Source organism: Brienomyrus brachyistius, chromosome 6 (genome assembly GCF_023856365.1).
Source record: "Brienomyrus brachyistius isolate T26 chromosome 6, BBRACH_0.4, whole genome shotgun sequence".
Classification (NCBI taxonomy): Eukaryota; Metazoa; Chordata; class Actinopteri; order Osteoglossiformes; family Mormyridae; genus Brienomyrus; species Brienomyrus brachyistius.
Genome location: NC_064538.1, coordinates 15,320,325 through 15,376,134, shown reverse-complemented (window position 1 = coordinate 15,376,134; position 55,810 = coordinate 15,320,325). Strand labels below are relative to the sequence as shown.

Genomic DNA, 55,810 nt, shown 5'->3' with positions numbered 1-55,810 from the left:
GACGTCTGCCGCTATCACACTGCAGACTTTGTTTCTTTAAACAAACGTTTTTAGTGTTAAATTTAACGTGTAATATTTGCTAGTCATTTTCACAAGAAAATCATAATTCATGCCATACCCAGTACAGAATCACAGAAATGCTCTCGATATTAAATTGTGATCTCTTTATGCTCGTAATCAGTTAATGAACAAAATCGAGACTGTTGGTATGGTAATACTAGGGCTGCTCATTATCAATGGAGAAAAACATCGTAGCGACTGTGCGTTTTACTGGTACTCTTCATTTCCAGCATGAGCAAGCCGGTTTAGGATTTCGTTTTCTTCAAAATTATATCTCTTTCAATATATACAATCGGTAATTAGAATACAGTTACAGCTCATAGTATAATGACAGACTAATTATGCGTAAAATTGTACGAGATAACGATTAAATGCTTGCTCTGGTCCCGAGAGGTGGGCGTACCAGTGTCACCTACTGCGCCACGTACCATGCTGTCTCTCAAGCATGACATTTAAGAGGAATTCTGTTTGCGCTATGTAACTGCTGGATCACTGTAGTTCTACAAGGGCTATTTGGGGAAAAAGTTGCTCAAATCAGCTAATGATACATTTCTGCTAAAATCTATGGTGTAAGCCATAGACCATAGAACAATACTGCCTGGAAAGCATTGTTTAACATGCCTCACAGCCATAAACATGCTCACTCACACAACGTAACGAATTACTATGTATGGTTAAAATTGATAGGTTATCTTTTGAAGTCTAGTTAATGTAAATAAAACAATGACCTAAGATAATGGGGATCCTTATATGACTGGATGGTGTGTACGTACACACACAGTTTAATTGGAGTTACCTATCTTGCTCCCTACTGCCCCCGTAGCTTTCGGAATACGCTCCGGACCCCCGCGACCCTGAATAAGACAAGTGGTTACAGAAAATGGATGGATGGGCTGTCCTTGACCAGAGCATGCCGAGACTACTTGATAGTTGTTGAATTAAGTGGATTTTACCAATTTACAAGGGATGATCGATTACGATTTACAGGAATGAAGGGAATGACCTTACGTGTAAATCAGTAACAATCAGACTGCTCAGACAAAATCTGAAAAACGTGAATCCGCTATTCCAGTTTGTTGGATTAGCTGCTGCTGAGCGCCATCTGCCGGAGCAATTTGTAAAATACAACACACACTGAAAGAAATCAATATTCTTTTAAGTTTTAAGGCTGCAGACGTCGGTTAAAACATCCATCCATCCATTTTCCAAACCGCTTATCCTACTGGGTCGCGGGGGGTCCGGAGCCTATCCCGGAAGCAATGGGCACGAGGCAGGGAACAACCCAGGATGGGGGGCCAGCCCATCGCAGGGCACACTCACACACTATTCACACACACATGCACACCTACGGGCAATTTAGCAACTCCAATTAGCCTCAGCATGTTTTTGGACTGTGGGGGGAAACCGGAGTACCCGGAGGAAACCCCACGACGACACGGGGAGAACATGCAAACTCCACACACGTGACCCAGTCGGAGACTCGAACCCAGAGGTGTGAGGCAACAGTGCTAACCACTGCACCACCATGCCGCCCTCAGTTAAAACATTATTTGCTAAATCCGTTTTATTGGAACTTCGTAGCCATCGTTACGATTTGCTGAAAATTTTGTAACATCTGATACCTTTTACTCGATTTTTGTTCAAATTAAATACTTGTATCCAAGGTATAGGACACGCCAAATACTAAATATTACAGTAAAATCATGCTGTAGCCGAAATAATGAATTACTTATTAACAGTAATCTAAATAAAACGCCCCCCTTTCCTGCTTGAATACTGTAACGTAACAGCAATTTCATTATTAAAGCTGCCACCATTTTTCTTTAACGGGTTCGGTCCGGTAGTCGTCCCCAGATTCCCCACACACAGAAAACAGTAACAAGAACACTTTCCTTTATTCTTTGCAAAAATATATTGTTCATATAACATACCAGGTTTAGGTGAATGCAAGCAAGAATACAGTTATGCTATGCAACCTTCGGAACACCAAGCCGGCAACTAGCGCCACCCACCATCACGCAGTATTGCCCAAAAGGTCTAAAGACGGGATATGGTTAGACTTTAACACACCTCATTATTCGGCATAAATAATCACCACCCGATTCAGTAATACAAGGCACAGCAAACCGCCACTCAGTTACTAGGCTTAAATGATCAATACATAAAACATTCCCAATAAACCACCCACTCTCCACGCTAAACCATAGTAAATACCCATCCCTAATTTCCCCACACAAACACTCTCTCTCTCTCTCACACACACACACACACACACGTCAACACAATACTTACATGCTAATTTGATTAGCTAACGCGCAGCCCAACTGCATGGCAGAGAGCCAAGACAGTTTTAAAATCGTCAATTTCAAATGGTTATGTAATAATGTTTGCTAGTTTATTAGTTACCAATTTCAAAATGCATAGATATGTTTTCAAACAGAAAATGCAGCATTATGCATTGTTAGAATTACGCATGTTTTCGGTACATAGCATCTTTGTAGAAAGCCTTGAGCGAATAAGCTTTTCAGACCGGAATATAACGTTGAAAATGATACAGAGGCCATGACAGTTTAAAAGGCAGAAACATACTGGCAGCATAATGGATTCCGCCAACGCTCATTGTTATTCACGACCCACATGTCGATATGCTTTATTTCGTTGTATTTTCATATATGCATTTCAATAGTCTGATGCATAAAAATGAGCCTGGGAACTGGACGACTTTCCCCCTTGTGTTATAAATTACACCTTACACTGTTTTTAATAGGAAACTGGGTTTTAACAGGTGCATTTGGTTTGTACACTCCTTCACATGGTAGTCGATGTTTTAAATTTAAATCAGAAAAACATTTTTACTAGTTTAAAAACTTTTTGACCCTTTCGACTTTCACTGTTTATTTCCAGGAAACTCAGGAACATACAACATTTCGTTTGAAGTGTTAATGATGAGGGACGTGTATCACGAAGCTTTGCTGGGTAGCTTGATCTGATTGAAGGTCCCTCAGTTTAAATGGACTTTATCTTCATTCACTTACATTGAACCCAGATGGATAAATCCGAAGTTATCCGGCTAAGCATGAAATCCAGCTTCGTGATACAGGTCCAGAGACTTCTAAAATATATTTAGATAAAATGATAAACTTCTAAGGTTCCAGGCATCCCTTCAATTGCAAGGCTAAATTAAAAGGGAAGAAGCATGAAAAAGATTATTGAATTGTGTTTTTGGTATTTAATCGTAAAATCCCCATTTTGTTAGGGTGGAACACAATGGGACTGTAGATAATTTACCAGAAACCTTGTATTTGCCAGGATAGAAAACCTGTGTCCTTGTTGCCTGGTTCAACACATGAAAGGCTGCTTTGATTTTCACCAGCTGAAAATTAGATGCTGCAAAGGCAGCTGGAAGACAAATCAAGACAAATAACTGTGTTTCTGAGAAAATGAAGACCTGGCTCACAATCTCCGTTCTAGTTCGTCTCAAAGGTGTTTGATATAGGTCAGGGCTCTGTGTGGGCCAGTCAAGCTGTCAGGGTCAGTGCTCATCCATCCCTGCCTTTCATGTCACTTTGCCACTTGACCAGCAGGTGTTGCTGGCCATCCTGTTTCCTCCTGTCTTTGTACTAGACCCTTGTGTGTTTCCCTGTATCCTGGATCACTGCATAGCTCAATGGGCTGCGTATCTGGCACAAAGACTGTAACTTTGCAGTCATGAGTTTGAGACTGGCCTCACCTGTTTTGTTTATTGGTTTTCTGTTTTTCCTAGTGTTTGTTAGTCCTTTGTTTCCCTGTTTTGGATTATCCAGCTCGTGTCTGGTTTTGTTCTGTTTGTATTTGTGTTTCTAGTCATTCCTAGTGTTAGCCCTCAGTGTTTCTCAACGTTCCCTAGTTTCTCTTTTGTAATTTATTCCACCCGTTGTCTTGTTCCATAATTGATTGATTGGATTGTCTTCCCCTGCTTCTTGTTGCCCCTAGTCTCAAATAGCAGCACCTGTCCCTCGTTAGTTGTTGCATTCTGTGTATTTAGGTGCCTGTCTTTGTCCTGTTCTTTAGTTAGTCATTGTGCCAATGTTACTGTGTGTTAAGAGTTCTGTGGGCAGTGTTTCTCCAGCAGTCCACATTTTTGCTCCCTCCCAGCTCCCTGTCTGTGGGTCCATAGTGACTGTACTGTGAAATACTGCATTATGGCATTCCAGTTTCCTTCCACAGTCCAAAGATACAATGTTCAGGAGAACTGTCCTTCTACTTTCATTTGGGTCAATGACACACTAATTAGATAAGCAGTTACTGAAAATGGATGGATTGAAATACAAATTGATTTTGAGCAGCCAGCACCATCAAAGGTTGGAAATAATAATTATTTTTAGGAATAATTTCTACAGCAACACGTGTGTTGGGAATGGAGGAAAAAATATTATTTTGTTAATCTACTAATGTCTTGAGAAAGCACACTTTATGCTTTGTGATGTGTTCAGTGTTTAATTCACATGCCTTGAATAATTTATGCGCAAAGATCACCCACTCCACCTTCTTTGAGTGGTAGAAACAGCGACATTAATGAGAGTGGTCAGTGTTTAGACAGCCTAAATGAATAAAGTAATGCATCGATACACAAAACTCCCAAAAATATACAGCAACAGAAATGCTTTGTTGTGTGGTTTTTGATCTTAAAATCCCAGTTCTGTTAGGGTGATGCGCAATGGAACAGTAGATAATTTACCAGAAAGTGTCAGGGTTAGCCCTTGTTCTCTCAGTCTCTTTTGTGTCCCTTCCCTGTTTGGCCAGCAGGCATCGCTGGCCATCCTGTCCCTCTTGTGTGTGTGTGTGTGTTCCCTCATTTTCTGTCTGCCACATGGCTCAATGTGTTGAGCATATGGTGACTTATAAATCCCTTTGTCCCGTATTTGAATCCTGCTTCCTGATTTTGTATCTTGTTCCCTAGTGTTTCATTTGTATGAGTTTTTGTGTCTGGTGATTTTTACTTGGTTTTGTTCCTTGTGCCCCTGCTTGTATTGCTACCTGTCTAATTCCCCAGTGTTAGATTCTGTTTCCTTGTTCTTTGCTTAGTTTTTAGTTTCCCTGTTTTAGTTCCTTTGGGTTAATTAGTTTCATCTGTGCCCTGTTTTCCCAGTCTTTGTTAATCAGCCTCACCTGTCCACTGTTACTCTCATTAACCCTTAGTATTTTAGTCCCTGTTTCTGTTCAGTTCCTGAGTGGTTTGTAGCCTGTCTGAAAATGTAGTCTTTGTTTATCCCCTTTTGTTTTTGACCCCTCGTTGTCCTTTAGAGTTTGTTAGTCTTCTCTAGTGTTTTTAGTGTATTTGATAAAGGCCTGTTTTGCATTGTTGAGCCGCAAGTGGGTCGTCCACCATTTCTGTTCCCCGACCTGCATGATGCCTCTCTCCTCGCGCCAAACTCGCCCGGATCCTTGACAGAAAGCTTATATTTGTCAGGATAGAAGACCAGCGCGCTTGCAGCCTGGTTCACTACATGAAAAGCCGCTTTGATTTTGACCAGCTGAAAATGAGATGCAGCAAAGAAGGCAGATAGAGAAGCTAATTAAAGAGTGGAAGTGATTCAACTGAGCAGGCAGACAATGCAGGGCAGAGCAACTCATAGCAACAACACTATTCTTCTCATTATAAATCTGTTAAATAAGATTAACCTGGCAGTCTTTATTTTAAAATCTAAGCTTTTTGACCACATGTAAATGGCCAAAGGGTGAAGAACATTGAACAACATGGTTCAATCCAACCATCCACCCGTCCTCTAACTGCTTAATCACTATGGATCCTATCCCAAGTAGCTGGGGTCAAAACCATGGCAAACTTTGGTGCACATTTTGATCAAAATGCATTTTTTACCATGGACACGGCATTTAAAAATGTAGGCAACATAGCTTTGTTTCTCAATAAAAACATTTAGCCAAGGACCCAGATGAGTCTTGCCACGGAGCTGTTTGTCTGTGTATAGAGAGGCGAATGAGCCGTGCTAGGTGGCATAGTGCTCACCAGGAACGTGCCTTGGAAGAAGTTAATATGGTTTAACAATCCTATTTTTATGGTAACTTCTTCAAAAAAAATTGCACATTTTTATTTTGATATTTGTAAATCAGCTTAATGTGTACAATGTTGTGGCTATTTGAGATAAGTACCATTTGAGCACTTGCAGTGTTTTAAGGAGCCAGACTTCTGTGCCCAAAGCCATAATAGATGCCTGTTATTACTAGCATAGTAAATACAACTGTACAGAATCCCTGTCATTCAAGCTGCTGTTTATAGCCATGGTGGAAATATATTTCCATTCTACGGAAAGAATTACTGGCCTCTTTCAATGGCTGGCCAGTTAATATGTATTCCATGATGTACAGAACAGTGCGTCTCATTTGGTGGGTTGCGACCCAAAAGTGGGTCACCATCTCCGTCCCAGATGAAATTTTTTTACCATTAATATAAATAATGTGGATCTTGATGCTAAGCCAGAACCATTAGTATAGAAGTATTATTTAACATTCTGACACCTTTTCCCTGCACACAGTTGGGAAATTATAACCTACCTTCCCAGAGTTCATTCAGCTTAAAACACATTTTTGTGTTGTGTTTCTTGTTTTGTTCATGCACAATATTTTATGTCCTTTTTTACAAGTTTGAATTATGGTTAAAATGTGTTTAGAGAGTCTAGTAAATTTTTATTATGCATATCAGTTTGCAAGTTCCTAAAATGTCTGCCAGTTTTCTGCCTGAACAGAGAGATTACATCACAGGGACTTGAAGCTCTTTGTTTTTTAAATGTAAACTGAGCAGACTTAAGAATATTCAGCCTGTAATACCGAAACAATGGTTTATCTTAGTGTCAGGGAACCATGAAGATATGCCTATGTCTCGTTGTTGCCCTTGTTTTAGAGCGGGAAATGGAAATCAGCTTTGTGCACTGAAGTGAAAATTTAGTCGACTGAGAAAATATAATAGGCCTGCATTTCAGCCCACAATGTCTGACAGGGCTGCTCTATAATGACCTCTCTCTTATCTAAGCACCCAACATTGCCTTATTACAGTTATAATCACACTCGGTGGACACGTCCAGATAATGCCACTTATTTTTAAGGTTGTGTAAGAATACTCTACATTTCTCTACCAGAAGAAAAATCACATAAAATAAAACCTCATTACTTTATTCTGGAAATGTGAAGAAAAAATGTATAAAAATAGTAGTGATGCTCCGATTGATAGGCCACCGATCATGATCGGCCGATATTGGCTAAAAATACTTTGATCGGCGAACCCCAAAAGCGCCGATCAAAAAAGCCGATCACTTGACGTAAATTACTTGCGCGACTTTTTCACACGTGCGTGCACGGCGCACAGGTAAACAACAGCAGAGCGGAGCTTACCAGTGGCAACGTGAGTTCTCCCGTCTGGAAGTTTTTCAAAGTGTCCGATAAAGACGTAAAGTTAGCCGTTTGCAATGTATGTCGTGATGAAATCCCTCGAGGTGGAAGCAAGCAACGGTATTTTAACACCACTAACATGATTAGGCATCTTAGCACACGCCATACAACTGAATATGCCGAGTATGAGAAACTAAACCAGCCGAAGCCAACAACATCCCCATCCCTCAACCAGCCGACTGTGAGTGATGCATTTAAACGACGTGAACCATACAGCAGGGATAGTACGAGGTGGAAAGGCATCACGTTCAGAATGATGGAATTCATTTGCCTCGACGAACAACCTCTATCCGTTGTGGAGGATAAAGGGTTCCGTCACCTGCTAAGCTGCCTTGATCCACGAATAATTTTAAGTTATTCTGCCTTATTTGGGAAAGATGGCCTACAGTAGCCTTAAGTTCTCATTTTCTAAAATAAACACTTGGTGGTTCTTCAAGATCTTGACTGTAGCCTATTTCTACAGTTTTTTTCAATATAGTTAATTTAGAGTTTCATTTCTACAAATGGTGCAAACTCTGCTAGATTATAGATGAAAGATTCCCATTCCCCTGCCATTCTGTGATCGGCAGTGATCGGCAATCTGCAGATCATGATCTTGGTAATCGGTGATCGGCCCCAAAAATGCTGATCGGAGAATCTCTAAATAATAGGCCCAACTATAATGTACCATAACCAAGATTCAGGCATATTTGGTATATTGGTTCTTCTGGGTGAATATAGCCGGTGGAAATTTAGTTGCATCGATGGCATTCAGTGGGCTTTCAGCATGTGTGCAGTGTAAAACAGACAGATGGAGAACATGTATGTAACCCATATACACCATTTGTCTTTTTCAAGTGAAATGGATGTACTTAATGTGTTGAAAGACTGTAAAGATATGGGTGACATGAGTAAGCAAGGTACTGAGAGCAGATTCACGTGCTGGGTGTCAGCGAATGGGAGCCCAGCTGGCTGAGCGCAAAGCTTTTTTCTTCTTCCGGGGTTTTCAGTGGTTAGTGAGACGTTGTTTGTGAGGGAAGGTTTCTTTACTGATGCACACGGGGAATTCTCCCAGACCACTTTCAACTCTTTGTGAAGCAAAACTGTTGGAGTGGATGTTTTCGTTCATCGCGGAACATCGATAAATGCTTCCGTGAGCCTTAGAAGGGAAAAAAAATTTCAAGGGAGAGCTGAAGTGGTGAGCTTGTGATTCTGACGAGTATTAAGTGTGCGCTACTGACACACTGTTCTGGTCGGGTTTTTTGTTTCTCCTGTTGTTCTTCCTGCTTCTCTGCATGGTGATGCTGGAGTTCAGCAGTTGTGGTGAGCCGAGCTAAAGTTCAAATGGTCCTGGAGAGTCCGAATTGTTGCTTCCGCCGTCCTGGTTGGACCTGCCTTTGGCTAGTATACCGAGCGATTTTCCCCCCTTTGCACTTTTCCTGCATTTTTTTTCTTACAAATTCTCAGTGCACCGACAAAGGACATTGAAGGAGAGACTGTATATATTTAATATTTATGTTTGGTAATTGTTCTTTATTCAGTGGTTCAGTGTTTGTTTTGAACTGAGCTCATTTAAGAGGTAATTTAGTATATTCATTCAGGTCAAAGGGGAACATCCATATTTTTTTTAAAAGGAAATGTGTTCCTATGTATGAGGACCCATTTTACTGAGTTTGGAAAGGAAAGGTGAGTGATGTGAAAGAAGGCAGTTACTGCATATCGATGAAAGGGTTTTCCTTTTAGTATTTTTTTACAACCAGTCAATATTTCATTCAATATAGTACCAAGTTTTTTAAAACTTTGAGTCCATGTGTCATTCTCTTGCTCCTGCTGCTCTGCACAATGTGACTATTCATTTTCTCTTGAGACAAACCTAGAACTGATTAGCTGGTGCCTGTGATAATTGCACAGACGTAGGGAGGAAAAAAAGCTCCTCTACCATCCAGTGTTTACCGTATGGAGCTAGAGCTGGTATAGGCTACATGTACTTTCATTTATCTTTACCATGTGTATCTTACACCAACAAAAGGTTTGCTCAAGAACATTACTATATGCACATAGTACAAAATAAATAAAAACAACAAAGTTCATTTTCCCCAGTTCATCCCTTACTAACACACTTATGGTGAACAGCCACCATTACACTTGGTGCTGCAGGATGATTTATGCTGTACATTGAAGTTCTCCTGTATGTTTACAACAAAGCAATAAGAGTTGGCCAGCCTGTGGGGTTCTACACAGCCCCACCATTTTGGAAGCAGCAGAAGCAGAAGAACTTGGCATCTGAAGAATGTACCTGCCAGCACACAAATGTCTTACCGAGGCATCCAGTTTTCCTTTCTGTAATTATATTAGTGCTTGGTTTTCTCAACAGATAAAACCCTACCCAAGTATCCTGGAACACATTATTATACACTGCTAAATAAAGAACCATTTAACACTTAAATGTCCTTTACATCACGAGAGCCACGCTCACATGGACGTGTACGCTTATCTGCGGTTTAAAGACTTACAGAAGGCACATTGTCTACATGGTGGAGAGGACATTGGAAAAGTGAACACAGGTAAATTCTTGTTAGATGGTGAGATGCATGCTCATTCCTAAAGTTACTTGCACTGATTTATCAAACACATAGAAGAGCCACATTACATATAACAGTAAATGTCATTTTCTGGGGTTGCAATATCATGTTTACAGGTGCTGTAGTAAAGAATTAAGTGGCATTAATATTCCGCAGTTATGTAACCTTACAAGTATTTTTTTAATCACATAGACTTAATTGTGTTCCTAATTTGTGTTCTCAGTGTCTACCCTGAATGTCGAAGGTTTACATCATAGTCACAGACATGGCCAACAACAGAAAAAAGGCCCAAGAACTTGTTAGATTATGGTCGCTCGAGTACAGAAATGCAATGTCTGCATCACAGTATGCCACCATTAAGACAGTGCGTCTTTATTTTTACGCTTTATGGTAATACTCTGATATTAGTGTTTGAAGTCTATATTTTCAGCTATACTGACTGTTCACAGGTTACAACACAGGGTGAAGGGACTGCTTGTTGGTCTCCTGAGGCTTTGGGCAGATGTCATCCTCTGCTGTCTGCCTGCCCTCTGCCCTGCTGTCTGGAATATGCTCCTTCTGGTTCTCGAGTTCCTCCTCTGAGCTGCACGTTAGGCCGTCCTGAAAGTTAAGCTTGCGGTGGTAGTGGGCACTGAGGTCCAGCAGGTCGAAGGAGTCACTGGAGAGGAGGCTGTCATTGCTGATCACGCTAGATGGCCGGCTGTGACGTGAATGCGAGTGGGTCTCCGTTGTGGCACAGCTCCCCCCACTGGACTGGAGGAGCTGCTGTAGGGACGCAGAGAACTGTAGGGAGGTAACACGCTCGTCGGACAAGTCGAGACTGGTGGAGAACTTCCCATTCCGCTTAAGAATCCCTTTCCTCCTTCGCACCACCATTTGCGCTGGGTCCCCCTCCCGAGACAGATTCCTTTGGCAGCCTGCTCTGTCCAATGAACCGCCCCGCTCTGGTGATGATGAGTACCCAGACTCCCTAACATAGAGTTTCTTAAGGATCCCCTTCTTCGGCATCTTTGCGGATGGCAAGCACTTGGGAAGAGTCTGTGAGTTGCCAGGACCGGAGACGGAAGTATAGTGAGAGTGATGCGGGCTGTCCTGGCTCCGCGGCAAAGCATCTGTTGATTCAGCCTGAGGGGGGCACACCTTGTCGAAGCTGCTCTGTGTCTTCAGGATGCCCTTGGGTTTCTTCTGGTCCATGCCGAGCAGCACGGAGTTGCCCGGGCTTGACTGCAAGATGACGTTCTCCTTGCGGGATTTCCTCAGACACAAAGTCCCCGGCGTCCGGCCAGCCACAGGCTTGGGAGGGAACCCAAGGAAGACGTGGAAGTCTGCAGCAGGGTGTGGAGAGTTGCCACTGGGGGTGCCGTGGAGTGTTCTAGTCTGCCAGTCAATGTAGCGTGCCAGCAAAGGTGACGGGCAGGCCTGGTTGGATGGGCAATCACACACTGGCTCCTGGAAGCCCCAGTTGACCCACCAGTGGTTGCTGATGTCCTCTACCGTGGCTCGTTCCTCCACATTGACCTTCAGCATCCAGTTGATCAGCGCACAGGCGTCTGTCAGACAGAACAGGCTCAGTACACTTGTTCCCTCCTCTACGGCACAAAAACGAAGAACCCCTGGCAGGTGTCTTTAGGGAGACACTGGTTACCTGAGGGTGGATGAGGCTTCTTGTATCTGGCCTGGCTGATCTGCTCAACCAGGATGCCATAGCTGGCCCCATCAAACGGCATGGTCCCGTACACTAGTGCGTAAAGCAGCACCCCAAGGGCCCAGCAGTCCACCTAATGAAGGCAGATCAGATAAACTGCACCGAGTCTCCTTCTGGAACTGGCATCGGTACATATATTCCATACTTGGCCCCGAGGAAGCCAAAGCAGGTTGAATATGTAATCCTTCGCTAGTCATAAGTATCAAGCATATATCAAGCTAAACATCTTTCCTAAGACAAAGTAGCTTCCGAAAATCCACTTAGATGAACGAGAACGAGAGCATTGCACCAAATGAGAGGAAGAAAATTCTATATGCCTATGAGTATGTTAGTAGTATGCAATGACTATGGGAGCAGCAGTGTGGACCTGTGCCTACTGGCTCTGTAGATAGTGTTTGAATAGATCTGTAATATTTGGGAGAAGTTATCACCCGCTGAGGAGGGAACAGCTCTTGTCGATAGTGAGAGAGGGAGGGTAGAGACCATTTGTGGTCACACTGCCCCACACTTGTTCTGCTAATTTTTGTGTCTCCCTTCGAGTTCAGGTCACACAAGGCAGTGGGATAAGGGCAACAGTTATTTTTCATCTCTAAACCTATCATTATATATGATGTTTGAACAATCAATGGGTGAAAGGAATAATGTCATGGTAGCATGCAGAATAATTACAGGTTATTCGTGGTGACTTTACAAGGACACGTGTGCTTAAGACCATTCCAGACTTAAGAGGTTACAAATGTGTCATCTTCTCCTCTCACAATGTGTCAAGCTGCCCCTCTCACCTCAGGGCCCTGGTAGGGCAGTCCCTGGACAATCTCTGGAGATGCGTACAGGGGGCTGCCACAGTAGGTCTTTAGAAGTTGTCCCTTCTGGTAGTGGCTGGACAGGCCAAAGTCAGCCAGCTGTAGAGTGGAAGACAGAACCAAAGTTGCGTTTGAGGACCAATGTGTTCTCAAAGCCAGGTGGTGCCCAAAAAGTTGGGACTGAGCGCATGAGTCACATCTCATGCGACATACAACACCCACAGCCTGTAAATGCGCTGTTATGTGAACGTGAAACCCAAAATAGTTACAGCTAAGTCTGCATGAGGGACCAGCCAGGAAAGAATCTACAGACCGTCAAGTGAACCTGCTTTGCCCAAAAACACTCTGTCACATCAGATGAGTGCAGATCTTGGCAACGGATATGTGGCCAGGGTGCCCCTGTAATGTAACTGAGGTGACATAGCGCCTGGATCCAGAAACAGCCAGCATCAACGGCAGCTATGATGCCCACACAACCAAGGAGAGCATCTCAGGAAAGCCGGAGGATGAATTAATGATCCCCAGCGTTCAGCAGGGCTGGGAGAAAAAACAACAGCACAGTCACACCGCTACAGCGAGTAGAGCTGACGGATGCCAGCAGAAGCAGTGTGTTACGCTCACATGTCTACAGGGGTGACTTCTGACTTATGGTCATGTTCAGTCTCAAATCAAACTAAGACGGCATACAGGTCATGAGGCTGATCTGAGACTTTCTGCTAATCACGTGTGGCAATAAATAACTAAAGTGTTACCACAATTCATGTGACTTCAGCACCTATTTCAATGCATCGACGCATCAATGTGTGTGTGATACATATAAGTAACCAATCAAAATACAAAACTTTTGGCATTTTTTACTTTTTTGATTGCATTCATAGATCTTTCTGGGGACCAAAAAATGACCCCCAAAACGTAAAAAAACCTGTTTTTATTACATTGTGGAGAGCATTTGGTCATGCGCACACACACACACACACAGTCCATGTATTCATATCTTTATGGGGACTCTCCATTCATTTCTTTGGACATACAGTAACTCTAACCCTAACTATAACAACCTTAACCCTCACCCAGCCCTAACCTTAATCACAAGTAACCAAACAAAATACAAGGTTTTTTCTATTTTAAGGTTTTCATTTCATTCACAGATTTTTATAAAACTGAGTTCCGCCTTGTGGGCACAAGGTTTATTAAAACCATACTTTGGGGACATTTGGTTCCCACAATGTAATATACCCCTCCCCCCCCCACACACACACACACACACACACACACACACAACCCGGCTCAGTATAAAAGCTTGGAAGATAGATGGTGTGCACGGATCCTTTCCCAGGCAGCACACACAAGCATGCTGACCCCTACACACATGCAGCACTTAAAGCCACAGCCCTATAAGGGTCCACGGTTCTGTGTAATTTTACTTGCTGTGACTGATATGTGTTATAGACGGATAGGATAGGGTATAATCTTCACATGTAGTGCCAGTTTTGGGCACATCCTGCCAAATCTGTCTGTTTATGTCCTGTACAGATATTCTGCACAAAGTTATTTAAAACTCTATGGACCTCACAAATATATTTATGCTTCTTCCACTGTGTCGGCTCCCTGTCATTGAAAGTGTCCCCATTATGCTGCCATACATGCAGAACGATTTGGAGGAGCCATGCCTTTGGATCATGGCGAATATACATCTAAGTCCTGCACACACTGAGATTATGGCTGGATCTGAACCAGATACCCTGTACTGAGAAAACACTGTTGCCAATGAACCACTGTACTACCCAAAAAATCATGGGCGGGCCAAAAATTATTTATGAATGGCTGACTGTTCACTGTCCATTCATGAGGACAAATTCCATTGCCTTCTCTGAAATGCCTGAAATCAGATTCTTCATAAGATGAAAAGAGGTACAGTACATTGCAATGATGTAGGACTCGTAAATTATATTGCCTCTAATTAAGAAGGCTTGTATTCATGCACAGAATTTAGTGTTGTTGTGCAGGCTATTTATGGAAATTCCTGATGGTGATGTGACTTGGCAAGCCCAGAATCCATAGAGTTTCAGCAGGATCGCTTTATTTATTCAGAAGTATTTTTTTAGCACATAAGAACAATGCTATTTATCATCCGGCGATTTAATTTGCTGTGCTTATGTTGTCATGCAGGGACAGGGAAAAAAACCACAACAGCTCTATTTGGGGCAGCCAGCAGCTTACTGGAATTTGTACGTTTTTGAGAAAAAAGGGAGCCATTCTTCAAAAAGCATTGAGATTTTCCACATGTTTCTGAAACTTCATACACTTTCCTTAAAAGGAAAGGAATAACCCAGTGGAACCTTTCAAAGAACTGGCATGGTGTGTTTCACTTGCTGCTAAGGGTACATACCTTCATTGTTGCCTTTAGCTGAGTTCTAACTAAGTCTGCACCACCTTCACAGATTGTCAGCATCTCCAAACAGTTTGTTATTGCAATTTAAAATGACTCCCATTAGAGTGGATGAGATGTCTGTATGATGTATGTATGCACTCTGACCTGTTCTGGCCTTTTTATGTATATGTCAACAAATAATATGCTGAACATTTACCCAAAACTCTCCATCATATTTACATCATTTCAGATAAGCTTCCATCTGTAGTACTTACTACTGAGATAAACTTTGATCTTTTTCATTGTTCAGGTTCTTCTCACCTTTACGTTGAAGTCTTGGTCTAGAAGGATGTTCTCCAGTTTCAGGTCTCGGTGGACAATGCCATTCTGATAAAAAAGGAAAAGGGATAAAGCACTTCAGTGGGGGTGGGGGGTGTCCATAGCCTCCTCAGGATGGAATATATATAAAGTGCAGACTCAGATTTCATTTCAGGGTATCCACATTCAAATTGGATGAAGGGTTAAGGAGTTTCAGCTCGTTAACACGTGCCACCCTCTTTTTAAAGAGGCCAAAAGTAATTAATTTAAAAGCTATTTCATGGACAGGTGTGGGCAATTCCTTTGTTCTTTCATTATCAATTAAGCAGATAAAAGGCCTGGAGTTGATTTAAGGTGTCTTGTTTGCATTTGGGAGATTGAGGTGTGAACATAAAACATGCGGTCAAAGGAACCTTTGGCCGCGAAAACAACAGAGGAGAGGAACCAAAAACTAGAAAAAAAACATCTTAAGGTCAACTGGCTGCCCAACCCCCCCGGCACACTGACATTACTGAAAACAGAAAAGAGCGGACATGCTTGCTAAAAGGTAGGTATAAGCTGTGATATACATGTATACAAATGGTTTTAGAATGATTACAGAAAATAGGGAGAACTGCCTGTGGTTCTGAGGTATAAGATACAGACTAAAACATCAATTTTTACCTCTATATCTGCTGTCTCTTTGTTTGTACTTTTGGTGACTTTTTGGTGAACCAGCAGACAAAGCAGTGAGTGTATGGACAGAGCACAGCACTCCCTCCCAGAAGAGTGAGAAAGAGTGTGGTGGCATTGCTAAGCTGACACACCCTCCCTGATGGGATTTATTTTCCGATAACTGCAAAGCAACCCCGCCTATAGTGCCGGCCCTTCATATTCTTCAGTGCTGACATTTAATTTGGAATCTGCCGCTGGAAAACAAACAAATATGGCCCGGGTTTTAAAACGCAGCGAGCGTGCCTGTCATTCCTAGCTAGCAGGTGTTCTTATCTGCTGTGCTGCACGAGTCGTGAGGGCGTGAGAAGGGGAAAAGTGATGTTATTGTGCAATACCGCTGATCAGACAGTGAGCCTGAGATATAATGGATGGAGAGTCAGAGCGTCAGGCCTTGGCTGTCCTGTTCAGATGCAAACATGTCTCTCTAACGTGGGTCAAACTCTGAACTTCCTCTAACAGTCCATTGGTGCCGGTGAATGTCCAGAGAGCTTCTGAACATCTGTCTATTTTGTTTATCTCTTGTCACACTCTAGAGCTACCCCTGCTTTACTAGCTTTGTACATTTATGAGAATGTACATAATTACTGGGAGCATTTCTTGTGCTTCTCTTTATGCCAGCATGAGTTACCTTATTTACACAGTCAGCACATGTGAGAAATATGTACAGCTGCAGGGTCAGGCCTGGGATGGGCAAAACACGGCTTTCTTCCCAAAGTGGTTATTTTTACTCCCCTCGCCTGATTTGTTGATGGAGCCCCCCCCCCCCCCAAGAGTGAACGAAGTCCCAGTGTGGTTCCCCATAGTTTCTAGAATGATATTCCAAGCACACACACACACACACACACACAGCAGTGACACACAACAGCAATAAGACTCTGACACAGCTGTAACAACAATCCTGAATGCTAACACAAACATTGTATTAGTCTCTATAGTCAGGGGTGCACATAACTGGTGGGCCAGTATGCATTCACCTTTAAGAACGATATATGTGATAATCGATTGTAAAAGCGCAAATGCGTGGTTATTTTATGTGCATTTGCACTGCTATGACAAGACAAAACCTTGCATTTTAACCTGTATACTGCAAATAAAGTCGAGTTAGCATATAAAGATTAAAATACATTATATTTTGTTTTCATTGCAGTGCAAATGCATATACATCACACAATAAAATAAGTAACTGGAGTAACAGTTGAATAAAGTTCTGCGATCTCTAAAGATTGGAGGTATTTCCACAATTTTGGCAACTAATGTAGCTTTTATGTATTTTGTTTTGGGTGAGGCTGGTGACTCAGACATATACAGACTGTGTCGTTACTCAGTCTGTAACACTGAGAGGCCATCAGGCTTTCTGATGGGTTTAACAAGTTAGCTGAAATGTTACCTCCTTTATCTTATCTCTAGAACTTAACTGAACAAAGGGTTGAGTGTTTCAGTGTATGTTTTATTCAGTATCATGCATATATATATATATATATATATATATATATATATATATATATATATATATATATATATATATATATATATATATATATATATATATTGGATGTGGTAGAATTTGTTGCTTAACTTATTTACGTATGAGAACACAGACTCAAGGTCTCAATGAGTTTTTAATGAAAATTCCATTTGTGAAGATCAGGGGTGTAAGAACCGGGGGGACATGCATCCCCCAGTGTTTAATTTGGTTTCATTCACCCCCTCTGATAACACACATTTTTATTCACATTATTAAGTTGTGTCCCCCCCAAAAACAAACTCTCCTACACTGTCGGCAAAAGCAGTGCGCGCTGTCATCAAACAGTAAAGTCAGATACATCTGCTATGCCGTTTTCTCCCCCCAGATGCACTCCACACTCTCCCCATGGCTCTACATGCTTACGTTATGGCAGTAGTGCACAGCAGAGGCAACCTGGCGGAAGATCTTGCGTGCCTCAGTCTCCGAAAGACGGTTCTTCGTGTTGACGTAGTCGTACAGCTCGCCTCCCCTGGCATACTCCATGACAATCACAATCTTGTCCTTGCTTTCAAACACTGCAACATAACATTTTCACTTTTGGGGCCGGTTTTCCAGGGATAAAACTACCAGATTTAACCTTGACTGTCCTAGGAGTTTAGCACACTGAATTTAATACCCCCCAGCCAATGGTTTAAACACAGTTAGTAAGCAGAAGAGAGCGAAGAGTCCCTCTAGAATATAACAGTGGCTTGTACCTAAAATCTGCTTATTAGTGACACAGATAAAGGTCAAATCATACAAGTGCAGTTGCAGAAAATCAGAAGTTTTTCGAGAGAAACGGTGAATCAGCTGTATATGTAATAGTGGCAATATAGAAAATCGGGAGACATCCAGAGACATTGGTAATGTAGGCAGGGATGTCTAGGACATTGTCCAAATCTAGGAGGCTTAGCTGTGAAGATGCAGAATCTGTGTCAGTTTGTGTCACATCCAGTATGGGGTACTGATGCTAAGTGATGTTGTACCTCACACTGGATGAGTCTGCCTACTAATGGAACAAACAAAGAAAAGAACATTACATTAGCTTCTATACTAATTGTGTCAGAATGAATTTACGAGACTCTTCCCGCACAAAATGTTAGCCATCCAGTCTGTGGCTTATGACTATCAATCTGTACTGTATATGTGTTTGCATGTGATGATTGGAACAGTGTCAAACATGCTTGCGACGGTCACACAGAGCTGGGAGATTATGTGAGCTTTTCCTCACCCTCGTGTATGCGGATGATGTTTGGATGCCTGAGCGAGGAAATTATTTCAATCTCCCTCTGAATGTGCATCCTGTCCAGTTCGTCAGTGATGCGTTCCTTCCGTATGGATTTGATCGCCACCTATGAAAACAATAGGAGGGTTTTGAGTGGTTGTGAATCGCTAAAAATCTGGAAACACTGCCACAAAATTCTCAAAAAAGAGATATTTATATCTGTGATGAGAGCCTGGATTCATTCCCAGTTACCGTAGTAACTAGGAGCTGAGACCCAAAAACACAATTGGGCATCTCTTTGCATGTCAGGATCATTCTACTCTATGATCAGTTTAGACACAGCTTGTCAAAGACAGCAAGACTAAAGACTTCAGACATTCTCTGTAAACAAAGACTTAACCAGCTTTGAACTCTACCCTCATTCCATCATCTTGCCCTTCATTACAACATTGCAACCAATCCAGACATCGTTGTGTATATATGAATTATTTCATCTTCAATCTTCATTTTATTTTCTCTATGTACACACAATACACATGGTCTCACCCCTACCCAGGTAACTACTGTAGTACTCACATATTTTTGCCGGCATTAAATTCTTAATTCTGTCCAGAAGTATCTTATGTTCTTAAGTAATCTTTCCACTGAGACATTTTCACCAGCATTGTCCCCGTGGATGCAAAGCCCAGTGCTGATAGCTTTATCAGAACAGGAAGTGGACACACGTTCTATCAGGCCCCAGGAGGGTAACATAAACTCTGGGGTCTGAGTGGTCGGTTGTGGTTAAAAATAGAAACAGCTGTAATCACTGAAGTTATGGTATTGATTACCTACTAGACAGGAAGTGTGCTGACCCCCCTCCCCCCCACAGACAGGGTCCCAGGCTGGGAACTCATGGCCCTCCCAGGACCCTGTGACTGAAGCGTGTCTTCTCCCACGTGTGAGGAGTTGAAGCAGTGAAATCCCTAATGAAGTGTGCCTCAAGAAAATCAGTCATTTTATCAGACACAAAGCTTGGCGTCATCATTTAACTGGAGAAATGCCAGCTAGGCCAAAACTAAATAGTACAGTTTTTTTATTTGGATATTGAAGATTTAAAATGAAGTAGTTTGGATAATACTGCAGCATTGATTATTGTTGAGAATGGACCAAAGCTGTAAAATATTAAGCTTAATGTGAGTGTCACACAGGAACATGGTGAACTCTTTGCACAGATCAGGGCCCGCAGAGGTCAGTCATTTTAGTCATTTCTGGGCTGGAGTTCCTTCTGATTTCCCTGCTGACTGACCAGTACTCCGCATACCTCACATGCTCACACAGATGACAGGCCAAGTGGTCCGATGACCAGTATTAACTGGTGTAAAAAAATCTCATCCCTCAGGAGCTTCACATAGCGATGGCAACAAGCAAAACCGTCTGCCTCCAGTTCTATTTGCTAGATGGACAGAGCAGTATTTGTGCAAGAGCCAATGTCAAGCTCGTCAGTCACACTGCTTGAACCCAAGAACATCTTTCAGAAAACAAGCATTTTTCCCACACACCCCCCCCTCTCTTGATCCATCAAAACTCTAGGCTCTTCTTGCCCTATACATACTGATGACAGTATCGCCTTTGTTCCACCAGAGGGCCTCATGAGCATGACGTCTCTCTCATGCCACCATGTGTCTCTTATAAATAACTGTAGCAGCATGCAGCACAGCACAACATGCAGGCCTGGTTGTGCTTCTGGATACTAGTTTGGTGCTGATGGCCCTGAAACAGATTCAGCAGCAGCTGCGGCTGCCATCGTCTATATTATGTAACTTATTTGGCATAAAGGAAACAACCGATCCCGCATCTGAAACAATGCACTCGTTTACAGGAATTGAGGGTGACAAAATTCCCTTTCATGCAACAATCGGTCAGCTGTTCCCCCAGAGAACCACACACCTCCACAAAGGCAGCTTTTTCTCCAGCTGGACATCAGGCTGCTGCATGGGCATGTGCTCGTCCCCGGCTATTTATAGCACGTGGCGCTATCAGGAAACGTCCTCTAGACAGGGCTCACCCAACCTCCGGCTCCGAGGCTGACGGCGATCATCAGTTGGTGCACACTCAAAATAACACGGCAACCTGTCTGCCTGTCCAATGACTACTGTCGCCGCGGGTGACAAGAAGGGGGGGCTGACGGGCCGCGTTATTTCTGCGTGGCAACAACTACTGTCCTGTGACCGTGCGATTAAGTGTCAGGCGGAGGCGGGCATCACAGAAACCGCTAAGATAAACTTTATGGGAGTAGCTATGTTTGCGTGTTTAACACTAAGCGAGCAAGGCCAGTGCACACTATTCCCCTGTACTGTTCCAGTACACGGAGGACAGGAAGATCCTGAACAATACTGTTCTACTGACGACAGAAATCCGTTTTTGTACGTTTCCCTAAAGTACAAAATGCCAAACAGATGGATAGGTTAAAGAAAAGCAATGCTTTTAATAAATGAAAACTAAGCAAACATAGCTGGCATTATCGCTCTGCCAGGAATGTGTGGCTGTGAAGGGATATACTTTTAAGTGTTTCTATAAATCACTGGGAGGGAGACGCCAAGGAAACATTTCAGGATTCTGTCTCACTTGTGCCTTTACCAAAGAAAGCATAATGCCTGAAGCTTTCATACCAGGTACTCGAGATGATAAGATTAACTGATTCGCATAGAAGTTCACAATGCAACTGCCCCGATTTACAAAACAGTGTGACGCAGACACAATTCGGGATAAACTGAAGATGCATCATTACTAACATCTTCACATTGGTAAAAGGCTATTTATTAATATGTTATTAGTAGAGACCACCTATGCCTTTAGTATTTAAAAATGTGACCAATTATTTTTTTAATTAATATCAATGTTTCTGTATCTGTACCATAGTGAATTGTATAGCATCATACTCTTCACCGTATAGAGTTGAATCGCATTGTGTTTAATCAAAACATATTGAATCGCACTGCATCACAATAGGAGTGAATCATACCGTGTTGCATGGGTAGTTGCATAATATGTATCTTGAATATATCGGATTGGTGGCAATGCATCCAGATGTGTATTGCATTTGCTTCAGTGATGGAAATGCAGATTCCTGCTAAGTACATGATTAATTTATAAGCTTAGCTGAGCACGGAGGAGAAAAAAAAAACAGTTTATCCATTTCAGCAATGCACTGAGTTATGCAATGCAGCACAAGATATACATTGATAAAAAGGCCAATTAGCCAAACAGGGTCTGGTGGCTTCTTACGATCACTCTAACACTGACTGCCAGCTCATATACACCGAGCCATGCTGAGGGCGCTGGACTGTGTCCAGCAGACACCCTGTTTTATTCAGAGAAACTCAGCAGGGCATTTGTACCATCGTGGCAGTTTATCGCTATGGAAAATTCCAGTATACACCAAATACTGGAATAAAGTATTGCTCTGATGTCTTGGTTGCCAGACCCTGTTGAACTGCAGCTGAACAACTTCAACATCAAACTGGAGACAGAGCGTCCTCTGCCCCTACACCCCCCCCCCCCCCCCCCCCCGCCCAGTCAGGTTACAATTATAGCACCTTTCGCTTCCCAAAAAAAATGTGTGTTTTGTCTGAAAGAATCTTAGGCATGTTCCAACGGCAGGAATTCAAAACTTCTTCCTGGAACCAACATTTAAAGAATAGATGGGGGGGAACAGGCAGACTGAGCAGGGCGGATGGCATGCAGGACAGTCGGCCCGGCTGCAGTGCCTTCCAGCAGTAACAGTGTCACCAACAGAGAAATAAACATGTGATTTGATATTGTGAATTCAGGACATTTAACATCAGGTTGAGAGATATAACAACATGACTATTCACATTTTCGTATTGTAAATTCGTAAATGTTATGACTGCGTCCAAGGAAGCAGAACAAAACGACGTGAAGTCGGGTAAAACAGGGGGTTTCTTTTGGGGAATCATCAAACACAGGATGAAACGCAAACGCCAATGACCGAAACTGGGGTAAGACGGACATAGAAGCACTAAGTACAGAGAAACAATTAACAACAACTAGAAAGAGCCGAGAACACCAGGATTCCACACGGGGTAAAAAGGGGGCATGACACACAGGAGGGTCAGACGAGCAGTTCATGACAGAAACCCCCCCCCCCCCCCCCCAAAGGAGCACACACTGGGGAACCTCGGCTGGCAGAAGGCCGGAGCAGAAGGGACCCTAGGTGACCACGAGGTAGGAGCCGGAGGGAACGACGAAAGGGGCGCAGAGAAAGATGGAGGGACAGACGGAAGGGATGAGAGGGGAGGTGAAGAGGACACCAGAGGAGGCAAGAAGGGAGCAAAAGCTGCGACTGGCGAAGGTGCAGCCACAGCCGGCGAAGGCACTGGCAACCGACAAATCGGAACAGGGGGCACCGCAGGCGACCGCCAAGCAGGTGCTGGAGGACCTGCAGGCGACCGCCGAGCCAAAGCCAGGGGGCAGGGTGGGCAGAACCCGATCCCACGCAAGTGTTCTCTCCCCCTTCTGGACACAGAGAGTCGAGGTCCAGGCTAGAATCTGCCACACTGGGGCAATGGACAGGGTAACCCACCAGAGGAGGAGTCACCAGGGATATCCCAGAGGGGTCCCATTCAAGCTCCTCCCCCTCGGAGATGGACGAAGAGTGTCGGTCTGATGGTCCAGGACCTCTTCGGGGACAGGGGCAGGGTCCAGGGTATCAGGAACCACGGGGGGCGGCGCAGACGCAACAGACAGGCGGGCTCCGGGCGCATGCGAAGCAGCAAAAGGCAGGCGGGCGTCGCACATCGGCAAAACAACAGCAGGCAGACGGGCGTCGGGCGCAGACACCGCTGGGCCGGGTTGGAGGACAGAGAGGGGGAAAGGCAGGATGGCCAAAGGGGAAAGGCCAAAGGAGGTGGGATTGATGGATTATCATCAGAGGTGGGCGACTAGAGTCACATGACTTCAGACTTTCCGATTTGAAAAAGACTCTATCTTACTTTGACCTGGATTTTGTTTCATGACTTATTACTTGTAATTTATAATGACTGTAGTTAGGGTTAGTTTGCACCTTGGTTTTTTCCCTTTCACCACCAGCTCCACAAATCTGTTCCTGACTGCTCTTATAGGAACATCAAAAATGTTGTGCTGCATGCGCCCCTAACATGCCCACAAGATGGGGAACCAGTGATTTGTTAGTGAACGCAGTTCAGCATGCTAGCGTGAACTAACCATGGTGTAGGAAAAGGAAAAATAACTTTCCTTAAATTTTTTACACATAAAAAAAAAACACTACAATGCAAAATGTGCAGACAAAATATCAAACTTGTCAGATTTAAGGTAATCTAGGCTAAATTTAAGCTAATGCAGATAAACTCTATTTAATCTTAAATCCGACATCTTAAATCTTGCTTCATAATAAAAGGTATTTAAATAATGTTACCACCCTAATTGCTGTACTTCGGTCCTTCACAAATTTTCTCGTAATTTAATGACGTAATTTACGTGTTTGTATTATATTTACATGTACTTACAACAGTACCTTAACTACCCGGGGTTGTTAGCCTATTTGCTGAGAAATACTTCAGAATTACTAACTAAACAATACATTTATAACAAAACAGTCTTATCATCCCTGTGCAGAGAGGCTCCGGTGACTAAGGCGCGAGGCATCCAAACGCTGGCAGCACAACGGAAACGCGTGGAGTGGATGGGATGAGGTCACTGCCGCGAGCCAGCCATTCAAACGCGTGTACCACGGCCAGATAAACATCCTTACGCAGCCCAGGGAAGTATGACAAACGCAGCAGCAATGTAGTGCTACACAATCATTTCCATTTGCTGCTACATAAAAAAAATCATCTTTGGAAATTTTCTAGTAAGATTGCCCTTCTACACCTGCAACATACAAGGTATAGGACTCCGTTTTGTCTAAGCCTATCGAGTGATCCTGACTTATTCAGACGTCTTATGTCAGTTATGACCCAGCCACAACACAAAACAAATCAGGGCGGAGAAGAAAACATTTTTTCAGCCAAAATATTACAAAAATAAAATTCAAAATAAAATATTGCAAGTAAAATTCAATTTCACTATAGTATTAGCCACATTACAAAATGCAATATGGCATCCTTGAGATAAACGATGGTCTACCAAATCTATATTTACTTGGGTTTACGAGACAGATAAGTGCTCTACTTAACAAAAATATTTTAAACTAATTAAAAATTCAATATTGAACAACGGAGGCATATGGATAAATATTGATTATTACTCTGTTGTGCACGTTTCTAAAACGCTGTTTGTATTTTTGCGAAACAGCTGAAACTATTTCGATATGTTGTAGATGTAACCACAGCAAAACGCAAATTCGAAACGTCAGACGATCATAATAGTCAATGCTGCGAAGGTAGATGAGCTCAATGCATCTAGGCAGTCTGTTACTAAGAGAAGGCAGGCTTTAAAATATAGCTATACAATTTGATTTTATTATCCTTAGGTTTGGTGTATAGTGCGCTATGTCGGATAACCTAATCAATAGGCCTATAATACGTTGAGACAAGTAGGCTGTATGTTTATAACGAACATGAATGCCACTCACAGTCTTGCCGCTCCTCCTCTCGATCGCTTTCTTCACTTTGCCGTATGTTCCTTTGCCGAGGGTCTCCAGTAGTTCGTACCTGTGTTTCAGATTGTGTTTGTGCTGGTGTTTCTTCACCTCTTCCGGAGGTCTTGCCGGCTGACATGAGCCTTTTTTATCCATCTGTCGCGCCGTGTCGCTGCTCGCTGAGCTCGCGGAGTCCCCGGACAAGGCGATGCCTTGCAGGCTTCCGAGGTCGGTCCGATCGCCCATACTCATGCTGCTGTCACCCGCAGCTTCTCTCCTGCCCATTGTCAGGCCCCGTTAGCTTTACTGGCTGCACCTGTCACAGAAAAACACCAGCCTGAATGCGCAACACAGAACAATAAAATGAAACATATAACAAGAAGTGCGACAAAACGAAATATTGTACTGGCCAAGCATGACATTACAACCTTGGATTTAAATTATTTATATACGCAACAGAGACAATAACTATTACCTTTTACTGATAGTTAACACAATATAAGGCGCCAAGCTGATGTCTGTATTCAGATCTACATTCTTTAGGCAGATCCTTCTCCAACATCCTACTAATGTCTCACGGAGCAAGCATTAACGACCTCTTTAAACAAAACAATCCTCTGAAGGACCACATGGTCCCGGCGGCTGGGTGGAGCCCAGCTGTCATCGCAACACACTGCGGAGTCTCGGCAGCATAGGCAAGGAAAAATCCTTTGAGGTTTCCGTCAGCACAGCAGGGTAGGCAAAAGGAATCCGCGGAACGCAAACAGCCTTTTGGGAACACGGACTTACTTCCGCAGAGTTCCCGAAGGAAACAAAACGTGTTTCTTACAATAGTTTAAAGATATTTCTATTAAAAGAAAATACCAAAACAACGCCCAGATCTCTCTAAAACATCGTTCCTACTTATCATGTATTGATGTTGATTATTTCTTTTCCGAATACTCCCTATACGCAGGGACAATGTCAGTTTTAGTTCATTTCTTAAGATCAGTCATACACACGTTAATCACTGAGCGTATCTGTAACATCTTTGTCGAAATTGTTGGTAAAACTAATTAATAGAAGAAAGGTAAAATTCATACAATCCAAACGAACTCTGTTCTTTCCTTTACATCCAGTTCTTTGCAGAAGACATGTCTTAGATCCAAATTTGTGCGACGACTTTTCAAAACAAGTCAGTATTTCGTCACTTTTCAGAACACAATTTGTAATAATAATAAGTAAATATTTCAAAGAATTCTAAATTTTCCTATGTTAAAAATTACAAAGGATTCGTGTGATTATCCTCCAATGAGCCATTCGAAGTATGAGCCATTTGAAATATGAAATGAGCCATTTCATAGTGGAAATCTGGAAATTTTGGAAGTAGGAAACTGGAAGTGTCTGATTCCACAAGGTGTCAGCTCTGCACCAAATATTGTGGCACTGACTCAAAAATCAGAGGATACTTTCAACAGATGAAAACCATCATGCACACAAATATTTCATAACATATTTTGCTGTGTGGTTCAGGACATTTTCCTCCTTGTAGAGCTCATTTTAGCTATTATGATATCACCTTGTGTATTGGTGACCAGAAATAAAAAACAACAGAGGATAAAACTGGTGACAAGGAAGGCCAGGTAGCTAAAAACCATGAGAACATGACAGACCACCGTTTTCTGCTTTATTTTTTAGCTCCACAGCTCCAGGAGGTCACTGTCAATAGATTCAATAATCTCAAACTGATCTGTCAGAGATGTACTATGAGGCTGCTGCATCCTTGATGGACCACCAGAGGGCGACACGGGCTCAGTGTTTTCAGTTTTGCTTTTATTGCTTACGCCTGAGATAATTGGTACATCAGGGATGATGGTGATAAAGTCCAATGTGGTTGGTTGGTCCTTCTGGACAGAGTGAAGAGATCCCAATATCACACCTTTAACCCCTATCTGAGACAACGTGTCTATTTATTCTATCACTACTGTTAAGAATATGAAATATTTTTTCATTATCCAATATCCATAATTCCATATTCTCTTACTCTTTTATATGCAACTACATAGACTGATCTAATAAATAAATGGGCAGAATCAAAGGCCTGCTTGACAGGCCTGTGTTCTGGTTGACCAGACAGAACTAGGCTTACAGCAGACACAAGACCTCACCCCCATCCTTGCCTCCACTACAAAACAAGTCTAAAATACCACGCCATCTACCTGACTCCAGCTTTTCCAATTAATAATAAAACTATTCCATCCCACAAGCTGAGATACACCTTCTTGTTTACACCTTGTCGAGGGACCCAATGGAGAATGATTTAACCAGTCAATTTGGAAGCAGACGTGGTACCATATGGGGACTCTGTAGAGCAGTGCTTTTGCACCCAGTCCTCGGCGGTCCCCAAACAGTCCACGTTTTTGCTCCCTCCCAGCTCATTGGGAGTTGGGATGGAGCAAAAATGTGGACTGTCTGGCAAGGAGCTGGGTGAGAGAAAAAATGTGGACTGTCTGAGGTTCCCGGAGAACCAGATTTCTGTAGAGAATAGAGGACAAATGAGAAAAAAACAGTACTGAACAGATGAGAGAAGAATCCAAAGCAGCCACAGTCCTGCAGAGTGTCCTCAGGTATGTTCAGAAAGGCTGTCCAAAATGGACTAGATATATGGCAATGCAAAAACAGACATACTTCCCTGGTTTTGGTTGTCTGAGTGAAGTAAATGGGCTGCTGCGGTGTGGAAATCAGACTGTGATTCCTTAGAGCATGAGAAATAGCATAGTTCCGGAAATCCATAAGGGTCACCAGGGCTTTTCCAAATGCAAAGAATGTTGTCATGTCATCATTGCAATGCTCATAGGCCAACCCAGAGCCCAAAGTGGTCATAACAGACAAAAGACCTCAGTTTTCGGCAAAGCAATTCAAGCTCTTGGCTACAGAATATGATTATCAACACTTCACTTCCAGGCCCCATTATCCCCAATTCAATGGGATGGATGAATGAGCCGTGAGAACAACCAGATGCTAAACGGCGCTGCTCACCACCTAGGTCCTTTCTCCTGCCATTCAACCCCTTCAGAGCCCACATGGGAAAATCCAGCTATACTGTGGATGGGTTGACACTAGTGTACAACACTTCCAGCTCTTAAAGAAGGCTTAGAACTGAAGCAGCCTGACCTCTGTACAGTCAAATGTAATGACAAAAAAACAGTCCTAAGAAAAGTTCTACAATGATACATACTCGGTCAAACCCCTTCCCCAACTAGCCATTGGTAACCAAGTCCAACTCAAATTTGAAAGTGACAAAACATGTAAAACAACAGTGACATGTACCAGGAGATGGCGCCATGCCCCTTCACACTGCAGCTTGAGCAATGTGATCCGCCCAAGATAAAGCACAGGAACATTCAGAATGAGAACCAGGAGCTTCCTGCAACACCAAAGGTGAACATGTCTTGTTCTGATTTTGATGGAGAGCAGCAGGAGTCCAGATCAGAACCACCCACAGCAAAACAGTGGCTTTGTAGTACCAGCCTTGCATGGACCTCAGCTTGGTGCTGAGGTGATCACTAGAAAGGAAAGACCAATCTCCAAAGGACAGAATAATCCCTGCCCCATTTCCAGAAACTGTGTTAGTTAACCTTCACCCCTAGTTAGTTAGGTTCAGCTAAAGAGAAAACAAATATACATTATGAGAAAAAGAAATGGGAAGACAGATTTTTCATGTTAAGAGGTCATTTTTTTTCATGTCATTGTATGTGTGTGTAAATGTTGGGAAATATATCTTAGAATGGATAGATGTCACATGAGGAGTAAATATTACATGAACAGGTAGTGATCAAGAAAGATCTGTTCCATTAGCTGGCAGTTATACTAATCAAATCAAATTTATTTATAAAGCACATTTAAAAATAAAATAATTAAATAAAATGTTGACCAAAGTGCTTTACATGTAAAATTAAGTCATAGAACACCAAATTTAGAAAACATAAAAATAATATGATAAACTATAATAAATATGGACCATCAGAAAGTACAGCCTCGCTGCTAATTAAAAGCCAGGGAATAAAGGTGAGTTTTGAGACGAGATTTAAAAACGGAGAGGCTGGGGGCCAGCCTGATGTGACGAGGCAGTTCATTCCACAACCTGGGTGCAAGTACCGAGAACGCTCTGTCACCCCTATTCTTTAGCCGTGCCCGTGTAATAAGTACAAGGCACTGCAGACTTCAGAGATCTCAATGGAGAATAAGATTCCAAAAGTTCAGCAATAGACGACGGAGCCAGCCCATGTAGGGCCTTAAAAACAAACACTAAAATCTTAAACTCAATTCTCCTCTGAACAAGGAGCCAATGCAAAGCGGCAAGAATAGGAGAGACACGCTGTCGTTTACGAGAGCCAGTAAGAAAACGAGCAGCAGCATTTTGGACAAGTTGTAATCGTGACAATGAAGCCTGACTGATGCCGGCATAAAGAGCATTACAATAGTCAAGGCGCATTGTAATAAAAGCATGAACAACCCTCTCAAAAACATTGAAAGATACAAATGGCTTAATTTTAGAGAGGAGCCTTAATTGAAAGAAACCCACCTTTTCAACTGCATTTACCTGAGTATCTAGTTTAAGATAATTATCTAATTTGAAGCCAAGATTCTTCATAGACCCAGGACTGTTCCTCCGGGCTGAATCCCTCCCAATCCACCAGGTAGTAGAGACATCCCACACAGCGGCGTGAGTCTATAAGAGCTAGAACCCGGAATACCGTGGAGCCGTCCTGGAGCGGGCTTGGAGGAGGGGTCGGTACATCTGCGGGGGGATGCGACGTGCTATACTTCATGGGTTTCAGGAGGGAAGCATGGAACGTTGGGTAGATCTGGTACACTCTTGGCAGCTGCAGACGGAAAGAAGCAGGACCCACTTGTTTCCGGGTTGACAACCAAACTTGTGGGCGGTGGCGGTGTTTATTGGCCTGTACCTTCCTCATTGAGGAATGAGCAGAAAGGGCCTGTTGCGTCCTATGCCACACTTCTTGGGCATTGTGGAACCACTCATCGACTCGGGGTACCTTATTGGTGGCGGAATCCCAGGGGGTCATATCCCAAGACGCGCTTGAAGGGAGATAGATTAGTAACTGGGTTCAAGCGAGTGTTCAAGGTGTACTCAGCCCTTATTAAGTAGGCAGCTCAGTCTGCAGGTTTATCTTTACACAATAACTGCAAGGCTTTGGTCACCTCCTGGTTCATTCTCTCAGCCAGTCCATTGGATTGGGGGTGATAAGCTGAGGACAGACTTAGGGAGATGTTCATTCATTTCATTCATTTTCGCCCTCCACCCCTTCCGGGGTATGGGCCGCCAAAGGTAGATCTCCAGAGGTTTCTGTCCTGGGCCATTCTTTCTAGTTGACTCCAGGTGTAGCCCATCCTTGTCATTTCTGCCTCGAGGTCTCGTCTCCAGGTGTTTCTTGGACGGCCTCTCTTCTGCTTGCCTTGGGGGTTCCATCTGAGAGCCTGTCTGGTGATGTTGGTTTATGGTTTGCGGAGGGTATGCCCTATCCATCCCCATCTTCTCTTCCAGATTTCTGCTTCTACTGAAGGTTGGTAGGTCTTTTCCCATAGGTTGGTGTTACTGATGGTGTCTGGCCAGCGGATGTGGAGAATCTTTCTGAGACAGGTGTTCATGAACGTCTGGATTCTTCAGATGTTGGTTTTGGTTGTCCTCCAGGTTTCGTACAGCAACAGTTCTCCTGTCGTCAGTTTTCTCTGTCCGACTTGTGTCCATCTGGTTTCACAGATGCCCAGCATGATCAGGTTGTTCTTTCTCATCTCGGTGGCTACCTGTGCCGTCTTGCCTGTCTCGTACATGGTCCTGACATTCCATGTGCCGATGAGGGTTCTCCTGGTCGAAAGAAGGGTGGTCAACTTGGTGGCTTCCTTTCGGTTTTCACCATCTAGCATCATGCATCTCTGAGTTGTCAGAGATCCTTCATCTTCCAGGAAGTTAGTCTCTGTTTCTCTTTTTGACGTTTCTGTAGCGGTTGGGTTTTCACGGGGTGGGGTTGCGAGCCCCACGCCCAACCCTCTTCCTTTTTCATCCGGGCTTGGGACCGGCAATGGCGGAGTTAGGGAGATGTTCAGCTTAGTATAAAAGGCACGAAAGGAGCCATTACATTGTGGAGAAACGATCGACCACTGTGAGTATAATTGTGTTTCCTTTGGAGAAGAGAAGATCCGTGATAAAGTCCATGGCAATATGTGACCAGGGGCATGCAGGGATTGGTAGAAGGTGAAGTAGGCTGGCCGGGGGTAAATGTGAGGTCTTCATTTGGGCACATTCAGGGCAGGCAGCCACATACTGCTCGACCTCCCGCTTCAATCCGGCCCACCAATACCTTCTGGCCACCAACTAGAGTGTTGCGGAGACTCCCGGGTGTCCAGAACCCTGGAATGTATGGGCCCACCTGAGGTTGGGAGGGTGTCTTCTAGAGACCAAGAGATGGTGGTGGCGAAGCAGGAAGGATTCAGCATGGGGGTGGTTCGATCCCGCTTAGTTGGGGGCATTGGCTTTGCCTTTCTTTGACCCTGGAAGATAAGATACTACAAAGTTAAATCGATCAAAAAACATTGCGCAATGGGCTTGGCGGGGATTAAACCTTTTAGCGGATTGCAGATACTGGAGGTTCTGATAATCAGTAAGGAATTGAAAAGGATGATGAGCTCCATCTAGTCAGTGTCTCCATTCTGCCAAAGCTAACTTAATAGCCAGGAGTTTTCGATCCCATATGTCATAATTCTGTTTGGCTGGAGAGAGCTTTTTGGGAAAGTATGCATAGGGTTGTCCGGTGTTGGGGTCTCTTTGGATGAGGATGCCTCCTACTCCGGCTTCTGAGGCATCCATCTCTACCTCAAATGGTTCTTCTGGGCGTGGTTGTCAGAGGATGACCGTGGAGCAGAAGGTTTCTTTTAGCTTCCGGAAGGCGTCTTCTGCCTCCTGGGTCCACTGCAAGTCCCCTTGAGTCCCCTTTCCCCGGGTAAGGATGGTAAGGGGGGTGGCTACCTGACTGAAGTTCCTCACAAACCTGCGTTAGAAGTTGGAAAACCTGAGGAATCATTGCAGCTCCTTCATGGTACAGGGCAGCAATCACTTTTCTATAGCGGCTACCTTCCGTTCATCCATGGCGATTTCTCCTGGTCTCATGACATACCCTAAGAACTGCACCAGTTCTTGGTGGAACTCGCATTTCTCACCCTTTACAAAAAGATGAAGGTCGCGGAGTCTTTGGCGCACCTGGTGCACATGGTTAACGTGGATAGGGAGGGAAGGAGAATATATAAGTATATCGTCAATATACACGATCATAAATCGATTAAGCTTGTCGTGGAAAACAGAGTACATAAAAGACTGGAAAATCGAGGGGCTATTAGCCAAACCATAAGGCATGACCTGATATTCATATTGTCCAGTGTGCGTGATGAACGACGTCTTCCATTCATCTCCACACCTAATATGAATCAAATTATAATCACTATGGAGATCGAGTTTAGTAAAAACCGAAACTTTACGCAACTGTTCCAATGTGGAAGGGATCAATGGCAAGGGTTCTCTCCATTTTATAGTAATGGCATTGAGTGCCCGGTAATCAATGCAGGGTCATAACCCGTTGTCCTTCTTCTTTACAAAGAAGAAGCTGGCAGTAGTAGGTGAGGTGGAAGGGCTGATGATACCTTGTTTAAGGGCTTCTTGAATATAATCCTCCATTGCCACCTCTTCTGTGATGGAGTCGGCCTTTAGGGAGAGGTACCCCCTCAAGGAGGTTGCTCGCTCAGTCACAGTCCCGATGTGGAGGTAACTGAAAGGCCAGCGATTTATTGAAAATGTCATGGAAGTGTGCATACTCCACTGGAAAAATCGACGGATCCTGTGGTTCGGGGCTTTCCACTGGAGAAGCACAACAGGGTATAGCAACACAGCTTGAGTACCAACAGGGAGAACAAGCAGTCCGCTCACTTGTGGACCAGTGAATGTGGGGGTCATGTTCCTGCAACCATGGAAGCCCAGAATTTCAAGTTCTTTAGTATGGGAAAGAACAAAAAAGGTTAGTTATTCCATGTGGAGAACACCGACATGCAGGGTGACTGGATCAATTCGATGTGTGATCTTCCCCCCGGGCAGAGGTTCCCCACTAATGCCTAGAACCACAATGGGGTGAGACAGAAGGTGCAGGGCAATACGTAACCTCTGAGCTATAGCCTGATCTATGAAGTTACCTGAAGCTCCTGAATCAATTAGAGCCCACGTAGATAGTTGTTCACCCGTGGCCATTAATTCAGTAGGCACAGTGAATTGAACCTGCGAGACTCCCAAAAACATAGAAGTTCCTACCTTCATGGAGGGTTTGGGACGAGACAGGCGAACAGTGCAGGAGCGGATGGAAGCACAGTCCATATTCGGTGTGCCGCTTTCTCTCTGTTGTGGTAAGAGGTGAGCGTCCCAGCTGCATGGGTTCAGCAGGGTCTTCAGCAGCGGTGACAAGCAGGGTGGTCGAACGAGTTCGCGGGCGATGGAGTTCCCTGATGCTATTATCCAGCGTGATTGACAATCCTATAAAATCCTCAAACGACAGTGACGATTCCTGCGACATGAGTTCGTCCTGTATTTCTGGGTTCAGCGCATGTCGGTAAAGGATCCGCAGTCGTCTGGCCATCCCAATCTGGCGGCAATGGTACGAAACTCCAGGGAAAACTCGGCTACATTGCGGGATCCCTGTCGGAGATCCACCAAACACTCCTCTAAGCTGCGTCCTACGGCAGGATGATCGAATATACCTTTGAAAGCTGCTTGGAAATCCCGGGCGGAATCCAGGAAGGAACTGTTGTCAGACCATAATGCTGTGGCCCAATCACGTGCCCTCCCGGTAAGCAGCGAGATGATGAATCATACTCAAGCGGTTTCCTCGAAGAAGCGCTCCGGGTGTTCCTCGATGTATAAACCGCACTGCAGTGGTCAGGGTTACCATCATATTTTTTGGGCATCGGAACCAATGAGGAAGCTTGTGATGGAGTACCCGGTAAACTTGCTCTGGCTGCTTGATTCTCCAGGAGCTGTGACACCAGTGTGGTGAGGTGATCCACTTGTTGCTGCAGGTGTTGGTTCTCCGTGGGCTCCATTCTGTACAGGCGAAGTATTGTGTGACGCCCGGCAGGAATGGAGAAGGCAGACCCCAATATGCGGGATCAAACAGGTTTATTAGGGATGTCATGTACAAACAAATGCAGGGGGGTGATCCATTCAGATGGTCAGGTCACAGGCGAGGGTCGAGTTCCAGGATATCAGTCCTACACCAAAAGACGGGACGAGGAGACGAGAGGCAGGGAGGACCAGGGTCAGCAGCACAGCGGGGCAGGACAGAGTGGGCTATGGACTATGGGGGGAGGAGCGGTGGTCTGGCAGTCAGGGACCTCCTCGGGGACATGGTCTGAGGCCATGGGAGCTAGGTCAGGATCCAGGGGAACTAGAGGCGGAGGGTCTGGAACCTCGGGGGACAAAGCAGGAGGCGCAGTAACCTCGGGGACGAAGCAGGATGCACCGAAGAGTCTGGAAACATGAGGGGCGGAGCAGGAACTGCAGGAGCCTCTGTGGGCTGAGCAGGGAGCACGGGGAGCTAAGCAGGGAGCACGGGGAGCTGAGCATTGACTGCAGGCATAGGAACCACGGGGGGCGAAGCTGCAGGCACAGGAACCATGGGGCATGACAAATGGTTTGATTTTAGCTGTGAATTCTGAGATTCTGCATAACGTCATGACCAAAGCTGAAACCCTGTCCTGGAGACAATAGTGGTGTTTCTGAAAATTACGTAATACAATTCCTTCCAATGTCAAAACATGAATGAATGAATTAAAATAGAAGAATAAGAGAATACTAATCATTCTTAAACACTAGGATAAATCTGTCATTCAATACATATTTGTGTTGTATGCTTTTCATGAGAAAAGGCAGATGGGATGCGATCTTGATTAAAATAACAAAAATAAAATAACATCTTTGTGAAATTGCATATTTTGTACAGAATGTTCAGTTTAGGTGGGTTTATAATCGAATGGCATGTGTGTAACATACCCAAAATGACACATTCACGGTGTTTGTACATTAGTAATGGAAGTTTTCTTGTTACGAAAGAAGTGAGAATTCATAAATATTAAATATTACACTGAACTTTATTTTTAAAGAAACTGTTTTATATAAACATACTGTATAAAAGGTCTTTCACAAACAACAGGTGTTAAAAAAAGAAGTGTATTTTATGCCATTTGTAAGAAATAATGTCATCATTTTATTACTCTGTACCTATAGTGCAATGAAGAACCTCTCATATTATAGAATCTTAAACGAAAGCCATGGATTTCTATAAAATTTGATTTATATTATGTATTCTGTTTGTCACGATCTGCTGAGCCGGGACCGGGGATCAGGCACAGGACTCAAGCGATCGGGGAACATGAGATTTAATGGAGGACAGAGGACAGGCAGAATCACACAATGATGTTAATGACTGGACTGGGGAAACAAACTGAAACGTGGACTAAATATAATGAACGAATGACAGCAACAGGAACCAGCTGGTGAACATGGGGAATCCACATGGGGTAGATGAGAAGGCGTGGAACACGGGAGGATCAGACGAGCGGGGCATGACAGAACCCCCCCCCCCCCCCCCCCCCAAACTCTGGGTGCACCTAACGGGAGCGAGGAATGGGACCAAGGACAGAACGAAACCTGAGTAAACAAAAGCAAGGACATCAACGCACGACGCAAGAACAGCATGGAGACCAAACTCGGACAACAAACGACAAACCACAGAGAATGCAGACAGACACAGGGGCACCAAAAAAGACAACACAGAACCCAAGGAGGGGGACAATGAAGGGACAACACCAGGGGGCACATCCACAGGAGGTACGAAGGGACCAGAAGGGAACAAAGGCACAGAGGGATGGGGAACAAACACAGGGGACACAAAGACAGAGGGCAAGAAGGCAAAGGGCGGAGGGAAACGGGGAGCTGGAGGGAACCCCAGCAGGCGAGGGGCGGAAGCCACAGGGGCAGCAGGCGACCGTGAGGCCAGAACAGGAGGGACCCTCGGTGAGCAGAGGGAGGAGCAGAAGTGAATGTCGAAGGGGTCAAGGAGGAAGGCAGAGGGACTGGTGAAGGGGGTGAGGAGGAAGATGAAGGGGACACTGGCGGAGGGGAAGAGGGAACAGAAGCTGCAGCAGGCAAAGGTGCAGCCGCCGCTGGCTAAGGCGCAGGTGACTGATGAGTTGGAGACAGGGGACCCGCAGGTGACCGATGAGGCCTCAGAGGCGGGACCGAAGGCGACCCCCGAGCCGAACCCGGAGGACCCACAGGCGACTGCCGAGCCACAGTCAAGGGGACCGAAGGGGAACCAGGGGGCAGGGTGGGGGGGCCCTGACCCAGCGCAGGTGCCCTCTCCCCTTCTGGGAGACTGAGAGGCGGGGGCCTGGCCGGGATCTGTCCTGCTGGGGTGATGGTGGAGGAGTCACTCCAGAGGGGGTCACTATGGAAGTTAGGACAATCCCGGAGGGGACGCATTCGAGCTCCTCCACCGTCTCCACTAAGGGAGGAGGAGCGATGGTGCGACAGACGGGGACCTCCTCAGGGACAGGGACTGGGGCCATGGGAGTCAGAGGTACGGGATCAGGAACCAGGGAGGCTGGAGCTGGAGGCATGGGGTCAGGAACAGGTGGACTGGAGCCAGATGGTCAGGAACCATGGAGGGTGGTGCAGGGGCCACTGGAAGTTCAGGAACCAAGGAGGGCGGTGCAGGGGGCGCCAAAAGGTCAGGAACCATGCAGGGTGGAGCTGGAGTTCCGAGATTGCGCCTAGGCTGCCATCTTTTTCAGGATTTTGGGGACCCGTGGGATAGCATCTCCAACAGACATGACCCCTTTAAGAGCCAGGTGTGTCCCTAAGAAGGGGCAAGCTGCTGATCCCGGCAGAAAAGCGGCAGGAGGATCCTGTGAAGCGGCGGCGGTGACTTTCGGCAGAGTCTGGGGCACCTCTGGTAGCTCCGTCAGCAGACCGTAGGGCATTCTGCTGTCCAGAGCTACCTGCCACATCATTGACTCCGCCGTCCATCCTCGAAGCTGCCGCAGGTTTTCACGCACCTCTGCTGCCCGGTACGCATCTCCTCTAGGACATCCATGCTCTGGTGGGCTAGCACCCAAGCCACGGGATCGCCCCGGACTTCGGGCTGATCAAGCCAGTAGCAGCAGGTTGCTTCCAGGTTCAAAATTGTTAGACACAATTTTGTTCACAAGAACAAGGTGAAGCAGAAGACACTGGGAATGACCAGAATCCAACCAGGTGAAGGGCTGAAGCAATTTTGTAATGCCAGAGATGACCGTCCATTCTGCATTAATGAGAAACAGAGAAGAACCTGGCTGCAGTTTGCAAAAACATACAATATTCACATACCTATAAATTGAAAAACGAGGGAAACAAAAAATTGTGCTGTGGTCTCAATTTTTTCCACAGCTGTATATACACAGTTTACATATATATGTATATGTGTCTGTATATTTATAGAGATATATAGCCACACATACAGTATACAGAAATACGTCACGTGTGAATAATACAGCCAAATGTACACATGTTTCTTAAATTATTTCATTCATTATCCAGTTTGCGAAGAATATCTTTAGTATCACATTCCAAAGCAAGTTTAATACATTTACCACAGGGAACCTGAGTAGGTAACCATGTGTGAACCTGCTTTCTGTGACCCTCAACTGGTAAACAAGCATACAGGTGTTATCATGAGCTGAAAACAAGCATTAAGGAAGGTCTAGCCTTTTGTTCATAACTTAACCTCCAGACTAGTTACTTTCAGGATCACCAGATTTTACAATCAGTTGTATTTTTGAACCCTAGATTATGTTTTTTTTTGTCTTTAGACACATCTGAATTTCATTAGCTTTTAACTAGCTACTTATTAGGTGTTTATTTTATTTTAAATTACCTGTCTATCTGTATGTATACACACACACACTTCAGTCTTCACAAATTACCATAGAATGGAAATGTGTCATTTCCAACGCATGTTTACAATTATAGGGGTAAAACGTTACTGTCCTGTTTGGGGGAATTTAGACTCAGGAACCTTCTGTTCTGATGGCTTTTGGCATGTAGTTTTTTTTAGCTGTTTTTCTACCAAGTGAAATGCAGTGTGACTTCTTGCAGCTGTACTTTTCTCAGGGTTAATCTTTGGCAGAGGGGGTGTTTCCTTACCCCATTACAGGTATATATGGAATTGCTAGGGGTGGTGTTGGTGGTTGTTCCCTCATTGGAACAGTGAACGACTCATACAGTAGTACTACAAAGCCCCTCCTTCAGCTCTGTACAAAACACCATTCTTTGGAATTGGCTGTCTTGTATCTTATTTCTTGATATTTAAGTCCACTCATTCACTCTGTTTAGCTGAACTCCTGCACTAAATTAAAAAAAAAAAGAATCAGTTTTTCAGCCTTAGATTTACTTCTGGACGGGTCACCTGTCACGTTTTAAAACTTGTGCAGGGAAGTGATTTTTGGGCCATAAAACTTCATGATGTTCAACGTTTGACTGATGGACTGAGAAGTGAATCGGTATCTTTGGCAAGAATGATTGAAGACATGAGGGAAGTTTCACAGCTGGCACTGTAGACTGTGGGCTTTCTGGGAACCAGCAGATAATAGACGGAGTAAAGCAGAGGAGGCCGACAGAGACAGACATGGTGACAGAGCAGAGGTACCCAGAGTACTGCGTGGAGAGAGATGTGCTGGATGAAGAGCAGCTGGAGGAAGTCGCACAGAGACGGATACCTTCAAATAAATTTCTCCTAAAAGATCACCTCAAAAAGTCACTGAGGTAAGAGGTGGATGGTAGCTTTGGAATCCTGATGGAGACAGAGCTACGCGGTTTTACAAACTACCTTCTGAAACCATAAACATTTTTGCTGAACGGTAGAAATATGTAGCTCTGAAAAAAATTAAGAGACCACAGCAAAGTTTTCCATTTTGCTCATTTCTCAATTTATGTGTGTGTGCCTTTGTAAAGTTTTCTTGCAAACTCCAGCCTGGCTCTTCCCTGCTTCTCAGAGTAGCCTTCTGCCAGCAGAACCAGGATTAAACCAGAATTTAAAAATGCAGATTATTTAAAAATGTACAGTGGTCTCAGTTTTTTTCTGTGCCTGTATTTAGACCTGCAATACTAATAGATTTTAGTTAAAAAAAACATATTAATGTGCTGGGGCATGTATTATGATCTGGAATTAAACAATGTAATTCAGGACATATTCCTGCTTCTTCTACCACTCCGTGCAAAAAATAATGGATGAGATCCAAGACAGAAATACTGTTTCTCTTTTGTAGAGACCATTAGGTAGGATGACTTTACTATGGAAAACTATGGCCTAATGTGTTCTTGTGACTGACAGCTTGTACAATGTACAAAGTTCAGATTCAGTCAACTGGAGGCCTTGGCATTGTGCTAAACATGTGCTAGACTGTAGAAGACTACGGTCAATTTTCCTAATTTATTGAGTGACTTTTATTTATTGTGGCTCGTGACTAAACTGAGTCTAAATAGGCACAGCAACATATTGAAACCAATACAGTCAGCCCTTCCACATCACAGGGCTTAGGGGCGCAGGCCCCCTGCAGTCAGGAAAAACCATGTCAAACATAAAAGATATGAGAAAAGTGAAATGCAAAGATCACTGAGATATCACTGTGACATCAATGCGAGATATCATGTGGGAGCAGGCATGGAGGGGGACTAAGTTTCAACCCAAGAGTTTATCGCCCAAGACCAGCCCATTCTGTCTTTGTCCTGGGGGAGCTATTAAATAAATGATTGTTAATATCTCAATAAATTTGTTATTGACAATTCAACAAGAAAATAATGCATATTGGAACTGAATTTTCAGCCCTGCCTGCATGGTCTCTTTGTACCACAAATCATTTGAGAAACTTCCAGTGGTTAGTGATATGCAAGCGATACCTTGTGGCATTTCAGCAAACGCACACAGTACCCACTCAGTGCTAAATGGCAAGTCATCACACAGACACTTGTGTTCTGTGTTTGTGGTCTATTATGTGTGTGTGTGTGTGTGTGTGTTTTGGGAGGGGGGTATGTATGTGTTACATTGTCAGAGCCAAATGTGCCCACAGTTTGATAAAAACCTTTTATTTTAATCATGCAGGGACCATTTTCTCGGTCCCCATAAGGGGGAATCTAATTTCCTAAAAATCTGTGATGGCAATAAAAAAAGCAAAAGTCTTGTATATTGTTTTGTTTCTTATGGTTAAAGTTCGGGCTGGATAGGGGTTAAGGTTGTCATTGTTGGGATTAGGGTTTTGCCCATAGAAATGAATGGATGGTCCCCAAAAAGATATGAGTATAGGTCTATAGGTGTGTGTGTGTGTGTGTGTGTGTGTGAGAGAGAGAGAGTGGTTAACATTCTAAAGGGTTGTTGTAGAATTTTTAAGTAAAATTATTTTGTTTCCGACCAGCTCTATTTTACACTTGTCAAATAATTTAGTTCCTGACTGGCACAACAGTTAAGTGGCCCACGGAGGATTCTCCCGAGTCTCCCGACAGGCCACTCGTGGTCTGTGTGAAAGGCGGCTGTAATCACACTTGCACCCTTGGCGTTCTCCAAACCAGCAGTGTACATATAACCCTCATATGAATTCAGCACCCTCAAAATACCCTAAATCCATTATAAAAAAGCTTTTTTTTGTAGACCTGTGTAATTTATACAGTATATGTATAACTTGCTAAAGTTTTTGTGTGCAGTCTGCAGCTCCCAACCCCACTATGAATCAACCCCGTGATGTATGATGGAGAAAGTCATGATGCAGACGAGTCTACTGTAAATACTAAATGGGTAACATGTAAATGGGTGATTAATATTAATGCCATTTTTCTATAGGTGTGAAGTTTTACAGTTTTAGAGTCAAAATTGCTAATGGTTGTGTCAGAGTGAAGGAAGAGCTTTTACGGCAGGACAAAGAATATCTATTAATATTGGATTCTCACCTGCCATTTCAAATGTGCCTGAAATATAGTGTGAAAGGCCTTCCTGCTGCCACTTTATTTGTTTACCTTATGATTCTCCCCTTACATGTCACCTCTGCCCAGCAAGTCTGTTCTCCCTTCATGTGTCTTTGTTGATCTCCTACATAAAACGTGACATTGTCCTTCAATGGGTCTTTACCTTGTCACGTGTCGTATTCATGTTGTGACTCAAAATGCCGATCGTGAGTCACCTTAGTGTGCAGATTTTCAAAGCTCGTTCGGGACCTAAGGAGAACGTGATGGGTTCAGCAGCAGCTGCAATCATACAGTCTGTCATGATGTAGTTACAGAATGTTATTTGTAAGTAGAACCTAGTAGGCAAATAAAAACTGTAAAGAAGTTTAACCTTTTATTTTATTCTGTTGTTTGCTTTGCACTGTAGCATCTTACTACCTGTCCCCAGTGTCTTTTTGATCATGTTCCCCTCGTCTTTCAGCTCTACATCACTCTATGAGTTTGCCTTTACACAGTTATCATCCTAAAGGAAATATGGGGTGTAACAGTGTACAAAACAGTAAAGCTAATATGTTCTATCCATTCTTCCAACATGCTTGACACCCTTCATCTCACTGTAATCATCCTTTTGGTCCATGCTTTTATCCACTTTCTCTTTTTCCTCTCTTTCCTCCTTCCCCCCGCTCAACACATCCTGCCCATACCACTCCATTATCCATGCCCCCCCCTCCTCCCCCCCCCCCCCCCCCCCCCCCCGCTCAAGTTGCTCTGCTCAAAGGCTACGACGCAGTGTGGTGAGCTGCTTGCCTGTGCTGTCCTGGCTCCCTGGCTACTCCATCAGAGACTGTGCCTTGGGGGACCTGATATCCGGCATCAGTGTGGGCATCATGAACCTGCCGCAGGGTGAGTCTGGCTGTATCCTGGAGGGAATGAGGAGGTCTGGTCCCACTCATTCTCCATGTAGCTCCACAGCTACGAACTATATGCTAAATACTGCAGACAGTCACTACAGGAATTGACAGGTAACACGGGTCATATTTGCTCACTATTGAATTATTATTCATTTCAAACGGCTAGAAAATGAATCCCAGGATACTTTTCACACTCCAAGCACACATGAGCTAGACAACCATTGTTTAATTGATTAAGCATTTTCGCTGTGTTTCAGAACCAAACCCCAGTAGCTCTGTTTGTTGAGGCAAGAATAACACCTGCAGTGTTTTCTCTCTCCTGCAGGGATGGCATATGCCTTATTGGCCTCTGTGCCTCCCATCTTTGGGCTCTACACCTCATTCTACCCTGTACTGGTCTACTTCATGTTTGGAACATCGCGACACATCTCCATAGGTGAGCAGTTAAAGTCTAGTGGCAAAAAATACCACACTTGAAACCAGCTTTCTGTTTTACTCAAAGTAGATTTACTGCTTCAATATTTTTAAAGCCATTGGTGAAATTTTGCTTTTGTTGTAGATGCTCTTATATGAGACACTGATACTCTTTAGGTAGCAGTCAGACTCTTGTAAAAAAATCACCTTTACTGTTGCTTGTTTGTTTATTTGGTTTGTGTGTTCCTGTATTTTGATTTGCATGTGTTTTTAATTTTTAAATATTTATTTACTTTGTTTGCTTGTTTGTTTGGTTTGTGTGTGTCCTGTTGCGTTCAGGCACGTTTGCAGTGATCAGCATAATGGTGGGCAGTGTCACAGAGAATTTGGCTCCTGACAGAGACTTCCTTATTAATGGCACCAACGCCACTGGCGAGGTGGATGTAGCTGCCCGGGATGCCTACCGGGTTAACGTGGCCGCCACCACCAGTCTTCTGGGAGGAATCCTCCAGGTGCGTCTTGGCATCCGTCTATCCATTTTCCATGACTGCTTACCCAGTTCCAGTTAGCCTGGAGCCTATACCAGGAAGTGCAGAGTCACTATGGGGAATTTAAGGCAGCGGATTGTGCTGCGAGAGGAAGTCAGAGTATGCAGAGGAAACTGAGAGCACACAGAGGCAGGGTTTCCATTCACCGCCACGAAGAAGAACCATATATCACACTAGCAATTCCAGTCACCAATTAGACACATGCTGTCCACACAGATGCTCACAGCTTGTCCTACAAACAAACTGTGCCCCCTCCCTGCAGGTCCTCCTAGGCCTGGTGCGCTTTGGCTTCGTAGCGACGTACCTGTCAGAGCCGCTGGTGCGGGGCTACACCACAGCGGCCACCGTGCACGTCGTCACCTCTCAGCTGAAATACCTGTTCGGTGTGGCCCCACGGCGCTTCAGCGGGCCCCTCTCCCTGGCCTACGTCAGCATCCCGCCAAGCACTCATCCCATCCCACATGCCCTCTCTCCCTCTTTACTCATCTGCTCTTTCCTAGAATAGATCAGCCTGGGCCTCAGTTGCTTTCAGCTCTCAGATAATGAAAAACCTGTTTTGCCACAGCACTTATCCCTCATTAAGCAGTGACTATTGCATATGTATATGCTTGTAGAGGTCTCTGTAAGGCACGTAGGACGGTTCTTCATGCTTTCCTACTTTCCTGTCCTCCTCTTGGTAGACGCTGATTGATATATGCTGCCTGCTGCCTGAGACCAATGTGGCCATTCTGGTGGTTGGCGTGATCTCCCTCGTGGCTCTGATATCAGTGAAGGAGCTGAACTCCGTCTACAGCCACAAGCTGCTCCTGCCCATCCCAATCGAGCTTATTGTCGTACGTCTCCCATTTTGTCCCTCACACCTTCCGTCTGCCTTATTACTCATTAGCTGTGGACATATGGACGTTTTCCAGGCCAGAAGTTGTTTTAAAATTATAGCCGGAAGAAGAGCTGCATTTAATATCTGCTTCCTGAACTGGCTTTTGATAACAACAAGTGGGGGGTTCATCCTCATTATATTAATGTAAAGTGAAAATTAACAATGCCAGTGTCACTTCCTGATTGGTATGATGAATGCCCTACTTTTGTGATGTTCAGTACTGTGCACAAGTCTTAGGAAGTCAAAGTAAACCTTTAGAGCTGTTTATCTGGCTAGTATGTACATATTGGATCAGAACACTGCTTCAGTTCCCAAACCTCTCCTCAGGGGCACCTCAGCCATTCTATGGATATGTTACACTGCAGCAGCTCAGTGAGGCATTAATTAGCAAGACATGATATGCTAGCAGTTGGATGGTTGCTGCAAATACTGGGGTGACTTTAGGAGAGGTTTTGAAAAGGTAACACACTGTGACAAACATAATATCATAGATTTACACCAAAATGAAGATCATGAACATCATTTGCTTTGACTGCACCATTCTGTACATTTCAGAGAAGTGGAAGGGCAGGAACCATGATAATATGCTCTCTTACTTTGAATACAAACATTGCAACCACACACACAGACACACACACATGTAGGGTATACCTATCCTTATGGGGCCCGCTCATTCACATCTTTGGGAAAAATGCTAACGCTAACTATGACAACCTTAACCCCCACCCTGCCCTAACCATAACCATAAGTAACCAAGCAAAATACAAGAGGTTTTGCATTTTTAGTTTTTTCAGAGCAGTCACAGATTTTTATAAAATAGAGTTTTCCCTTATGGGGACCTGGAAACCGGTCCCCATAAGGGAACAAAAACGGATATTTATCACGTTATGGGGATATTGTGTCCCCATAAGGATAGGTATACTCGCTCACACAGACACACACACACACACGCATAGTTAGTAGCATTTCATTGACTCTGTGCTTATTAGGTGCAAACCAAAACATTAACTGCTCATATTCCCTCACATTCAGAAATGATTTTCTGCATGGTTGTACTGCAGGTTTCTGTTTCAAATCAGGGTGGATATTATTCCATAACCTCCACTTGTGTAATCAGTAAGGTCCACCCAGCTATGGGGCTTTTCATTCGGTTCCTCTGAATTGAAGAGGACCTTCTGTCTGGAAAAAAAGTGGTATAATAGACCTAAAAGTATAATAGAGACAGTTTAACATCTGCATGTGTTTGTCATATAGATTGTGGCAGCCACTCTGATTTCATTCCATGCTGATCTGCCGAGTCGCTTCGACGTTGATGTTGTGGGGGAGGTTCCAAGCGGGTGAGTGTTCAATGAAAGATTTAGATGCTGTACTCTACTTCATATTAAAAATACAGCTGAACATTACTGAACGGGTATCAGTAGCTTAAGCTTAACATTAGCTGATAAGGGGACAGGAATTGGAGAGACACCAGAAACTCTATACTGTGCTCCGCATACAATAGACACCTTATAACATTACAGTTTTGGTTTGTGCATATTTCGGTCAAGCTGTAAACTAAGCCCATCTACCTCAGTTTGCCCCCTGGAAGCTTCCCCTTTTATCTGAGCCATCTTTTGGGCCCCCTGTTTCCCGGCACACAGGATGAAGCCGCCCAGTGTCCCCGATATCAGCATTTTCATGGAGGTGCTTGGGGATGCCTTTGCCATCGCTATCGTCAGCTATGCCATAAACATGTCACTGGGCAAAACGTTTGCTGTCAAGCATGGCTACAAGGTGGACAGTAACCAGGTACATCTTTGACACAAGTGCCCTATGGATGATTATACTGTTTGGAAACATCTATAATTATACTCTGTGAAATACAGTAAGTAATTGGTTGGGTTGGTGGGGAATAACCCATCCTGGGTTATTCTCAGCATTGTGACTATAGCTTCCAAAATAGGCTAGAGATTCCCATGACCCTGCATAGCACAAGCAAGTATGGAAAATTGCTGGGTGGAAATTCAGTAAATAACAATGTCTTGTATATGTCATAAATGGGGATTGACATAACTGGAACGCAGGTACGCATTCACCTTTAAAAGCGATACGTGTGGCAATCGATTGTTGTAACAGCGTGAATGCGTACGTATTTCATGTGCATTTGCGCCGATATGACAAGAAATTATCGTGCATTTCTGGCAACCCAGAATGAATTCAAGCCTGTGCTAAATCTGAAACCACAGCAAGTGGTGCAGGTTTGGTAAAAGATGAAGGCCAAGGTAGATATTGAATTAAAGGAGCTTGAACTGAATAGACTATTATAGGCTGATATTTAATTACTATGAATGTATTCAAAATTGTTCACTCACTCACCCTATATATGAAAACTAATATAGTTGACTGTATAAAGAATTAGTCAGCAAAACAGCATGATGGCTTTGAACACTGTATGCCAGTGTGCTCTGTGCTGGCATCTTAGCAACCCATTATATTTGAAATTAGCAAAAAAACAGCAACACCATAAACAAAATTGAACAAAGGAGATTAAAGTAAATTAGGATGTGTAAGCCTGCGATTTGTTAAATTATTGTTTAAAAATGTGCTTATAACTGTATTCAAAGTTGCCTTCTAGTACAAAAGATGTCACCTTTGCATTGCACTGTGATATAAAGGGAGCATTCTAATATACATTGAATTTACAGTTCATCGTGAGTATTTTATAGTGCACAGTGTATTGTCTGACTTTTAATAATTCCAACAGCAGAACAGAAGGGCGGACACATTATATAGGTACTAGGGAACAATTTTGAATATGGTTTTTGCAATAATAATACTCTATTTTCCATTTGTACAAATACATGTACATGGTGATTTTTTTATTTGTACATATTTGCGCATAATGAGAGAGCAAAGCTTGCAGTCAGAGTGAAAGGTCAGGCATTTTCCCAGCCAGTCCTCCAGCCATTTATAGGATATACAGTTACAGTAAAAAGTTTATGAACCCCTTGGAAATGTGTAGATTTATGTCTAATTCCCATATAAAACATAGTCGTATCTTCATGTAAGTCACAATAATTAACAAAGACTTTTATAGCTTCTATAGCTAAAGATACACAGATTTCAGAGAATTTTTGACCATATTGAATAAATCATTCAAACTGGGAAACTAAAGGTTGGAAAAAGTAAATGAACCCTAAGCTAATGACTTTTTAAAAAGCTCATTGCAGTCAGAATTTAGCAAACCTGGAGTCCAGTTAATGAAACGAGTTCAGGGGTGTGGCCAAGAATTACTGTGATTGATAAAAACACTGAAAAGGTTGAGTTTGAGCTTTTAACAAGAAGCATTTCCAGATGGGAGTCATGCCTCATATAAAAGAGCTACGATCAAGAATTGTTAATTTACATAAGGCTGGAAAGGGTTACAGAGTCATCTCAAAGATTTTAGATATTCATCAGTCTGCTGTTAGGCAAGTTGTCTATAAATTGAGACAATTTGGCCTAGAAGTGGGTGTCCCTTGAAGATGATCCCAAGAGCACAACGTAAAGTCATCAGTGAGATAAAGAAGAACTAGAGAGATAGCGAACGACTTGAGGAAGTCATTCGAACTGGCAAAGATATCTGTTCCTGATTCTTCAATAGGCAACACACTGAACCAGAAAGAGTCCATGGCAGGACCCCAAGAAGGAACCCACTGCTGTCAAATAACATCAGTGCTGCACACCAGAAGTTTGCAATAGAGCACTTGGACACTCCACAAGGATCCTAGGAAAATGTCTTGTGGTGTGATGAAACCAAAATTGCACTATTTGGGAGGAACAAGCAGAACTTCATTTGGTATAAAAAGGGAACTGCATATCAACATCAAAACATCACCCAGGTTTATCAACAAATTATCCAGGATAATGTGAGTGTGTCTGTCTGTCAACTGAAGCTCAGAAGAGGCTGGGTGATGCAACAGGACAATGACCCCAAACATCGCAGAAAATCCACAGCGCAATGGTGTCAGAACAACAAAGTCCACCTTTTGGAGTGGCCCAGTCAGAGCCCAGATCTCCGTCCTATTGAGATGCTGTGGAATGATTTGAAGAGAGAAATACACAGAAGACAACCAAAGAATATGGAAGAGTTAAGGCAGTTCTGCAGGGAAGAGTTAGCTGAAATCCCCCCCTGCATGATGTACAGGTCTATAACTGATCTGCAGTTATAGGAAGCGCCTGATTGAGGTCATTGCTGCCAAAGGAGGGTCAACCAGTTATTAAATCCAAAGGTTCATTGACTTTTTCCACTACCACTGTGAACGTTGAATGCGTTTGTATAATAAAGACATGAAAGAGTAGGTTTTTTTGTGTGTTATTGGCTTAAGCTCATTCTGTATATCAGTACTTGTGACTTAGACAAAGATCAGATCACTTTTTATGACCAATTCATTCAGAAAACCAGATAATTCCAAATAGTTCCAAATGCTTTTTACTTTGACTGTAAGTTAACCCCAAAATTGAAAAAAGTTTTAGAGGGGCTTTAGTGCTATCTATCTAGTTTGGTGATAACTTCTGCACAGTGATACAATTAGTTTGTGGAGGCCTGTAGAGGAAACTGCTCACTACAAGTCTGTGGATTATCTTCAGCAGCTGGGTCATGATTTCTGATAAAAGACATTGCTGTTCAATTTTTCAAATGTATTTTTCTGGTACTTTAATCATCACAGAAAGAATGACATTCACTCCCATTATATTCAAGATAAGCCCAACATTACTATGTTTAATATCTCCAAAACTAGGCAGCTCCCAGTAGAACAAATTAGACGGATAGGTGGTACTAAAGCCCCTTTAAAACATATCGTTTTCAGTTTTGGGGTGAATTGCCCCTTTAACTCGGGGCCACCTCAGGAATATGATACCTCTGGCAGCCATGGGTTTCAAACCAATGATCTTTCGAATGTGAATTGGGTCTGATCTCCCATAGTACTGAGGAAGCCTGTACACTTACTGATCATCTCATCTCTCCTCCCTCACTTGCATGGCAGGCTAACTAACCACATAGTCTCTATAAACTTAATATTAATCCCACATTAACCCCATTTGAGAACCTGCTCATTCTGTAATAGCAAGATCCAGCCATCTGTCGATTTTTCCTCTTCGGTAACCATGGTGAGCCTAACACCTGTCCCAGGGCATGCTGCCCCCTGATTGGGATGCTGGTCCATCACAGACAAAAAATACAGACATGAATTAGCAAAATTTTATATGAATATTTTATATGAATAACGTACTGGTTATCTTCTGGAAACCCAAATTAAGTCGACTATGTAGTATTCATTAGAACTTAACACAAAACAGAACACAGTCTTTTCAGAATCACATTACATTTAAGTGAGAGTATCCTTGTACTTATGTTCAAGGTTGTGCTGCTTCACACCTCTTAGCAGACTTGTTAAATTACTCAACAGAATTTGTAGCTGTGCCTTAACCCTTGAATTAAGCAAATAACCTTAAGGTGAGCATGTTGTGAAACAAATCATTTAAAATGAAGCAACCAAGCTTCGTTGTGGTGATCTGTGGAGTAAATCGACCTAACATCAAGTGAGCAAGCGTAAACTTTAATAATACATCTAATCGTTTTTGAAAAGGCTTAAATTATTGTAGATGAAAGTGTTTTATTAATTCCACTTCTCAAAGTGCTGCACTGACAATAATGCATTTAGTAGCTATCTTACAGTCATGGGATGTCTTTGAGGGGACCTGTCTCCTGCCTCCCTCTCTGCGTCCTCCTGGTGGAGCTCTAACACATGCTCCCCTCTGACCCCCACTCCACCTCTCCACGCAGGAGCTTGTGGCTCTGGGTCTCAGCAATGTAGCAGGAGGACTTTTCCAGTGCTTTTCCGTAACCTCCTCCGTGTCCCGCAGCCTGATCCAGGAGAGCACAGGGGGCCGGACGCAGGTGAGATATTTCGGCCATCTCACTTTTGCCCTGGGCCCGTGTTTATGCCAACAGCATCTCTAGCTACTAATTGATACAGTAATCACCTATATATGTCTTATTGTCACATGTGCTGCCTGATGAGCACTTCTGTGTCTGTTGGTGGGTGCTATCAGGTGGCGGGGGCTATTTCTGCTCTGGTGGTGTTGATTGCTGTGCTGAAGCTGGGGCCGCTGTTTGAGAAGCTCCCCAAGGTAAATCTTTCCTTGTTACCCATAGTACCTCTCATATGAGTAAAAGCTGTGGCTAATGCGGTTTTCTCGTCCATTTGCCTGCCCCAGGCAGTCCTGTCCACCATTGTCTTTGTCAACCTGAAGGGCACATTCACGCAGTGCCAGGATATTCCCATGCTGTGGAGAAGCAGCAAACCTGACCTGGTATGGGGAAAATATGCTTACCAACCAGCATTAATTGGACAAAAACATATATATGAGAGCTGCAGTTTGTGCTGATCTGCATTCGGTTTTAAATTACACTTAGGAATACAATTTATGAATTGTGAAAAATGAGACACCCACTCCTGCATTTGCATGCACACAGGGTTGCTATGCAGTATGCATGTATTCTATAAACATATCTGAATTTACCTGTTCATGTCATTTTTTAATTGATCAGTATCGGCAACCACAGCCTGATCCTAAGCCCCATCTATTTAATCTCCCACATCCACGTCATTTATGTCGGTTGTGCAGATTGTAAAGTTAATTTACATGCTGCAGTAAGTCTGAGGCACTTGACTTGAAACTACAAACTATCAAGATGTCAGCCATCTGGAAATTCTATAAACTGGAAACTAAAATTAGCCCAACAGCTACCTGTAATGTTTGTAGAGCCATCCTTTCAAAAGAAGGTAGCAACAGGGCATCATTTAATACAGTGCTTTCCAACCCAGTCCTCAACTGGGAGAGAAGAAAACAATGGACGCATGGGGAAAAAAGATGGGAAACTGCCCTGGGTAGCATCTTCTGGGAGGGTGTCGGCTTTCCACCCCCACCCCCATAAAATGGAAAGTATGTAGGAAACTTGCGCATAAACACTGCTTAAGGCGTCTGCTCTTCAGGGCGAAATGTCTGCAGAAATAGCCATGTGACACATGCCCCCTCCCTGGGCAGTCCTGAGGTGTGCCCCATCTCTCTGAATTCTCTTACCTGCAGCTGGTATGGCTGGTTACCCTGGTGTCCACACTGCTTCTAAACCTGGACCTGGGCCTCATCACCTCCATCGCCTTTGCTCTCCTGACATTCATCTTCAGGACCCAACAGTGAGCCAGGCTCTCTCTCTTTACGTTTGTCATTCTTATAAATTTGTGAGCCTGTTAGCTTTTCTCTAATTTTGAACAAAGCTATAGGGGAAAAAAAAGTTCAGCTGTTTTGCCAAGGAGGAAATTGATGAAGAGGCAGATTATTACAGAAATGAAAACAAGGCCTCTTTTATCTGGCATCTCCCCTCTGTTTCTGTTTGGGTTTTTTGTGTAGGCGGGCAGCGTAGTCAGCATCTCCAATCAGAAGGCCGGCAGTCAAGCAGATTTATCAGTTCTCTTTATACAGATGACTGTATCAAAGTTCAGCAGAGAAATGTAACCAATTCCTGTGGTATAAAAATCTGTGATTGTTAGTTGTAATATGTTGGCTATCGTAATGGTTGTTAAGATTATTTCTTTTGTAAAGAGATTTCTTGTTACAGTGCTGTTTTGGTGAACATGCACCATGGAACAGTGCATTGTCTCCTTTTGTAACTCGGGTGCATGTAAGTGAGACTTTGACCGAGCTTCTTCAGAGTGATGTTGGTGTTGCTGATCTTGTTGACCTCAGGATTGTGTTGACTGTGCTCTGGGGCTGGCTTTGCGTTGCAGAGCCTGGTGGTAAATGGAGATGGATCACATTTTCTGCTGCATGGATGATGTGCATGTCCCATTTTTGGAAGCTTTGAAATTCCTGCCCTATCTTTTATTCTGTTATCTGCAGATTGTTAGCTGTTTGCAGTTTTAAATTAAGGGTACTATGCAGTATCATGCATGTATGGTTTGCTGTTTATGGTTGATGAATTTAAGATAATCCAAACCACATTGTTCAAAGCGTGTTTAATAGAAAGTGGAAATATTTTCAGCTGATGTCAGTGATTTATCACGCTCTATTACACTGAATTCCCCATGTCATTTATATGTTCATTGTCCTTTGCAAGATAAAGATTAATGTTGCTCATATTTCTGTCTTTGCTCATTCCTCATCTTTCTCTATGTCTCCCTTCCTCCCTCATACTGCTCAGACCGAAATATTCTGTCCTCGGGTGGCTGCCAGGCACAGACATCTACCTTGATATAGATACATACGATCAGGTGAGCCAAACGGTGCCAGCTCTAGGAATAATGTAATGGTGTGGGGCGGTCATGCTGCGATGGCGGATGACTAAAGGAAAGGATGTGAAAAAGGACAGCAACCTACAGGGGGGTTTTAGCTGAGTGACGCACTGCCTTGTTTGGTCTTGTTGTCTCCCTGCAGGTGAACACAGTTCCAGGCATCACCATTTTCCGTTCCTCCAGCACCATTTACTTTGCCAATGCTGAGCTATATCTAGAGGCTCTACAGGAGAAGGTTACTTTTACGTCTAATTGCTGCTGTAAATTATTAATGTAGCAATTTAACCCAACTGTCCATTATTCCTGTCTCTGCCGTTGAATCCACTGGTACAACAGGATTTTCTGTTCTGTGCAAAGTAGCAACAGCAGTGCACTGGCGACAGTGAAAGGGAGTAACTGCAATACTGACAGTAGCAATGGCTGCCAAGCCATAGTCACTAACCCCAATGTATCATGGCTACACACAGAGTGGCGTTGACTTTCTGAAGCGGCTGACCCACAAGAGGAAGCTGGTGGCAAAGCTCCGACGGCAAAAGAAAAGGGACGAGAGGGAAGCAAGGGAAGACGCTAAGAAACAGGTGTGAAAAAGCAGGTACACCTGCAGATGTCTAATGGCATTGGGGCTGAGCAAGTACACCATCCCATGTGGAATTGTCATTGAGCTGGGACGGTTGTATTGGTTCTTGATGCCACTTTTCCTTTTCCTTTTCATATCACCAAGAGAAAGGTTCTGAATTCAAGGTCTGGAACACTATTTTCAGTGGAGCGAGTGATGGGGCAGTGGGAAAAGCGAGACAGATGGGAAGATGAGAATGGAGGAATGCAGGAAGGTGGAATTTGTGAGCAAGCTGATGGCGTTAAGATGGAAGATGGAGTCGTCAGTGGCCAGATGAACTTCGGCTACCAGGATGGAGAAATCCTTGACGAATCTACACTCAATAGGAGCAACAGCATTAGTGCAGAAGTGACTGCTGGTTCTCCAGGCCTGAGCCCTTTGGATACCCACTCCGTAATCCTGGATCTCTCCACCACCAGCTTCATAGACACAGTAACTATCAAGACTCTGAAAAATGTAAGTTGAAGTGGTCAGGGAGCTATAGGGAAGGGGTGATAGGGGAAAACATGAAGGCTCATTGTGTAAGTTTTGTAAACATTAAAGATTTCCTTTGAATGGAGATTGCCATTGGCCTTCTCCTTGGATGACAGTTTTCAGCCTGCTTTATCTCCTCACTTCCTTGCAGATATTCCATAACTTTGGAGAAATAGATGTGGATGTGTACATGGCTGCCTGTCAGTGTGAGTGCATTTTAAAATGGCTTAATGGATTACACAAACTCAATATTGTATAGCAGTGTTTCCACTGGCTGCTTCGATGTGAATGCATCTGTGTTGGCCTGGAAACAGTGGGCTATGTTTTTATTCACATGAAAAAACTAAGCAAACTCAATAAAGCACACATTTTACCATATATATACACCAATAAGCCAAAACATTGAAACTACCCAAATGTGAAGCGAATAATATGAGCTATTTTGTGAAAACGGTGTATGTGAAAGTCTGGGACATATTGGATGCAAGACAACATTTGATACTTGTAGCTGACATGTTGCATGCAGAAGAAATAGACATGGATAAAGATCTGAGTGACCCTGATAATGGTCAAATCATTATGGCCAGTAGACTGAGTTAGAGCATTTCCAAAAGCATCTCCAATGACAGTCAGCCAAGGTGGATACCTCCTGAGAGTGATCTGAGGAGGGAAAAGCCACGACGCACGGACAGGGTGTTGTGAATGGACACTATCCCATGCATACATCTCCAATGTACAGTCAACATTTTTCACTTCACGTGGGGGTGGTCATAATGTTTTGGCTCATTGGTGTGACTTAAATTTGTGCTTCACATAGCCACAACATAAATAAAAATTAATGGGTAAAATCAGCTGAAGGCATGTATTTCCAGCACATCATCAGATGACAGGAAGTGCTACTGTATCTCTGCGGAGATCTGTGATGCTGCCTCTGACTCTCTGGTGTCTCCTTTTCCATATGCCCCTGTGCTCAGCCTGTGTGGTGGAGCAGCTGGAGCGCGGCGGCTTCTTCTCTCATTCCCTCCCCAAGGGCCGGCTGTTCGCCACGGTCCACGATGCTGTACTCCACTGCCTCTGGCGAAGCGGCCAGTCAACTTTGCCTGCCTACGTGCCGGTGAGCACTGACTCTACTGCCTCTCTGTGACTCACACAGCAAGCCCAGAAACATGCACCAAACCAGATTTCACACACAGCTTTATAAATCCCACAAAGGATAAAAGAAACAGTTTTTTTTTCCTGGTCATAACATTAGGATGCTGCAGTTGCTCCCACTGCCAGAAATTTATGCTGTGAGATCATTATCACTTTGGACTTGTCAAGCCGTGACACGTTAACGAACTGTCATTGCAGGATGTGGCTTGCAGCACCAAACTGTAACCTTGAGGTCCACTGTCTCCCCATCATAGAATTTCCATCCCGCCTACTTCCTTTTGCTGTCGTGGTCAATATGCACAGCCATGCCTCACCCACTCCTCTGTTATGTTTCTATGGCGATAAGGGTTGCAGTTTCTGTGGCAACAGGTTTTTTTTTTCATAACTGAGATTGCCTCACAAACATGTAAAAGGGATGAAAATGTACATGGGAAATGTAGTCCTGGGGACTCATCCATAAATATACACATCTCAGGTGGAAGAAGGGGCAGCTTTCAAAGCCAGGGGTCTAAGTGACACTATTACTAATCCACTTTACAAAAAGACTCTTCAGTGTGTGTCATTTTAAGACATTTTACTGAACCAGTGTATGCATATTTACAAAGTACATTGTTACATTTTTTTTTTGCATTAATACTTATTGGCTAGTTTCTATCTATCTTCATTGATCTTTCCCAGATTAGAGGCAGAGAATCTTAATGAATTTAAAATTAGTTTTTTAAAGCTTTCTTAACTTTAAAAGATAGGTGTGGTAGGTTTGTTCTGTCAGGCATGCCTGAAAATGACCAGTAGGGAGGAGTTTGCAGAACAGGTGGGTGTATCTCCAGATATATGCATATTACATAGAGTGTACAGGCTGGATTGATAAAGGCGTTTACTGACAAAGTGTTGTGGGACAATAAACACGAAGGTGAGAACACAAGGCACTTCCCGTCCTCTTGATTTTTATTGCTTTTTGCTAAACGCAGCATTGCTGCCCACTGAGGCCTCCCCTTCAAGCGCGCTTCACCAAGCTGATAAACAGCCCCTCAGGAACAGTAACACTGATTCACAAACCTACAGAAACTAATACTCACAGTAATACATACACAGGGCTGGAAACACTTAACTCTACATTATACTTCTATCAGTA

General features: G+C 43.7%; 2 protein-coding genes and 1 long non-coding RNA gene across 3 annotated transcripts; 2 read left to right on the top strand and 1 right to left on the bottom strand.

Moving 5' to 3' along the window:
• Positions 1–8,403: 8,403 nt before the first annotated feature.
• Positions 8,404–9,111, top strand: LOC125745218 (uncharacterized). Its single transcript, XR_007398600.1, has 2 exons — positions 8,404–8,680; positions 8,798–9,111. It is a non-coding gene; the product is annotated as an uncharacterized LOC125745218 (long non-coding RNA).
• LOC125745217 (NUAK family SNF1-like kinase 1) lies at positions 9,102–25,989 on the bottom strand. Its single transcript, XM_049017828.1, has 8 exons — positions 25,781–25,989; positions 25,300–25,621; positions 18,711–18,831; positions 17,864–18,015; positions 15,265–15,330; positions 12,552–12,671; positions 11,710–11,842; positions 9,102–11,614 (listed from the first exon to the last, which is right to left on the bottom strand). Exons 2-8 carry the CDS (start codon positions 25,588–25,590, stop codon positions 10,515–10,517), a joined length of 1,983 nt encoding a protein of 660 aa, XP_048873785.1. The 5' UTR covers positions 25,591–25,621; positions 25,781–25,989; the 3' UTR covers positions 9,102–10,514.
• Positions 25,990–38,995: 13,006 nt separating this feature from the next.
• LOC125745160 (solute carrier family 26 member 6-like) lies at positions 38,996–55,600 on the top strand. The gene is made up of 19 exons (XM_049017705.1): positions 38,996–39,202; positions 42,135–42,274; positions 42,608–42,718; positions 43,036–43,208; positions 43,507–43,671; positions 43,925–44,077; positions 45,376–45,458; positions 45,762–45,909; positions 49,928–50,041; positions 50,197–50,274; positions 50,362–50,457; positions 51,235–51,341; positions 52,346–52,415; positions 52,579–52,671; positions 52,904–53,014; positions 53,158–53,508; positions 53,678–53,732; positions 54,501–54,640; positions 54,877–55,600. Exons 1-19 carry the CDS (start codon positions 39,066–39,068, stop codon positions 54,901–54,903), a joined length of 2,352 nt encoding a protein of 783 aa, XP_048873662.1. The 5' UTR covers positions 38,996–39,065; the 3' UTR covers positions 54,904–55,600.
• Positions 55,601–55,810: the final 210 nt, after the last annotated feature.

Excerpts from the sequence above, each read along its gene's own strand:
- LOC125745160 (XM_049017705.1), top strand. The coding sequence starts at position 39,066 with ATGGTGACAGAGCAGAGGTACCCAGAGTACTGCGTGGAGAGAGATGTG. Across the intron at positions 39,203-42,134 it reads CACCTCAAAAAGTCACTGAG|TTGCTCTGCTCAAAGGCTAC; the intron begins GTAAGAGGTGGA and ends CCCCCGCTCAAG. Across the intron at positions 50,042-50,196 it reads GCACAGGGGGCCGGACGCAG|GTGGCGGGGGCTATTTCTGC; the intron begins GTGAGATATTTC and ends GGGTGCTATCAG.
- LOC125745217 (XM_049017828.1), bottom strand. The coding sequence starts at position 25,590 with ATGGGCAGGAGAGAAGCTGCGGGTGACAGCAGCATGAGTATGGGCGAT. Across the intron at positions 12,672-15,264 it reads ACCAAGACTTCAACGTAAAG|CTGGCTGACTTTGGCCTGTC; the intron begins GTGAGAAGAACC and ends TCCACTCTACAG. Across the intron at positions 11,615-11,709 it reads GAAGCCTCATCCACCCTCAG|ACGCCTGTGCGCTGATCAAC; the intron begins GTAACCAGTGTC and ends TCTGTCTGACAG.